Source organism: Tiliqua scincoides, chromosome 5 (genome assembly GCF_035046505.1).
Source record: "Tiliqua scincoides isolate rTilSci1 chromosome 5, rTilSci1.hap2, whole genome shotgun sequence".
Taxonomy (NCBI): Eukaryota; Metazoa; Chordata; class Lepidosauria; order Squamata; family Scincidae; genus Tiliqua; species Tiliqua scincoides.
Window position 1 is genome coordinate 111417529 of NC_089825.1, and position 69888 is coordinate 111487416.

Below are 69888 nucleotides of genomic sequence, written 5' to 3' on the forward strand. Positions count from 1 at the left end.
CAGAAAACCTCCAGGTGTGCAGCATTGCATACCCCCCCCCCATATGAGTAGCCATATTAGCTCACAAAGACTTGGTCTTCCTAGTGCTCAACATGGTTTAGCAGGAGTGAGCCAGAGTGGTGTAGTGGTTTGGGAGGTGGACTTCGACCTGGAAGATCCAGGTTCAAATTCCCCCTCAGCTATCAAGCTTCCTGGGTGACCTTGGGCCAGTCACTTTCTTTCAGCCTCACCTACCTCACAGGGTTGTTGTGAGAACAAAAGGAGGGGAGCAACTGTGTACACCACCCTGAGCTCTTTAGAGGAAGGGTGGTATGAAAATGTAGAAAATAATTATAAGGAAGCTTGTGAGTAGAAAGGATCATGGTGGTGGGAGAAATTATTAGGTTCACACACACACACACACACACACACACACACAAATGCCACCACACTGTCAGAAGCCGAGAGCCATGGCAGACATTGCTAAACCTTCCTGGAGGAAAACAACTGTCTTACAGCTTTCAAATGCCTTTTTATTTTATTACTTCTCTTATTTTTAGCTTCCCCTCTGCAAAATATGACTTGACTCTCTTGCCCAGGTCAGTCGGCATGATTTCATCTGCAGGGTCCCATCTGGTAAGGCACCTGCTCCCTGCTTGTGGCATGCCGTGGCCTGGATAGTGTAGGGTGTGTGAGTGCAATTTTGGATTATTAGTTCCAGGGCCTATGAGAGGAATTTTATCAGGGAGTACAAAGTTTCTTTTGGGCCCCTTAGCAAGGGGGAGGGGTGAACAGAGCAGGGGAGGGTAGTGATCTGCAAGCAAAGTAGGGTAGGAAGGCAAAACAGGGTGGAAGGAGAGTGGAGACAAAAATCTTTGGAGCCCAGGTCTACCCACCCCTGTGGCATCGGCAGATAGATACAGTAATATGGAAAACCAAACTCACACCTAAGTCACTCTAAAATCTTTTAAATATAGAAAATCTTGCAGAAAATTAGCATCATCTTATTTAGGCTCACACTAGAATGGGAAATGTCCTGTATGTACCAAAACGTGCTTCTGCAGCAGCTATAGTCTTGGACCAGTGTCCCTGAGCTCCTGTACACTCCTTCATGGGAAACAGATCCATGAGTCAAAGAGCTACTGTAACAGTCCAGTTTTTTCCCAGATTTGATACTGGGTTATGTCATGTATGTATTCCTCATACCAGCATACATGACTTGCCAGTAGCTGCAACCACACACTCGTGGTAGTATCCCCAGCATCCTGTGCGGGCAACAAGTCTGATAGGAAAATGTAAGATCCCAGGAAATTTCTGGGGCCCCTCCTTTGGCTCCTGGGCCTCCCTTTTTGACCCTGGGCCCGGGTACAAATTACCTCCTTTACCCCCCTCTCCTAAGCCCTGATTAGTTCTGCCCTTCAGTGAGAGGTTGCATCTGTTTACTGGCCTTCCTTTTCTGTCTCTGTCTTTTTTGGAAAACAGTTGCCAGAATGTGCACTGGGGCATATGGGTAGGGTGGGGGCAAAAGTGGCCATCCTTTCAAATTCCAGAGAAGTAGAGAGGTGGGAAAGAGAGATAGTAAGGAAAAAGAACCAATAAGTAAAGGACCGGTAAGTTCAGCAGAGGTGGTAGAATATAAAAGGGAATATAATAGATTGTACCATTTCAGACTATAGGAGGGGAATGCCTCTCTCCTAAAAACGAACGCACAACTGCTGGCAAATAGAAACTAGCACATCAAGGGTAAATGTTCTAGCCCACATATGTGGCCTTTGTGCCAATTGAACATTTGTGGGGAGTTTTTAATTCGGAAAAGCATTCCATAATTTCTGATATGGTGTGGTCCACCCTACTGCCCTGATTCTGCTGCATATGCCGATCAGGTCTAAGAAGATGGGCATTGGGGAAAAGAGAGGTGGAAGGAGAAAGAGGGTTGGAGGCAAGACCTCACACAGGGTCTACTACTCTAGAGCAGGGGTCTCCAAACGTTTTGGCCAGAGGGCCGCATCAAATGTCTGGCACGGTTTTGAGGGCCGGGGAAAAAAATTTACATATAAAATTTAAATAAATAAATTAGAGATGGAACTTAGATGAGTGAATAAATGAATGAATGGGCTCAGTCATTCCACCTCTCTGGCCCTTAGAACACCCTCCAGATGCAACCAGAGCATAGTTTCAGTCATGTTCTGCAAAGTGGGCCAGGGGCTTTCAGGGGACGAGAGGCTGGCCACGGGCTGGATAGAGGCTCACCATGGGCTACATCTGGCCCCAGGGCCGGGATTTGGAGACCCCTGCTCTAGAGCAAAAGAGAATTGCTCTTCAGTGATCAGCAGGGGTGATTTGGGAAGCTGAATGGGAGGAGGACCTAGAGGCTGAGCAGCCAAAAGAAGGGGTGAGAATGGGGAAGTTGATGCAAAAAATGGACCAGGCAGCCCTAGCAGAGGAGCTGAATTCCAAGTGATGATCTGAACTTACCTGCCATAACTGTCATTGCCAGTCTCTCATTGAAATAAAAAATTGGTTTGCACTCCCTTTTCTCCAAGCAGGGGGATGTACCAGCCAATCATTACAGAATCTCTTTGCTTTGGAAAAAAAAAAAAAAAGCACTGACTACTTCATGGTGTCTTGATTATTTATTTACAAAAGTACAGGTTGAATAGGTATTACAGCAGCATATAAGCAAGTGTACAGGCTGGCAGTGCTCAATTCACAGCAAGCTCAGACCCGAATCAGCTTTTGTCTTCACAAACTTTTTGGCAACTCTGTGAGCCCCATGTCAGACTGCCCCTAGCAGCTCTCCTTGGCCTTCCCTCACCTCCAGTGCCCACTGCACAAACCAGCTTCACAGCTTCCTTCTCTCCTGCAGTTAGATATGACTCAAGAGACAATCCAGGGCGGCCCTGGACAAAGTGATGCAAAAATCTCCCACCAGTGCCCATGGTCAATGCCAAGGTATGCCAAACCTACGCAGGCATTGAATAATAGGACAGCATGGCTCATGGCATGGCTCCCAACAATATGGAAGAAGTTTCTGAAGTTTCATTTTTGTTGTGGGAACTGGGGCTATGTGTTTCCAACCTATTCATCCAGAAATAATAGTTTAACCATTTGGTTAGATCCAGGTCCAACAGGGGATACCAAGGTTTTGGGGTCCATTAAATTTGGTTCCTTTTCATGATGCTTTATTTCAAGGATAAGATGGCCAACTACTGACCCAGGAGAGGCTGAAATCAAGTCTTTTGAATCTTGGATCCAGGGGGCTGGGGAGTGATCCTCCTAATATGGAAGTCACGTAGGAGGGAATGGTCAATTTGTCCTCCCCAGGCCCACTGGCAGCTCACAGTTTACTGAGGGTAACAAAAGTTGTTGTTTTTTTTTCTTCCCCTGGCTCAAGTGATTTATCCTCATTTCTGGAGCTGCTGAGGAGTCCAGTTTGGTGATATGTGTGTTTGGTCCCTCAAAGGCTAAGATGTGTATATGGGATTGGTGCTACCTCCTCCCTTCTCCTCACAACTAGCCTGATTCCCTAGCAGTAGCGGCTAACACCAAGGAAAAGTTCTCTGCTGGACCGAGTATGGCTCCGGGTCTCTGGTAGCAACCAAGGTGCTTTGATATAAGCCATCAGCTCCTTGGCAGGGCTACGACGGGCTGGATTGGGCATCAATAGCCCTTTCAGCATCTCCAGTGCCTGGGGAGTGAAACACCCCCAATGAGGCGGGCATGGAGCAAAACAGGGACTGCGATGCCAGCAGACAAAGCTGCGGTAATGCCGGTCGGTGGACACAGCTGTGAGCCAGGGGAAATAGCCAGTTAGCACACAGAAGAGCAGCACTCCCAGACTCCATGTGTCCAGACTAGGTTGGGCCTCCAAATGAGCTTTTGGGCCCAGGCTGCACAGCTCAGGTGCTGTGTAGGGCAGGCTCTCAGGCAAGGCCGCGATGGCTTGGCCTTGTGGACAGCTCAGCCCAAAATCCGTCAGCTTGATGCGCCGGCACTCAGGGTCACACAGCAGCACGTTCTCTGGCTTGACGTCACGATGCACCAGACCCTTGGATTCCATATACTCCAGGGCACTGGAAAGCTGGAGGGCACAGCGCTTCACCCGCTGCTCAGGCACGCCAATCTTGGTGGAGAAAAAAGAGCAGAACTGAAAGCACTGTATGGCTCTGCAGATTACGTGGCAGGAGTAAGGGGCGTCAGGCCCAGCTCCAATAGGGTCAGATTGGAGGCACTCAGGGTACTTTAGGGCCCCTTGAGAAGACTGAGTGACTTTTCATCCTCTTTGAGTTGCCAACTCCCTTTCAACCAAGCTATCAAAGCCCTGCTCAGGGTATGTGCTCCAGCCGTTTTAAGTGCTTCCAGGCAGCTTTCCATAAAGCAGCTGGAAACCAAGCTGACAAGGATGAAAACAGTGCATGGACATTGGAAGGGCTTTGTATATTCCATTTTTCTGTGATCACTTCATGCACACATGAAATTTGGCATCACAACCAAAAGTCTAGGAATCAAAGTGGTGTTCTTTTGTTTGTTTTTTTTAAAGCAATTTTCTAGTCCGGGCCAGCTCATCCATGAGGCTGACTGAAGCAGTTGACTCAAGCAGCAGGTTGGCAGAAGCTCCTGCCTCTATCTGCCCACTTAATTCCACTGCTCCTCCTCCCCTGGATCAGCAAAAGGGGGGGGGGGGGGTGAGGACAACAGAGCAGAAAAGGATATGTGGAGAAGAGGAGAAGGGTGGGCCAGAGTGCCATACACTCTAGTATATCTTTCTCCTGTTCTTCACACTTCCTCTCTGCCCCCCTTTTTTGGTCCAATCCAGGAAGTGAGAGGAACAGAGGCTGGCACATCATCAGATGGGGGACAGCATTTGGCATGCCACCTCAGGCATCCAATAGCTTTGGGCTGGTCCTGTTTCTAGCCTCTTATGGCTATGAAGACAGGTATGAAAATGTGTGTCAAGATTAGGTACAACCTAAAACAAATTATTTACGGTGCAGAATTCACACATATTATGGCTTTGCAAGTACTTGAATGTGAAGAATGGATGAACAGAAGAGGCAGGAGTCTAGGAAACAGAATGCCTTCTAAAGTTTGTTTGAAAGATGGGGGTGTAGCGTTTGAAAATGAGCAGTTCTGGAGGGTGAAGTGTTCATATTCAGCTCACTCAAAATTATGGAGCTATTTGTGGGAGTAAACATACCTCTGCACATGCTCAGAGGCATGTGTATTACTACTGCCATCCTAGACCATGAGAATAAGCCATGGTGGATAGTTTATGCATTACTTGAAATGGCACAGAGGTCATGGAAGGGGAGCGTGCGTGAGAGAAGATGCTTGTACTCGCTCCTCAGACACATCCCCTTGCCCTCCACTTCATCTCACGGAGCCGTTTTAAAAACATGAGAAAAGATGGGAGCTAGAGAGAACGGATTACTACAGAACACGTGATTGGCTCAAGAGCAGCCTTGAGTTACCTGTGGCACCATGAGAGAGAAGAGGTCGTTGGCCAAGGCCAGCTCTTGTGCAAAGACGTAGTGTTGAGGGGTCTGGAAGGCAATGCCCAGGGCCGTGGCAATGCAAGGATGAGCGCTCAAGGTTAGTGCAATGCAGTACTCATTCAAAAACTCCTGCAGTTCCGTGTGTTTCTTGCGCACAAATTTCAGCGCCATGGGGGTCCCTGCAAGAGAGATGTTCAGGAGTTTGCTTTGTCCTCACATCAGATCAAACCAGCTAGCCCCCCCCCCGATACAATTTGCCAGAACGAAATAGCTGACACCCTATGAACAAAAGCCTGGTTCCTGCAGACAGCAGTGGAGGTGATGAACCTGAGGGCTGTGCCACTTCAACCTGTGGGTGGAGGCTCACCTGACTGAATATTCGTCTATGCTCCCCAGAAGAAATCCTCACCACTCGAAAACAAGCATGCCAGGGAGAATAGTTCTAGCCGTCTTATTGTGTAATTTCTTTCTTCCTTTCCTTCTATTTTTACTCCACCACATGAAGCAAAAGATACTTCTAATTTATGGAAATCTATTAGAAGCAGGTGAGCTTTCCCCTGCAGTTTGGTTGGCAACCTTCAGTCTCAAAAGACTATGGTATAAGCCTACAGCACCCGGTATTCCCAGGCGGTCTCCCATCCAAGTACTAACCAGGCCTGACCCTGCTTAGCTTCTGAAATCAGATGAGATCGGGCAAGTGCAGGGTAACAGTTGCTGCAGCTTGAACCTTGGGACACTATTGCTATTCAGAAGAGACAATACTGACCTAAATGGCCAAGGCTCTGACATGATAAAAGACATGGTCCTCTTATGGTTACCTAGTGAGTCCCAGATGAGTTGAGACTCCGTCTGATCATTATTCTGTTGTAGTGAGGAGAAAGCACACTGTGCATACTCTGTGGTTCTCTTGCAATATTTCAGGGCTCAGCCCTAAGTGCCGGTGGCTCCAATGTTATTGGTTCAAGGGTTGAATTTCCTCCCCTGCCTTGCCCCTTAACCATCTCCTGACTCACCTTGGTGCTGGTGGACTGCCATCATCACATGCCCATAGGAGCCACTCCCCAGCTCTCGGAGGATGGTGTAACTACTCGTCACTTCTACCTGGGGCAGATTCTGTGATGTCAGCTGGACCATCTCTTTCAGCCGTTCGGCAATGTTGCCGAGGCTGAGCTTCATGGCTGCACAGTGAAAAAGGGAGGAGAGAGACTTGTGGTGAACACAGAGAGCAAGTTGCATCCCAGCACCAAGTGCATTTGGAAAGCTCCTCCTGAGTGCTGAAGATACTTTTTCCTCTCCTCTTGATTTTTGTTTGGTTGCAAACATGGTGGCAAAACTTTCTTCAAAGTTCAGAAGGTGAACTTATACCTTTATGAAGATAAAATAGAGCTCGGTTTCTCAGGGCATGTACTCACCATGTAAAGTGAGTTTCTCTTCCCCTTCACTCACTTAAACTGCCTGTGTGTGTGGAGATACTTAAAAAGTTGGATTGAAAAGGCTATTTTTCAATGTGCTTTTAGGAATCAAAGTGGAGATTTTCATCTGCTAATGACTGCAAGTTCAGAGCATCGAAAAGATGGTTATTCTGGATTTATACTCGGGGGTAGAAGGGTGTGATCCTGTGTATGAGGCATGAAAGTGGAACATGCCCTCCTGCCTGCCCATCCACACAAATGCATACCAAGGCAGGAGGAGGAGGAAAGATATAGAAATGTATGCAGGGATGATTGAGAGAAAGTGATCATAACAGGTTGGTTGGTTTGGACGCGTCTATGCTACATGCACAGCTCTGAGACTCTTGCAGCAAAAAATTGATGATAGCAAAATAGTGGTGCTGGGAACTGCTAGTGGGCACAATCCTATCCAACTTCCCAGCACTGGGGCAGCCACAATGCAGCCACAAGGTAAGGAACAAATGTTCCCAGACCTTGAGGAGGCCTCTGTGACTGCCTCCCCACCACAGGATGCAACACATGCCCCATTGGCACAGCAGCACCGGCACTGAAAAATTGGATAGGATTGGGCCCAGTGTCTCCAGTTGTGCTTTGCCACATTAAGGGGGAAAATGATGCAGACAGCAAACTCCTCTCCCTCCAGAACAAAGCTGCGCATACCTGGGCAAATTATGACTGCAAATGCACAACCGAAAATGAGGGTATCAGTCGCCCTACTGTGTAAAAGGGCAGAGAACCCAATGGAGGACAAAAGAAATCTTCACTGCCCAGGTTCCCCTACTGTGCTGAGGTTTCCTTCTAATTTTTCCTTAGTCACTCTGAAGCAGCATGTCTTCCCATGTGAGAGCACTGATTCCCTCTGGCGCCACACCAGAAATGACCGCACCATAATGTTTACATAAGCAGACACCACATGTATTGGACTGTGTATCAGATGCTTGACTCTAATAAATTGAGCTGCAAGAGGGGAACAGAGCCCTGTGGCTGCACTCCTATATACTGTACACTTTCCTGGGAGTAAGGCTCACTGAATACAAGGTGACTGACTTATTCAGGTGACCTACTCAGAAGTAGCCATGCATAGGATTATGCTGTGAATCCTGGACCAAATGGGTGGCAAAAAGGCTTTTGGTGCTGGGGCTCAGACATGCAAAATGTTAATAAACACTAAAGAAATTAGTGCCCCTGCTCATATGCAGAGGGTGCTTCTCATTTGTGTGGTTCAACAACCACACCCGATGCCCACACTTAATGTGATTTGGGGAAAATACTTCTAGGGCAGAAATGTGACTGAACAGGTCGGCAGACTTCAATCCCAGCCTTCTTTTATTAGAAACTAGGGATTGGGGGTTGTGACTGAGGGGTCCTTTAAAGATGCTTGGCACCCCATACTTTGTGAAAGCATTCCCGCAGGTGCATTTTTGCAAGTGACTCTCTGAATACCTTCTAGCTTGAAATGAGTCATTTGTGAACACTGTTAGTCTTTGTAGCTTGTAAAGGAAAAGAGAGCCATTTAAAGCCAAAACACACTTTCTATGCTCATGTAAGTTATGCATTCAAATGCACAGGAAATGCAAATCAGGACTGAAGCACCCCTGCCCTGAAACAGATGCTTACCTGCCACGGTGGAGCTGGAGCACTCCCGACTCTTGCTTCCTGAGTGGTTTGTTGATTGACTCTCTGGACTATCTGTGTATATTTGGTACCTGCCACATGTAGATCTGCATGGAGCCTTTTATAGCAACCACTTCCCATCTGGTTCTGTCCAGCCACACAAGTAGGGAAAGAGGCCAAGCCACCCCTCTCGTCTCTTCCCCTCCTGCCCCAAAAGGTCAGGGCTCTGGAGAGTTCCACGGGGCAGGATTAGCAACTACTTACCAGAGTTATTTTTACCTCCGCCTGCCCAGCTGCTTTTACGCTTATGTATACGTGTCCCAGATGTTCCTGGAAAGGAGTTGAGCTTCTCTGTCTTCAAGGGACTGGTAGGGGACTGGTTTTTGATGAGACAAGTTGCATTAGACTAGGAAAAAATGACTGTTGTGCCTATATGGTCTCTGCTTCCACATCTTGCCCAGCAGCAGATCACCATGCCATCCTCATTTCATGATGAGGTGACAAGGAGGGACAGAGCTGTAATCATGGGGGACTTCAATTATCCTCATATAGACTGGGTCAATTTGTGTTCTGGTCACGATAAGGAGACCAGATCTCTTGACGTGCTAAATGACTGTGGCTTAGAGCAGCTAGTCACGGAGCCCACCAGAGGGCAGGTGACTCTGGATTTAATATTGTGCGGTACACAGGACCTGGTTAGAGATGTAAACGTTACTGAGCCATTGGGGAACAGTGATCATGCTGCGATCCGTTTTGACGTGCATGTTGGGGGAAGAATACCAGGCAAATCTCTAACAAAAACCCTTGACTTCCGACGGGCAGACTTCCCTCAAATGAGGAGGCTGGTTAGAAGGAGGTTGAAAGGGAGGGTAAAAAGAGTCCAATCTCTCCAGAGTGCATGGAGGCTGCTTAAAACAACAGTAATAGAGGCCCAGCAGATGTGTATCCCACAAAGAAAGAAGGGTTCCACTAAATCCAGGAGGGTGCCCGCATGGCTAATCAGCCAAGTTAGAGAGGCTGTGAAGGGCAAGGAAGCTTCCTTCCGTAAATGGAAGTCTTGCCCTAATGAGGAGAATAAAAAGGAACATAAACTGTGGCAAAAGAAATGTAAGAAGGTGATATGGGAGGCCAAGCGAGACTATGAGGAACACATGGCCAGCAGCATTAAGGGGAATAATAAAAGCTTCTTCAAATATGTTAGAAGCAGGAAACCCGCCAGAGAAGCGGTTGGCCCTCTGGATGGTGAGGGAGGGAAAGGGAAGATAAAAGGAGACTTAGAGATGGCAGAGAAATTAAATGAGTTCTTTGCATCTGTCTTCACGGCAGAAGACCTTGGGCAGATACCGCTGCCCGAACGGCCCCTCCTGACCAAGGAGTTAAGTCAGATAGAGGTTAAAAGAGAAGATGTTTCAGACCTCCTTGATAAATTAAAGATCAATAAGTCACCGGGCCCTGATGGCATCCACCCAAGAGTTATTAAGGAATTGAAGAATGAAGTTGCTGATCTCTTGACTAAGATATGCAACTGGTCCCTCAAAACAGCCACAGTGCCCGAAGATTGGAGGATAGCAAATGTCACGCCTATCTTTAAAAAGGGAAAGGGGGGATCCGGGAAACTATAGGCCTAACATCTGTACCGGGTAAGATGGTGGAATGCCTCATCAAAGATAGGATCTCAAAACACATAAATGAACAGGACTTGCTGAGGGAGAATCAGCATGGCTTCTGTAAGGGTAAGTCTTGCCTCACGAACCTTATAGAATTCTTTGAAAAGGTCAACAGGCATGTGGATGCAGGAGAACCCGTGGACATTATATATCTGGACTTTCAGAAAGTGTACAACACGGTCCCTCACCAAAGGCTACTGAGAAAACTCCACAGTCAGGGAATTAGAGGACAGGTCCTCTCATGGATTGAGAACTAGTTGGAGGCCAGGAAGCAGAGAGTGGGTGTCAATGGGCAATTTTCACAATGGAGAGAGGTGCAAAGCGGTGAAAAGCCCCAAGGATCTGTCCTGGGACCGGTGCTTTTCAACCTCTTCATAAATGACCTGGAGACAGGGGTGAGCAGTGAGGTTGCAAAGTTTGCAGACGACACCAAACTTTTCCGAGTGGTGAAGACCAGAAGTGATTGTGAGGAGCTCCAGAAGGATCTCTCCAGACTGGCAGAATGGGCAACAAAATGGCAGATGCGCTTCAATGTCAGTAAGTGTAAAGTCATGCACATTGGGGCAAAAAATCAAAACTTTAGATATAGGCTGATGGGTTCTGAGCTGTCTGTGACAGATCAGGAGAGAGATCTTGGGGTGGTGGTGGACAGGTCGATGAAAGTGTCGACCCAATTTTCGGAGGCAGTTAAGAAGGCCAATTCTATGCTTGGGATCATTAGGAAAGGTATTGAGAACAAAACGGCTAATATTATAATGCCATTGTACAAATCGATGGTAAGGCCACACCTGGAGTATTGTGTCCAGTTCTGGTCGCCGCATCTCAAAAAAGACATAGTGGAAATGGAAAAGGTGCAAAAGAGAGCGACTAAGATGATTACGGGGCTGGGGCACCTTCCTTACGAGGAAAGGCTACGGCGTTTGGGCCTCTTCAGCCTAGAAAAGAGACGCCTGAGGGGGGACATGATTGAGACATACAAAATTATGCAGGGGATGGACAGAGTGGATAGGGAGATGCTCTTTACACTCTCACATAACACCAGAACCAGGGGACATCCACTAAAATTGAGTGTTGGGAGAGTTAGAACAGACAAGAGAAAATATTTCTTTACTCAGAGTGTGGTTGGTCTGTGGAACTCCTTGCCACAGGATGTGGTGACGGCATCTGGCCTGGATGCCTTTAAAAGGGGATTGGACAAGTTTCTGGAGGAAAAATCCATTACGGGGTACAAGCCATGATGTGTATGCACAACCTCCTGATTTTAGAAATGGGTTATGTCAGAAGGCCAGATGCAAGGGAGGGCACCAGGATGAGGTCTCTTGTTATCTGGTGTGCTCCCTGGGGCATTTGGTGGGCCGCTGTGAGATACAGGAAGCTGGACTAGATGGGCCTATGGCCTGATCCAGTGGGGCTGTTCTTATGTTCTTATGATCCGGGCCAGAACACATCCCTGTTTACATCACACACACCTTTCACACACTTCTCACTTCCCCGAGGAGAGGACAGTTTTCACAGAGAGAAAATCTGGAGGACAAATTATTTGGAGGACAAAGTACAGAAGGTTTCAATTCTGTGTTGTAATATTTATTTGCAGGTGTACAGGTTGAGCATATAACAAGCAAGCAGGCCTAGAGCACTAGCCCCATAGCATCAGTTGAGCACCCTTCAGATCCTAAAAAGCTGCTTCAGCCAATCAGGAAGTCCCTTAGAAGCTGTCTTCCAAATGCAGCTTGGGGGCACACATGTTTGATGTTCTTTCATATGAAACAATTTCTTCCACACTGAAAACGAGCATGTCAGAGAGAGGTTTGGGTTCTGATGTTTCTCCCTGGCATCAGATTTTCTGTGTGGAGAGAACTCTCTGTATGGAGAAGCATCACGCTCCTCCACTTGCAATGTGGGGTTGTCAGCCCTGACTGAAGCTATTCCTGAAGATTCTCCACTCCCACCTCAGCATGACATTGAGCTCAGTCCTACGATCATGCTGAGCCTGTTCAGGCCCGCTGCGCTGGCTCCAGAGTGCTGCAAACATTCTATAAAGCATGTTTGCACTGACTTGGGAGCAGGCCATGCTAGCACAAGGATGTATGTCTGCCTGCTGGTGCTAGATCCCATCCCATCGCTGGCTAAGGCAGGTGGGTTTGCACCAAGCAGTGCAGGAGATGAGAGAGGGTGACCGGAGGGCATTCTGGGAGGGGGTGGGGAGGGTGCATTTCTGGGTAGGGCAAGAGTGGAATGTGAGGTGGCGCCTGGGAGGGGGTGAGATTGGTGGCAGCAGTTCCCGCTGTGTCCTAACCCCCATCTCTAGCTCGGCAGCCCTACACAGGTTTCTCAGATTTGTGCCAGCTAAACCATTGGTGCAAACCATTCTAACCATGGAAGAATGGTTGAAGCAGGGGTGGACACCAGGCAGAAAGTAAATCAGGATCGAGTGGTAGATCTCTGATTTGTAGTAGATCAGCAGGGGTTTCTGAGGGCCCAGTTGCCTAACAATAGCAACAAAAATACTCCCCCATTAGACTCTTAAAACAAATACTGTAATGATACTCAGCGATTGTATAGCATTTTTCAGTGCGCTAAGCACTTCACACGTTGCAGGGCTGAACATGTCCTCAGAGGCAATTCACCCCTTAATACTGCATCCAACCCTCTGAGCAGGCTCCAGTTGGGAGACCTGACCATTCAGGCAAAACCAAAAGTAGATCCTGCAAACCCAAAGTCCACCCACCCCTAGGTTAAACAATGTTAGGTGCTAACTCACACATTAGTACGTGAGCTTGAGCAGGAACCCTAAAAGTTCTCACCCAGCTGAGCAAATCCTCCCCAGATCATCCTTTCCTAGCAATAGTATTCAGCTTTCTGGGGAAGGACCACCTGCTTCTGCAGGGATCACTGGCACTGGGCAGAATCCCCCCCCCCTTTGCTTGCGTGTGAATATCTTGCCCCTCAACAGGAGACAGATGCGCCCTGACCTTTGCTTGTTCCTTGGCAGTTTTTGCCTAGTGTGTGGTTTGGCCTTTGCCAATGATGGTTTACGGATGTACATGGCAGTAAGCTGGCCTCTGGGGAAGGACTGGGGGCCTAAGTGGGCAGGTGGGCAGGGCACTGTTTGTTGTACCCTCAGTTTCCATGGAGAGTCACTCATCGAAATGGTTTCGTGCATAGGAGAGAAGAGGGGAGGGAGAGCTTCTTCCTCATCCAGAAGACATCTGTTTACAGGCCCTGCAGGAACTGCAGTGAAGAACCTGGAAGTACAGGGAATAGGATGAGGAAAGGCAGGGAGATTTGCCCTTAGAACAACCCCAGGCTCACCTGCTGGAAGCCAAATGGGAGCATTGCGCACAGTCAGCTGGGATTGTTTAAACCACTGGTTCCCAACCCATGGTGTGGAACACAGGTAGTCTGCGAGACCCTGAGAAATGGTCCGTGAGGAAAAAAAGATCACCTTATATCACTTCCAGCATCTTGCTGAGCAAGCGCTTTCCCAAGGACCACCACTGAAGGCAGAGAATGGTCCATATGCAGCCAACACTTCAGTTGGTGGGTAGTTGATCTAATCTACCTTTCTATGTGCCACATCCAGAGATTTCACCATTAGTGCTCCCCTAAAACCTGGAACTAGCCTCATGTACCTACCAGAACATATGAAACTTTCTATGAACCTAAGGAACATTTTAAAGACTGCATTTATCTCGAAACTAGACATGAAAACTAGCTCTCTGCCTCAGCTATGGGCCATCCATTATCTGTCCTCTCTGGTAGTCCATCAGGGACTGCTGGCTTGGGAGATGCTTCCCTACAGTACCCCAGAGAGGACAGAGAACAGACCATCCACAGCCAGCAACAAAAGCAGGAACTCACAAATCTTCTCTACAAATAATAATTCTAAAAAAACTTCCCATTACAAATTTAATTGTATTTTTTGTGGGCGGGAGGGCAGGAATGGAGAGGGAGGTTCCATGTGGTCCTCAACTATTCCAATTTTCATCTCAATGGTCCGCGGGATCCTAAAGGTTGGGAACCACTGGTTTAAACAGGCTTACCAGAGCTGGTCTTTCCATGAAGCAAAGGGAAGGTCTTGCTTCAGGTGGCAAGATAGGGAAAGCAATTTCCTGCCCCAACATCACCATATGTGGACCAAACTACAGTAGATGTGATGATAGGGCCTTTATTAACATGTCTTCCCTGTAAGCATATAAAATGGGCTGGGCAGTGTGTGTGTGAGAGAGAGAGAGAGAGAGAGAGAGGAGAATAAAAGCATAGGAGAGAGGAGCAGCAAACTTCTCCTGCAGCTGAATTCCCTGTAGCTGGTTGCTCCAGACATTTTTTCCCTTCCAGTTTCAATAGTGGATGTTGCTGGGAAGTGGCAGGAAAAGTGCTGCAACAGACTGAGAAGTGGTGAGTTGTGCAGGAGGGCAGCCCAGTTCCCTTTCCCCATACAGCACTTTATGTTTGTGACTTCAAGTGACTCCACCTCACTTTATGTGTGAGTGTGGCAAATAGGTAAAACATTTTATTAATGGTAAATTTCCATCTCATGCTTCCTCCAAGGAGCTCAGAGTGATGTGTGTGGTTCCCCTATTCCAGTTTAATCCTCACAACAACTCTGTTTGTTCAGTGAGGCTAAGAGGTGGTCACCCATGTTAGAGCCCAATCCTATCCAACTTTCCAGCACCAGTGCAGCCACAATACAGCCCCAAGGTAAGGGAACAAATGTTCCCATACCTTGAGGAGGCCTCTGTGACTGCCTCCCCACTACAGAATGCAGTGCAAGCCCCTTTGGCACAGCTGCACCGGCACTGGAATTTTGGATAGAATTTAGCCCTTAGTTGACGATTTAGAAGTGCTGGTGAAGGAAACCTGAGTTAAAAATGTAATGGCAGAGAAAATACTCTTGTGGTATTGGAAAGACAAGGCAAGAAAGGCAGAACTTAGACTGAAGGCTCTGCTTGATGTGTGGACTGAAAAGACACCAGTCAGTTATAAAAGAAAAAGAAGGAAAAGACTCTATTGCAATAAAGGATGCAAGTAGGCTTTTGCCAAGAAGCTTGCATGCCATTAATTATTCTTGTTACAGTTCTTCTGGGGTACACATCATACATTCCTTTCATAAGTGATATATGTCACCTACAGGGGCAGATCCAGTGTTTATGTTTGGGGGAGGGGAGCAGGAACACTACCTTAACTCCAGAGACCAGGTCAACCAGGTAGACCTGGCTCCTGGCTGAGCTTATGGCTGGCCTCTGTCGCCATTCGCTGGGTGGATAGACCTGGGCTCCAACCTAGACTTGGAGCCCAGATTTACCTGTCAGGTAGGCCTGGGCTCCCATTCCAACTTCGCTCCACCCAGTATGTGTTCCCCTGGTGTCTGACTTTGCTCCCCGCTGATGCAACAGTTTTGGGGGGCTATGTACCCAGCCCCCCCCCGGATCCATCCATAGTTCCAAGAGCTGATAACTTGAGTATTGGCCTTTTAAAGGCTGTGCAGGGTAAATTTAGTCATCACTGTACGCTCTTGTATATGTGTTTGCCTTGCTTATTAAACCTCCTGTTGTGCTGATCATACTTTGGTCTCCTGACCATAATTTGGCCCTCCATGTCATTAAAATGTGGGTGCTAGTTCAAAGTAGGGGCACGTATGTCATTTTGATAGTTTAATTCAGGTACAATAATGTCTAGGGGCAGTTTATAAAGCCAAAATCACTTGTTCCTGGCCCATACCACCTTAGGTAATGGAGCAGAGAAATCTGGAGAGGTGGTTGATTGGTTGAATGTTAAACCAATTTAATGTTGAATGTTAAACCCACTTAAATTAGTTTAACTGAACTGTGTTCAAACATTGCAACCAATTAATTTGGTGGGTGGCAACCCCTTGAATTGCACAGAGCCATATTACCACATTCCCTTGTCACACTCTCCTCGCTCATCAGTCGCACAGAGTAAGGTCGTACATGGAGATGGTAGAAATCTGGACTGTTCCACCTCAGACTATGTAAAGGAGTCATATTTTTTAATTCTCCTAAGTGCAAAAGCAAACAAAACAAAACAAAAACAAACAAACAAAAAGAATCATGCATTCAGTACACCAGAAAAGCAAGGAGAGGTCTACCCTAAAGCTTTCCTCCAATGTGCTTATTCATATGTGCATGACAAAATATTATGTGTTTGTGAAAGGGAAGCATTCTAAAATATGACCCGCATGCCCTCTGAAGTATCCTACACTCCAAATCCAAACAGTTCCAAATCCTACACTCTGTGTAATGTGTAGACTGGGTACACATTCTCACCTCACACAGGAGATGGTTGTTGATCTCTGAATGATCCAGGCTTTTTATCTCAAGGGACCTGCAACCATGGCAATCTTGGGGACAAATGATACATAAGCACCAGCATTTGCTTCCAAGGTTAACCCATTGTCATGGTCCCAGATTGGTTATTGGGCTTCCACCTTTTGATCCTGGAGGAGTGGGCAAGGACTTGGGAAGGAACTGGCCATTTCTGATGTCCATTGTTTCTACCCTTGACCATGAACCTTGTTAGCTATCACTTCTGCTAAACCTGGAGTGCGTCCAGCTGGCGGGTGGCACATTCTTGCTTAATGAAGTTCCAGCAACAGCTGCAGACTTGGGTGTTGTTTACCTTGGCAATGTTGCTTTCTGCCGGTTGTTACCCTGGCACAATAATGAGGAGATCAACACCCAGATGGCATTTTGAGCAGGAGCATGAACTGAGATCAACCAGTGACTTCTTAAGCTGTGTACTGAAGGCCACATTTTTGTACTCCACACTTCTTAATTTGTGCAATCATTGTTGTGGGTTGCCTCCTTTGCCTCTAGCTTTCCTAGTCCTTGCCCCTATCTTTCCTAGTCATGACTATTCAGACAATGAGGTACAAGTTACCTCATTTACTGGCTCAACCAAATACTGGCTCAACCATGAAGTTGTAGGGTGACATTAAAGAAGCTACTCAACCATCTTACTATGGGATTAATGCAGACAGGCCCCCATATTTGCAGATCCCATATCCGTGGTTTCAATTATCAGCTGATCCCCCTCCCCCACACTCATTCTTTAAATGCTTACTGCAGGAGTGTCCAAAGTTTTTGGCAGGAGGGCCGCATCATCTCTCTGACACTGTGTTGGGGGTCGGGGGAAAAAAGAATTAATTTACATTTAAAATTTGAATAAATTTACATAAGTTTACATAAATTAATATACTAGAGGTGGAACTTATATGAATGAATGAACATCTTGCAATAGGTCAAGGCCTATAAAGGGCCTTGCAGAAAGCAAGGCTGGCCTTTTCTTTGCTGCTGCTACTACATCACAGACGTGAAACAGCAAGCAGTGGAGGGAGCCCTCATCCCACAGCTAAAGCGAGAGGTCAAGCAGTTGCCCTCACGCTGAGAGCAGTTGTGTTGGGCCAGTGCAGGCTCCAGCAAGTTTCTGGAGGGCCACAGGCTCATTGGAGGCTGGGGTCTCCTTGAGGGCCGCATTGGGAGTCTTTGAGGGCCGCAAGTGGCCCCAGGGCCGGGGTTTGGGCACCCTGGCTTACTGGGATGTGTCTCGCTTAAAACAGGTTGCAATAAGCATTCATGCTTATAGCACAATGACAGGAGGCTGCTGGCAGTCTGAATGCCTGATGAAAATAGATGGAATGCTAAACAGGAAGCAGTTAACTTCCATTAGCATTTAGTGTTCCATCTAGTTTTGTCAGACATTCAGGCTGCCAGCAGCCACCTTTCATCATGGTATAAGCATGAATGCTTATAGCAACCTGTTTTAAGCAAGAAACATTTCCTGGCAAGCATTTAAAGAATGTTAATGGACATGCAGGTGGGGGGCACTATTAATACAGGCGTCCCCCTTATCCACGAATTCTGTATCTGAAACGGGCACACCTGTGCTGGCCTACTTTACAGTGTTCTTATAAGGGTGACCAAGAACAGTGTACTTTGAACTCCTTTAGGAAAACTATCTCAGTCTAAAATATCATTGCTGTACAACCATGTTAAAATTTCTGTCAAGTGCATGAGAACACAGATAATGACACACAAGCGGGAAAGTTCCCCCAGAGGACCTCCATTTGTTGGTTGTTTCAAGACCATGAATTTTTATTTTTTATTTTCATGAGTCTTTTGATAGTTGGTCTTCAGAGCTGAAACTGTTTTAGATACAGTAATACCTTGATTTTCATCTGCTTGACTCTCATCACTTTGCTCTTTCAGTCATTTTCAATTATTAACACATTTTAAATTTTGTCCACGTTCTTTCCTCTTTCGTCCAATTTCATCCAACCTTCCATGACGTTCATATGCTTTTTATTTCTGTTTATTTAAGGTCTTGCATTCATTCACATGCGTATTAAAGTCGCAACCCTAAAGCACCCTTGGGACCTGCACAAGTCCCTTTTGGTGGCCCAGGACTGTCGCAAACATGCTGTAAGGCACATTCATGCCAACTAGGGAGTCAGGGAGGCCAGTTCAAGAACTTGCACCAATCTCCCCGCACCAACATGGGCTCCAGGATCGATAAGTTTGCACCAGCCTGGAAAGGACAGGAGTTGGGGAGGGCATGGGGAGGAGGCGTTTTGGGACAGGGGGGTGGGTGGCAGGTGGACCCATGGGCAGGCAAGCAGGGAGCAGGAAGCGAGGCCAGAATCCAGCACTTATGCTGGATCCTGGCCCCGTTCCCGGGCAGCCTGGGGCAACTCCGGGCTGCTCAGATTTGCACCACTGAGGAATTATTTCCTCTTGCCTTGGGTTGAGCCTCAGTCAGTCTGAAACATGTGCTGGATACAGTGCAGGCCCACTGTTAAGATTGTGCTGTTAGTTATTTATATTTTCCCTTGACCAAAATAAATTTGCAAGCTAAATAAGGCTATGCTTTCACATTCATCAATTTTTTAGTTTCATCCATGCTCTGATCCCTAACCAGATGAAAGTGCAAGGTACTACTGTGCTTGTTTTTCTTATAATCACATTTTACTTACTTTAGTGTGTTAATGCCCCATTTTTCCTATAGACTTAGGGGAAGGCGTGACTTAGCTTCATGTCTGAATGGTGCCTTGAACCCAGGTCTTCCCTCTGTCTTACACTCTCTATATCCACTACGCTACACTCATTTTCAAGTTATTATTTACCAAGGTGGTGGTGAGGTGCTTTGGAGCGCTTGTCAAAATGCAGGATATAAATGCAGAAATGAAGTGTGTAAGGGTGCTTACATTCCTCTGAGAAATACTGGGAGGATGTGCAACCAGCACCTTGCTCTAAACAGCTCAAGGACGCTCTTTCCACATCCCTGGCCAACTATGCCACAACTCCATTTTGAAGAGATGGAGCCATCACTAGCCTTGAAGAGTCTGATGGGAGTCCTCCTGAGTCTGAAATCACCTCATGCACACCTCCCCACAACTGCTGCACCTGTCAAAATAGACCAAAATGGAAAAACAAACAAAAGAATTCTGTGCTGGTCCACAGAGGGCATTATGGACCAGGCCTGCAGCACCACCAGCTGGCAATCTGAGGATCTCCAGCCACTTCACCAAGTGGAGTTTTAAAAGCACTGCCCAGTTCTACTCACATTTCTGCAAAAGTAAATCCCATTGAGTTTTGCTCCCAAATGAAAGCACTAAGAGCCCAAGCCTATGCACGTCTACTTAGATGTAAGCCCATTATAGCCAATGAAGTTTATTTCCCGGTAAGTGTGGATAGGATTGCAGTGCTACAAGTGTTTCATCTGTCAACTGCTTGTTCATGTGATGCTCATAAAAGTGGCTTTATTTATTTGTTTGAACTCTACATTATGCACATTCAGTGTCAACAGGTAAGAAGTCCAACCACATGGGATAACTTCCAGAAGAAAATTCCTAATATAGCATATCCTTATGGTTACAATGGCATTTTGCAACTATAATATGTGCAATTCCACAATGAATGTGGACAGATACACATATTTTAGGGCAAGTGTGCTACCTCTATATTACTCTCCTCCACAATTCCTCTTCTGCTCTGCCCAGTGGCATCACTAATTGGGGGCAGGGGGTCAATTGCCCCGGGCTCCATTAGTGCGGGGATGTCACGCTAGCCGCAGCCAAGATGGTGGCAGCCAGTGTGCACCCTTTTCCTCTGGTGAGGAGACTTCAGGAAGCAGTGGCAGCAACAGGTACTTGGAGGTATGGCGGGGGGCTGAAGCTGAAGGGAGGTGGTAGAGCAAGGGGCCGCAAGTTGCCAGAGACTGTGACCACCACCAGAGAGGTGACCACCTCTTCAAAGGGGGAAAAATAGTACTTTTTGATGTTTTTTTTCTCCTTTGGGGAAGTGACACTGATGGTAAACAAAGTCTCTGGTTGCTCACTGCCCCTTGCTCTTCTGCTTGTGGGGCAAGCAGGAGGAGAGCTGGGGCAGGGAGGAGTTGACAGAGGAGATGGTGAGCAGGTGGGATGAGGCAGCTGATTTTTTTAAAAAATTTCACATTTTTTGGAAAATGTGGGTGGGTCATCATTCCCAAAAATGTCACACCTGGTGTTCAGATCACTTTTAGGGCAACATTTTGAGTTCAGCCCTGGGCTCTGGATGCCTAACTATGGCAATGGCTCCCTTTTTCAGTCTAGTGAGTGAGAGGAAGAGGAGCAGTGTAGATGAGTGGGCAGTCAGAGGTGGGAGTCTCCCACCAATCTGCTACTTGTGACTGCATCAGTCAACTTCACAGATGGGCTGGCCTTGCATCTTCTGACGGAGCTGCTGGACCTTGTTTTTCTTTGTACGTGGAAGGTCCAGCAGTAAGAGCTAAAGAGAAGCAGCTCCGAGCAATCCTCTTTATCAGGAAAGGCACATTACAATAACTTGGGAGCACAGAAATGTAGCACACGTCTTACCCTCAACCAGGATAGTTACCTGTCTCTCCCTCCGTGTCCATTCTGTCATTGTAATGCTTCAATCAGTTCCTTGAGGTTTCCGCCTGTCTTCTCTGGCTACTTACATAGTATTATTATCAATATCTTTGAACAGATGTGGGCAAATGTTTCCTGGACTTCTGTTGTTGTTGGCAACCTTCAGTCTCGGAAGACTATGGTATCGCGCTCTGGATGGTGGTTCTGGCACAGCGTCTAGTGTGGCTGAAAAGGCCGATTCGGGAGTGACAATCCCTTCCACACTGGGAGCAAGTGTAGTGTGTCCCTGGTCTGTCTCCCTGGCTATGGGCCTTCCTTCTTTGCCTCAGACTGTTGGCCAAGTGTCTCTTCAAACTGGGAAAGGCCATGCTGCACAGCCTGCCTCCAAGCGGGCCGCTCAGAGGCCAGGGTTTCCCACCTGTTGAGGTCCACTCCTAAGGCCTTCAGATCCCTCTTGCAGATGTCCTTGTATCGCAGCTGGACTTCTATGGACTTCTATGCAGACAGGAAGGGGAGCATTCCAGACTGAAGCATTTTCCAGAAGCTCACAAACCAGAGTTGACCTCAACTCCCACTGTTAATTTCTGAGAGGTGCTTGAGCACATCCTTTGACAAGGAACATAGTATATTATTCCAGATGTGAAAACTAATCAATGAATGGAACTATCACATCTGGAACTAATATTACAATAAATAAATACGAATAAACTTCTTCCTGACATCTAGTGGTCACTGTTGGAAACGGAATGCTGAGCTAGATGTTGGTCTGTGTGAGCAAGGAAGCTCTTATGTTCTTAGGCCTCCCCTCTTATATGTTGAAGAGGCCTGTAACTTATCAGTAGAGCAGGATGGATGAGCTTTGCACATTCCCAGAAGCACCGTGATCTTTCTTAGCCCATGACACATTCCAAAATTCCACATCCAAAATCCTTGGTGTTGAAAACTAGTGAGCCCTACCCACTCATGCGTGACATGAAAACACCTGGCTTTCCCAAATTTTCTGGGGTGAATTTTTGAATTAGGTCCAGTGTTTTCAGGTGCACTTGTACAGTAGATAGACTAATCTAGGGGCTTTGTCTCAGAGGGCCCCCCCAAACATGATTCCTGGTGCAATGAAGGACTATACTATATCTGATGCAGAATGCAACAGCCAGTCTGCTACTAGTGTTTGGTCGACCAGAGATAATTGCATAATCAAGGTCTCAGTGGCAATGAGCACAGATTATTTACTGGGCAAATTTAAATAAAAAAACATATTAAAGGGACAAATCTTAATTAAAATGTGCATGTCATATATGTCAACATTCTCTTTATTTTGAATCCCCCCCCCATACAACCGCCTAAAGAACACCCTTGTAAAGGCATAACTTCTGTCATCAGCTTCTTAATATAAACCACTGGAGTGCAAAAGGGATTTCAACAGGGAATCAGAAACAAGGATCTGGAAGAAAACCCGTTCTGAAAGGTGACCTTTCAGATGCTGGTTTCCAGGAGGCTCATCATTTAACTAGTTCTGCATTAGAGCGGTCACTCAAGTTAGAGCCTCCATTTCTAAACATCACAAGGAAGGAGGAATAAAAAACATTTTCTCTTATGTGTTTTTCCTCCAGGGTAAGCACACCCTGTGGCAGGCTTTGCACTGTAAATCCTGCCTCGCCTTCATAACATGCATCCAACACCACTGCAACTGGCAGGCTCAAGAAGGATGCCTGCAAAAATGAACAAAGGACTCCAAAAATAGGGTCAAGGCTATGCTAGAGGGAGCAGGGTTATTCTTTCCTGCGTCTTGGCAATGAGGCTCCTATTGAAACAACCTATAATGATGTTGGCCTTTGGAGCCACATCTTCAGTTGCTGAAGAATAGGGAAGGATTCAGAGTTGGTGGAAAAATCTTGTTTCTCTCCATAAAACCTATGCTCAGAAGCCCCACTCCCAAAGGGAAGCATGTGGCAGTGTCATCTCTTAGCCTTACCTTCTTTTCTCAAGCACACGCCTCAGTGATCTGCTCCCTTTCCCTTTTTGGATATCGGTGGGAAGTGGAAGTTGAAATTCCGGCTGCTATCAATGTTGGGCATGGTTTCCAAGCATATTCTCCCTTCAGGAACGTCAGCAAGAACCAGAGCAGATGGGATTCAAGACTTTCCTTACCTCAATCCTCTCTTTGCTGTTTCCACAATACAGGTTTCAATGTAGCTTTGGAGATAAATATGAAGGCAGGACAGGGCTGTAAATCAGTGGCAAAAGCTGCGCTTGGCACACATGAAGCCTGCCCCTTCAGCCTGCCTCCTAAATTTGGGGTGATCCTGAGAGCTGGATTCAAAGCCTGGCACCAGCAGAGACTAAAGGTAAGTGCCTGAATGGTCATATTCACCAGGAGGTATATTTTTTCCAATAGGAATGAAACAAGCAGCTTCAGGATGAGCAATGGTATACGTCAATTGTGATTTGGGCTCAAACGCACAAGGTGCTTGGCTTGTATCACAAGGTGCTTGGCTTCTCTCTGTAGGAAGAAAGGGTTCTCCCAAAAGCAAGATGAGGTTCAGGCACAAGGCTGCAGGACTGGCACCCAGGAAAGAAAATTAATTCAGCCCTGACCACACCTAGCCAAGCCAACCCCACCCCCCTCCAAGATGAGTCAATATAATTCCAAAGTTTGGAGCATCTGATCTGGGCCTGCATTTGTGCTCTCCCTCTGCCATGCTTCACTGGGTGGCCTTGTAAAGTCTTTGGTCTCCAACACAATTCCTCACTTGGAAAATGGAAGTAATAAAGAACTGCATGATTGGAGTTGGGAAGCCAAACACAAGCAAGGGTGGGCACAGGGTCTTGTGAACGGGCTTGCCTTTTTTTTTGCTTCCTCTCTCTCCTCCCATTTTTTAATTGCTTTTGAGGTCTGGGGCAGGGATGCTATGTTAGCCACCTCTGGAAAGACTGACCATGAATTTGAAAGTGTGGCCTTTGAATTTGAAAGTCTGGCCATGAATCAATGTGTAGCCTTGGGTATAACACTTTTCCATTTACCCATTTGGAAAAGTGGGAAGGATAATGACACACCTCCCAGGGCAACTCTGTTTGCAGCTGAAAAGGGTTACATAAATTATTAGAAATTACAGCTGAGATGGATGAAATAATTTGCTGGAAACCAACCCATGGTGAAAAGTAGCAACTGAAGATGGAGTGTCACTCCACACAATATTAGGTGTGCAAAGAGGAAAACATCAGGGATTAAAATGGGATTAATAAAGCAGGAGGCCCTTCTTCATAGTGGAAGTGCAGTGCAGAAAAAAGAAGCAGCTCAGAGCAGTCAATCCCACCTCTCTATTCCCCCCACACCTTTGCAGATTCTGTAAGGAAACATCCATCCTTTCTAACACTAAAGGATCTTCATCATGCCAATAACGTACATCTTGACTTGTTCTGGTGTCTTTAGGGCACTGGAACACTGCAGAAGAAAGCCTCCACATCCAATAGCTTCTGTCTTTTAATGACAGCTGAATAACCAGCATCAGAATTTGGATAATAGGGGACAAATCAGAAAGTGAAAGGTGCGTGTGTGTGGGGGGGGGGGGGGGAGATAGGGTCCTGAAAACAAAATTCCTCACTGTTAAAGATCCTCTTTGAGATCCAGGGAAATCCTCATTATTAAAAAGGTTTGGAAACTACTGCTGAAAAAAATCCATTTCCTAGGTGGTAGCAAAGAAGGCAGTGCGTAAGGTAAGAAAGGAACCATGATATGGGAATTAAACTTTTCTTCTCTCTTTCTCTTTGCCACTACTTAAAATGTCAGAACATCCATTTCTTGGATAAGAACCAAAAGGCAGAAAGGCTTCGCTTTGTTAAAAATATATACATTATGAATTTACTATTGGGTGAAGTCTCTGATGCTTGACAAGTGTTTGTCTCTGCCGAAACCTCCTCCCACACTCAATGCAACGATAGGGCTTCTCTCCTGTATGGATTCTCTGGTGGATGATGAGGTCGGCCAGCCGGATGAACCTCCTCTCACATTCATCACAGGGATAAGGTTTCTCTCCGGTGTGAATTTTCTGGTGCCTGGTGAGAGAGGAGAGCTGGTTGAATCTTTTCCCACACTCGGCGCAGCTGTGGGGCCTTTCACCCGAGTGAGTCTGTCGATGCCTATGGAGGTGAGAGAGCTGGTTGAACCTCCTGCCACACTCATCACAGGTGTGGGGCCTCTCTTCCGAGTGGGTCCTCTGGTGCCTAGTTAGAGCAGACGAAGCAATGAACCTTTTCCCGCATTCAGGGCAGCCGTAAGGCCTTTGGCCCATGTGGATCCTCTTGTGCACCGTGAGAGCTGAGAGGTGGCTGAAACATTTCTGGCAATAGGTGCAACGGTAGGGCCTTTCTCCTGTGTGAATCCGCTGGTGGCTAATAAGATGCGCCCGCTGGCTGAATGTTTCCCCACACTCAGTGCAGGCATGGGGCTTCTCTCCTGTGTGGATTCTCTGATGCCTTGTGAGATGCGAAAACTGATTAAACCTCGCTCCACACTCAGCGCAGCGGAAAGGTTTCTCACCTGTGTGGATGTGCTGGTGTTTAGCCAGGTCTGACGGACAGTTGAAGCGCTTCCCACAATCTGCACACGGGTGTGGCTTCTCTCCTGTGTGGATTCTCTGATGTCTGGTGAGGTGTGACATCTGGATGAAGCTTTTGGGGCACTGGCCACAATGGTAAGGTTTTTCGCCAGAGTGGGTTTTCAAATGTTTGGCTAAGCCTGACGGGCGGGTGAATCTTTTCCCACACTGAGCACAGGCATGAGGTCTGTCTTTCCTGTGGATGCCACCATGAGCTCGGAGCTCTTCCTCTCCCCTAAACCTTTTCCCACAGTCTGGACACTGGAAATACTGCCCGGCTCTTCCCAAAAACTTAGCACCTGTTCAGAGGGAAAGAAATGTCAGATGTATGACATCTGCAGGCAGGGCTTCTGAGAGGGTACAAAGTTTATTTTGGGCCCCTTTGCAAAGGGGAAGGGGTGAAACAAAGCGGGGGAGAGTGGTGATGGTTGAGCAGAATGGGGGCAGGGAGGGGCAAAACAGAATGGGAGGAGGGTGGAGCCAGCTGGAAAAGTCTTTGGAGTCTAGGTCTACCCACTCACGTGGCATCAGCAGTTAGATACAGTAATACGGAAAATTACTCCAAACACACTCCTACGTCTCTCTAAAATCTTTCAAATATAGAAAATCATTGCAAAAAATTAGCATCACCATCGTATTTAGGCTCACACTCGAATGGAAAGTGTCCTGTGTGTACCAAAACTTGCTTCTGCAACAGCTGTAGCCTTGCAGCTGTGTCCCTGAGCTCCTCTAAACTCCTTCGTGGTAAGCAGATCCACAAGCCAAAGAGCTACTGTAGCAGGTCGGTTTCCTCCCAGATTTGACCCTGTGTTGAGGAGTGTCATTTATGCATTCCTTGGCCCAGCATATATGGCTTGCCAGTAGCTGCAGCCACATGCTCATGGTAGTGTCCCCAGCATCCCGTGCAGGCAACAAGTCTGAGTAAGTAGGAAAATGTAAAATCCCAGAAAATTTCTGGGCCCCCTCCTTTGGCTCCTGGGTCCCATTTTTGACCCTGAGCCCAGGTACAAATAACCCCCTTTACCTAGGCCCTGTCTACAAGCCTTGTGTACAGGGGAAGGCACACACAGAAAAATACTCAAGGAGAAATGGGGTAGGGCTATACTCGAATGGAAATTCTGTACTTGATTTGTAGTAGAACAAAGAAATGTAGTTCGAGATCTCTGTACTTGCCATACAACTTGCAATATCTTTACTTTTAAATTTTTTTGTATTTGCTTTTAATAAAAGTAAAAAAAAAATATCGAGGGAGAAAAAAGGAAATTCTGTACTTGGGAAACATTCTGCACCGCATTTGTAACAGTAGGATACAAAATTGATTAAATGCCCCGTTACTCAAACATTTATAATTATTTTGGTCACCCATGAGGCCAACTGAATTGCCCATTTCAAGCAGCAGGCAGGAGGAGATGGTGAACTGTTAGGGGGCACCCCCTGCCTGTTGCGCTTGGTCACTGCCCCATCCTCTTCTTGCTTACTCTTCTTGTAGAGTGAATGAGAAAAGGATAGGAGGGCTTATTTACACTGGGAATAGGGCAGGTCACTACAATCCTGCCCCTAGTGCTCTAGTGTGAAAAGAATCACCCCCTGTCTCTCTTTCCTCCTCCTCCTCCTCTTCTGTGCCTTCACTGGCTTGGCAGGGAGGATCTTGGGAGTGGGAGTGGAACTCCAGGGATCCTTCCCATCTGGCCAGCTCTGAAGCTGCAGCAGGCAGAGTATGTAGAGGGTTCATGTGCATAAAAGAAACAGAAAAGGAGGCAGAATTTGGACAGCCCTTTGAGCTCTGACTTGGCTTGGAGCAGGGCCTGAACGCAATCACTGCTAAACACAAGGCACTGCATGCTGTGGCATTGCTAAATACAAAGTAGCAAATCTGCATCTAGAAGAGGGAAGTCCAACTTCTAACAGTGGGGGAGGGGGTGGCACAACCCCCCCAAGTGTGCAGACACTGAAGTAACTGGTGGTGAAGCGATGACATCACTGCTAATTGCTTTTGGGTTTTAAGCTGCCAAAGTCACTCTGCAGGCTCAGTTGCCAGAAAGTGGAGGTGGGGCTTTTCAATCTCCCTGCTGCACTATTCCAGCTTCTCTGTCTCCAAAGGAACTGCGTGGCAGAGAGATCAAAAAGCCACTGAAGCAGGAGGAGGTGGTGGGGCTTTCAAGGGCAGCTAAAAAGGGCCTCATGTGCCGAATGTGACTTGCAGGCCAAGTGATGGACCACCCTGATCTAGAACTGATGTTCTAAGCCAGTGACAAACTCAACTCAAGCAAGAGGTGAAATGTGAAACGTGGAAGACTGACCAGCTCACCCTTTTCATTACATATTATACCAGCTCACTGCACTGAACCAGACATATTTCTCAGTCTCTGGCTCGCTATTGACCAAGCCATGCTGATTCTTTCATCTATGAACATGGAAAGCTATTTCATACTGAGTCTCTAGTTAGTACTATTTGGCCCCTTCACTTGCCATGGTGCCACAGTGTACTGTAATCTCCTGACCTGCAAATGCTCCTACACTAGGATGTCGAAGGAAGCATGGTCATTCAGAACCTGAGTGCCAGATCTGGAAGGGAATTAGTTAGCTTGTTGGGCAGTGGATAGCAACACTGCTTCTTAAACCAGAGGTGGCAAGTACTAATCCCACAAAGGCTGCAATCCTAACCACACTTTCCTGAGAATAAGCCCCATTGAACAAAATAGGACTTCCTTCTGAGCAGACCTGGTTAGGATTGTGCCCAAAGTCTTTGTTTATGAGAGTGGTCATATGTCAATAATAGGGCCTTCCATGGGAAAGGTCTCTGCTTTGATTCCCATCATTCCTGTTGAAATAAGCTGACACAGCAGGCTGGGATAGAATTCTGACAGAGCCTTGGAGAACTGCTCTCAGTTAAAGCAGATACTCGGCTAGATGGAGCAGGTCAATCTTGGAGTAGACCAAGCTTCATATTTCAAGCTATATCACCGTTTTGCAAGTGCAGTGCATGTGGGATGTGCTTTAAGCCAGTGTTCTTCACCCTTGGGGTCATGACCCCAATGGGGTCACAAAGCCTCAGTTGTGGAGTCAAAGCAACTTAAGGGAATGAAAAAAGTTGAAGACCACTGGACCACAGTACTGCCAGGTAAAGGAGGAGGCATCTGGTGCACACCTCAAGTACGAGGAGATTGTGTCCCAGTCCTGCTCAGGTTCTTAGCAGTTGTGCAAAAATAGCTTTTACTAGTGCCAGGCTTCATGGTAAATTCTTCTGTTTTCTCTAATAAGAATATTTGGTTACAGTGAACAGTGCTGGGGGGGGGTGCATAATGCAGTGATGGAGGCAGGGGTGAGCAGATAGGGTCCTGGGAGGGGTGGGATAGATGGTGGGTCCCTAGTTTCATTATTTAATTTATTGGGGTCATGGCATGAAAAAGGTTAGACCACTATTTTAAGCAGTTGCCTCTAACCTTCCATTCCTTTACTATGTAATACATCGTGTCAGCAATTGGGTCCCATTAATTTCTACGGTCTTAAAAAGGGAGAGCAGCAACCAGCCAATCAGTCTTCAGTATGTGCAGGAAAGCACTCTGCTGAATGCCTCCCACCCCAAAACAAAATAAAATCCCTGTTTGCAGACCAGGTTGGCTGGTTGGCTGGGTTCACAGCAAAGCTTGCTAGGCTTTCAAACAGTGTGGATGTCTCAAACAGCCCATCCTTACTGGGGAAGGGAGGGTAAGCGGAGAGAGTAGGGAATGGCAACCCCATCCTTACCCAGTGAGCTGGCATTCCCGTTATCCTGCTGCCTGGTTTCCTTGTACGTTGGCCTTGGCCTGCTGTTTGCTAGAGGCCGCTGAGTCTCAGAGCAATTCATGGTTCCGCCCTGGAGTGTTATCGATACCTGAAACACCAGTGACAAATACATTGAGGACAAAAAGAGAAGCCAAACTATCCTGCATTTCTCCCCACTCACACAGAGTAGTCCCTGGCTCAGCTGACATGTCCACTGGACCAAAAGGAGAGCAGGTAAATGTGGATGGAGTGCTTCTCCATTGAGAGAGGTGTTAAGCCAGCCCTCCTTCAGCAAAAGCCCAGAGATGTCTGCAGCTCACTCTACCACCACATGTTCTGACCATTGTCCGGGTCATCCTCAGCCAGTTCTATTCAGCACATAGAACACTGAAGAACAGTTGCTCTGCAACTATGGATGCGCTTCCCTTCCTAGCTGTTGCTAGGCAACCATAGATGCACTTCCCTACAGCTTCCAGGTTCTTCCGTAGTCTCAACTGATGTGAAGGAAATGGCATTCCTCTCCAATACCCCCCAAGCGAGAATGTTGTTTTCTGTCTCCCCCCTAGTCCCTGGCATGTGCTGGAATCGGATATGGATTTGGTGTTAAGCGTCAGGACTGATCATCATCTGAGAAACAGATAACAGTGATGCATGTGCATGCTAGGATCCATGGGAATTCCCTCCCTTGGGCCTCTGAGGAGTTCTGGAGAAAGCTCTGGACATACCCCCAGCCTTCTCAGATGACCATGAAGAAATGCTCTACCTGTTGTTCCCGCTTTTCTCTCGCCTGCTGCCTCAGCAGAAAACCCTCTGCCAGGGCTATGGCCTGGGCGCAGGTCTCCGGCCCCCGTTCTCGGACTTGGTTCTGGATCTCCTTTGGCAGGATTGTCAAGAACTGTTCCAGGATCAGCAGCTCCAGAATCTGCTCTTTGGTGCGGCTCTCCGGCTCCAGCCAGCAAAGGCAGAGCTCCCGTAACCGGCTGCACACCTCACGGGGCCCCTCAGCTTCCTGGTAGTGGAACTGACGGAAACGCTGACGCTGTATCTCCATGTTTGCGATGTCCCCCCGCAGGATGGCTGGCTTCACCTTCCTGTAGTCTCCCCTGTCTCGGACCTCTAAGCTGCTGAAGGCCTGCTGGGCTTCTCCGCTGGAGTTTGGTACAAGTCTGGTCATTCCCTCGACTCGTGGCCACTGGCAGGCATCAGCCACCCGCTCAAATGTGGTCAGGTCATCCCATGGAGGCAATTCTGGTAGCTGAGAACCTGCCCAGCCTGAATGAGATGACTGTACCGTCTTGAGGATTTCCTGCCAGTGGGCCTCTCCATGTAGTGGCACTCCTTCCTGTCTCTCAACCCTACCCTGCTGTGGCGTGGCCCATCTCAGAAACTCACTGATTGCACCAGTGTGAATGGCTAGAGGAGATTTTCCAACTCCTGCCCTGGACTCCTCCCCTGCTTCAGGGCGTGCTGTGTTTGGCTCCTCCATTCAGCTTGCTCCAAAGGTAACTGAAACTGGAAAGTCAGTGTCTTCTCACACTTGCTGCAGCCATTTTGTCTCCTCGAGGGCAGCTTCAGCACAGCTCAAGTTCACATCTCTCACACCAGAATTGGCTTCAAGTCATCAAGGTAGCTAAGTCAGGCCTTATCAGTGATGCTGCAGGCAAGTCCTTGAGGTCTCAAAAGCCAAGAATGAGCACAGCAAAATCCCCACCTCTCAGTTTGTTCCTTAACAAAGAGAATAATAGTAATAGTAATAGTAATAGTAATAGTAATAGTAATAATACAGGTATTTATATACTGCCTTTCATGGTCATCAGATTTCTCCTCAGACTTTATTCAAGGCGGTTTACATAGGCAGGCTGATTAAATCCCCGTAGGGATTTTTACAATTGAAAGAAGGTTCTATCTTTCAAGAACCACAACAGTCCAGATGTCTCACTCTGATCTGGTTTCACATTCTGGCCTCCATCCTCCCACGCTCCGAGCAGATGGAATAACTCGGCTCAGCTTGTCAGCTGCTTCAAGGTCGCACGGTGCTGGTGGCCTTGAACTGGCGACCTGTGGATGTTATCTTCAGGCAAATTGAGGCTCTACCCTCTAGACCAGACCTCCTGCCCTGGGATAAATTCTTTATAAGTAATGGACTAAAAACAGACGGTTGCCTACCCACAAACACTGTGTCTAGCTATTGGCTGAGCTACTGTGATATCACGAAATGTTTGTGAGCATTGTAATTGCTAAGGGGGAAGTGAGTATGGCTGGAAGGAAAAAAAATCATCATACCAGGCCTAGAAATTGGGAGACAGTTGAGGGTCAAGAGGGAATCAGGGCATCTGCATGTATGATGTTGGAGAAAAGTATAAAGGCAAGATGAGGAGGCCTAATTTTAGTTATTGATTTTTAAAAAAAAAAACCATGCAAATACAAAGAACAGTGAATTTTTCAAACCTGTATTAACATATGATGCAGTCCATTATTCCATCTGGCTCTGTCTTATATGCATAGATTGGTCAGGGCTCTCCAGGGTTTCAGGTGGGGATTTTTCTCAGTCCTATGTGGCGATATAAGGATCTGCATGCTGATAATCTACTCTGCCACTGAGCCATGGCTTCTCTTGAATAATCTGTATAGATAAAGCCAAAAAATAAATAAATCCAACTTTCTTGTTTTGCAGTCTATTTTATTTCTGCTAGCACCATAGGCCACTGTGAAGTTCCACCATGACCACTGACAAAAGTCTTGCTCAACCCTTCACCCTGGATTTTGAGACTCCATCCACCATTCACTGCTCACACGCTATCAGAGCTATCTTTGCAGCCTTAAAGGCTGATTCTCTGGGTTCTGAATCCACACCCTTCTTCAGCTTCTTCTCTTCGGCTAAGCAATCTGACAGTGGAGTAGCAAATACAGCACTGAAAATGACTAGCCAGATGTGCTTTCTCCACCCCACCCCTCCACTTGCTAGAAACAGACCACCTGAGGGGGCAGTTCTTTGTGCATATAATACAACACAAATCAGCCCTGCATCTCAAGGTGCATTCACAAGTGCATGCACATCACTCCATGATGCATTGCTCACAGGTGAACAAGTGGGCAGCCTCCATGATATTTAATATGAAAACATATCCTTGGTGCTATGAAAACACATATCCTTGGTGTTTTGTTCTAGGAAGGCCGTTTCACACATGTAGGTCCAACAATAAACACGTAGAGGCAATGTATCCTCAGTTCCCCTATCTGTCAAATGGAAAGAAGTATCACCAATCTCAGAGAGCTGCTGTGAATGTTAACAGGAGGGGGGGGGGGGAAACCCTGCAAAATATTGTGTACAACACACTTAATTTACAGAACATTCCTCATGGGATCATTAACGCCATGCAATCCATAATCTGAAGTGTAGGTTGGATTCTGAGTGGTTCCTCCCTCATATGATGAAAATCACTACTCCAAAAAAAAAAATGATGGACCAGCCTTATGGCAGAGCAGTGATCTTCCCTCCCAGTCAAAAAAGAAGAGAGAGGCTCACAATTTTCAGAGCATCCCTTAAACTGCAAATCTGAACCTGCAGAATTACTACTGCCTTACCTCTGCTGGTGATCTCAGTGCAAGGGCTTCCTCCACTGTGCCCAGGTCTGCTTTTGCTGCTGCTGGAAGAACCAGAGCTGAGAGAGAGGAAGCTCCCTACCTTATTCCTTCCCCCAGTATCTGTCTGAGTGTAATGGAGGGCTCTAGGACCCAGAACGCTCAACCCATTTAACCCTCCATCATCTAGCCCAGGAGACGCTTTCTGCAGGACTGAGTGCTATGCAAGGAAAGGAGGCCGGTGCATGTGTCCATTTCAGAGGGGATTGATTGCACAACGCTTGCATTTTGCCCAGGCAGCCTCGATTGAATCAGGTCTTAGTGATCTAAACCGGTTGATCCTTGGAAAGCATTAAGTGCTGCTGCTTCAAAGGTGTGCAGGAGTTGTGCAACGCGGTGCTGTTGTAGTGAAGTAGTAGTAATCCAGAAGTAAACCCCATTGTCCAGTGGGATTACTCTCAAGTAACAGTGCATAGTGTTGCAGCCCTAGGTTTCACTTCTTCCACTGTTTGGCCAAATCTGCTCTCACCCTCAGTTCTCCATCTGTAAAATGGGTACAACAATGAGCCGCTTTATTAGGAGTGGCTGCATTTGGAATGCTGAGCACAGTTCAGATTGCCTGATCTCAAAAAGGGGTTCGAGGATGGGTTCCCTACAAGAGCCCCCTAAAACGTTTGGGGCTTTTAGTGCAGAAAAGGGACAACTAAAAGGAGGGCTTGACAAAGGTTTGTAACATCAGGTATGGAGCACGTGGATTGAGACAAGTTTTCCTCTCTCCTAATACTCTAAGAGGGGTGGGGGCTCAGATGACCCCATGAAACGGATTGGCAACTGTTTCAGGACAGATTTCCAAAAGCGCTTCTTCATGCTACACACGGAACCTCCTGCCACAAGATATGTTGATTGCATCTGACTCTAAAAGGTAATTATACACGTTCTTGGAAGGGAGATTTAGCAGGAGCAATGTAGAACCTCCACAGTCAGCTGCAGTGTACCGTGAACTCCAGCTGCTTCTGGGCAAGCAGAAAAATTGGGTGTTAAGTGCCTTTTTTATGTCCCGCTTGTGGGCTTCTCTGGTGGGCCACTGTTAAAAATAATAACTTTGGGATGAATTTAGCAGACTTTTTCTGACATTCTTCATTCAAACACCATAGACATTAAAAAGGACTATTAGTACAGCAACTGCCCTTTTAAACAAAAATCTTGCCCAGTTTATTGGATTACAAATATTTTGCTCATTCTGTCAAGTCACACAAATGAGACAGAAATCAATGCCTTTTCCTTCCACATTTGCCTTTCCTTTTTCATTCAGTCCCTGCTCATTCTCTCTACTAGAGAGAGGAAAATGGGGGGAGGGGAGCCTACCAAAGCCATTATTTTAGATTGCAATCCTATCCACACTTTCCTGGGAGTAAGCCCCATTGATTATCATGGGACTTACTTCTAAATAGACATGCATAGGATTGGGCTCTTAATCTGAGATTATTTTACTTCGTTGTAAAGGAGATAAATTATCACACAGTTGTTACATACAATTGTTAACAGGTAAAAAGTGGCAGTCCTGTATGCAGTTCTACATTGTGCATTGACTGTACATAAGATGCAAAAGGAAGGGGAATTATGATACCAAAACCAGTGTTTTATTCTGAAATTATTTTATTTTATTGTAGGGGATTATTGGGATTATTGAGATTGTTTTTTTGTATTGCATTGCACTGTACAATATATTGCATATTATTGTAATGTACAATATTGTATTGTATTATTGTATCATAATTTTCCTTCCTTTTGTATTTTAGGAAATTATGATACCAAAACCAGTGTTTTATTCTGAGATTATTTTATTTTATAATAATAATAACTTTATTTTTACCCCGCCTTTCTCCCCGAAGGGACTCAAGGTGGCTTACAACATATTTAAAACATAATTTAAAAAACAAATAAAAACATATTAACACATCATAAAAAAAAACAGCAGTCAGAGTAAAAATAGGTAAAAAGAGCATAGAGCAGCAGCAAGTCATAAAAGAATCAGGCCTGTAAAAAATATTAAAAGATGTTAAAAGGCCGAGAACTCAGAAGGCTTGTTTAAACAGAAGGGTACCATAGTCTTTCGAGACTGAAGGTTGCCAACACAACACACATTGTATTATAATTTCCCTTCCTTTTGCACCTTAGGTACAGTCAGTGCACAACACTAGAACTGCATGGATTTATCATGAAAGCAGGGCTGCCCCTTTCCCCCCTGCAACTGCAGGACAGGTGTGCATCGAACCAGCAGAGCTCCCTGCTGGGAATGGGCTGCACCTGTGGAATATTTGCCCAGCTGGTTTTGAAGGAACTGAGTTCCAGTGAAACGAAAGGAAAAGTGGAAAGCCCTTCTGCGTTTGATGAGTGAGAGTCTCCCCCTCTGGGGGATGTGGCAGCATCATTTTGACATCTTGCACCCTGCTTTGGAGAGTGCACCCTCCTCTCCCCATCCGGCCTCGTGGGAGCAGCCTGCAACTTTTCCTAAGGGGGGCCAGAGGCTGCTTGCACACTTTGCAGGGTTGCACTCACACGTGCACGTGTACCCGTGTGAGCGAACCCCGTCACGTCTGAACAGACCCTGCCTGGGGTGCTTTGCTTTGCAAGAAGGCGGCTTGCAAGATCAGCCCTGGTGGATCGCAGGGCTTTCTTTTCCCCAACCAGTCTGGGAAGCGCCAAGGGTTAAGCCAAGCGTGCGCTGCTCCCGCAGCGCTAGAGAGGCTCAGGCAGCCCTGCTGGCAGAGACGGGGGATGTTTTAGCCCAGGCACCTTCCTGCTCCGCCCCTTCCCAGGATCAAAACTTGGGATTTGAATTCTAATAAGGGGGGATTTGCCTCTGCAGGCTGCAGATCTTCCGCAGTGGGGCTTTGTGCGCTGGGGCTCTGCGGATAGGAAGGGGTGAGCTGAACGAAGGGGCAGCAGTGGAGGCGAGCTGTGCATGGGGGGGGGGATCCTGCTGCAAAGGGGCAGGGGAGCAGCAGATGGAGCAGGCAGTGCTGGAGGGAGGGGGCTGGCTTCTGTGCTGTGGGGTGGGCATGCATGTTTCCAAAGGGCTTGGGTAGGGCTGGCCCTGCAGGAGATGTCAGCCTCCTCTGCAACCCTTGATGGTCTTCAGAGGCTATTTGTTTTCAGGCTGAATGCTTTCCGTAAGTGCTTCATTCATTGTCCTGGCTAATTGGCAGTCTCGCTTGTCACACTTGCACTCCACCCTTCTTCCAAGAGGCTGACGGCGTGGATGGAAAATGAATTTTCACAACAATCCTACAAGGTAGGCGAGGATGAGAAAATGTGCATTTGCCCAGGGTCAGTCAGTCAGTCAACTTCATGGTGGACCAGGGATCTGAAACCTGATCTCCTTCTTTGGGTGACACTCTGGCCCAAATCCTAACCAACTTTCCAGCACTGGCATAGCTGTGCCAGTGGGGCATGTGCTGCATCCTACAGTTGGGGGGCACCACAGAGGCTTCCTCAAAGTAAGGGAATGTTTGCTCCCTTACCTCAGAGCTGCATTACCCTTATGTTGGTGCTGGAAAGTGGGTTAGGATTGTGCCCTCTGTTTCCTAGACCTGTTTATCCTCTGTGCTGACACAGAGTTAGATCCAGTCAGAGAGTTCTTCAACTGCCCATTACACAGATAGAAAGACCTGGGACAAACAGATCACTCATGATGAACTGTCCAAGGCCACATGGGGATTCTAACCTGGAATCTAAACCCAAATCTAGGTAGCCAAACTAACCTTCTACCTCTTCTTCCCTTCTACTCAGCGTTGCTCTTCCTTCTAGCTTTCCTTACTTGTGGCTGAGAAAGACTTGAGTCAGAATCCCGTTCAGGAGATGCACTCAGTAGAGGGGCATCTTCATTTCTGGAGGGACACTGAATTAAGCTGGCCCCTTTACTCCTTTAAAAGATGGTTTAACATGTATTTGTTACGCCTCAGCACAGTTCTCCTTAGCCACCTTGTTCCTATAATCAGAATGGTGGAAGAAAAGGGAAAGGTGTGTCTTTTTTCCTTCCCTTTCATTGCATTCTTATGCGTGAACTGTGCATTCCTAAATGCATTTGAATGGATCCCAGAGCTTTGTCATGTTTTCCAATTTAGAGACAAATACAAAGGCCTGTGTTCTTAAGTAAGGCACCAGTGGATTGGAGTGAGGGATGAGCAGGAGCCTCCTGGATTATCCCCCACTCTGAGGAAGGTTGGGGTGGGGAAGCCTGAGTGCCAGGACTCCTAGGCTCTCTGTGTCATGAACATGTGATGTATTGTGCTTAAGGAAGGGTGAAAAAGGACAGAATGTTGTCCCTCTTCCCATGCGTGAATGGGTGCAATGAGGATCCAAATCCAAGTTTGCAATTGTAGATCTGGGATCAGGCCTTGGTAATTATTTTGGATTAATGAATGTGGATCTTGTGCATGTAGCAAAAATAAGGAAGTTGCAGCTTTCCTGCTTTCCTCGAGGGCCCCCACCCTTTGTAACTGTGTCCAGTTTTCTGTCCTCCTCTGTTTTGAGTCTTTGGATGCTGTTCCACCTCCATGTTGAACAGTACGGAGGAGAGCTGATGAAAGAGAGAAACACCACTTCAAATCTAAACAGCAGGCTGGAGGAAAAACGCAGGCTTCAGCAGAAGCTTCATCTAGCCTTACATTCTGCTGGCGTCTGAGGATTTAGAGGGTGGGGTGGGGGGGATTAAGAGACCCCCATTGAGTCAAGGTCTGTGGGGGAAGGGCAGGCAAGTGCTGCGGATACGGATTCTCTGCAGAATGTGTTTAACTCCTGAGCCGATTAAAGGCTCGGCTTATCCCTCTCTGGACCCCGCACAACAACATCTCTGTTTTCTTTCCAAAGAGGCCTCTCTCTGCACCAGCCATATTTCTGAGGCCACAGTCTCAAATAAGGCCTTCATGGAAAATGTTTCTGCAATGTTTGCTGTCCCACCTCAGCACGCAATCACCTCCTTGCCGTCTGAAGTGTAGGTGGTCACACAACCAAGAGTTTTCCTGAAGACTGGTGGTGGTGGTTGTTTTAAATGTCACAAAATCCCATGCCTGCCGTGAAAACTCAGACAGAAGGTGTTGGTAATTTGTGTCCCTAAAAATGGATTTGGGCCGTAGATGTGTTTGGCAGGCACTCTGCCTGTGCATGAGCAACTAAGTCTTCTGATGGCCCATGCTGGATAACTGTGTTTCAGAGAGAATGACAGCTTTGAAAATATGAAACCATAAGAAAAGCCCTGCCTAATGGCTCAGACCAAATGAGTCCCTCTAGTCTAGTGTTTTGCTACCTACAATAGCCAAAAAGCAAGGCATGAAGGCAGTAGTTGTCCCTGCTGTTGCTCCCCCCTTTGTACTTTGTACTCTGCTGCCTCAGTACAGAGACTATACACTGCCACCATGACACCTAGGAGATCTTTCCTCCTTCTCTGAATTTGTTCAACCCCCCCCCCTTTACTTTGCTAGTGGCCATTACCATGTCCGATGGTAGCACATTCTATACATTAATTTTGTGTCCTGTGAAGACAGGCCGCCCTTTGTCTGTCCTGAAGCTATTGCCACCATCAGATGACTTGGAGCAATGCTCTTTAACTTGTCCAGAGCTGGGACCTATCTCAAACCTCAACCTGCATGATGGAGCCCACCTTCAGACACCCAGTGAGCAAGAGGGGTGGAGGAGTAAGCAGTCATGGTTTCTTTTTTTACCATCTGGTGGTAGCCAAGTGGTGTGCACTCTGATGCTGGGTTATTTTGTGGTTAGTGGGAAGTAGAGGAGGGGCGCAGAGCAGCATGGTGACAGCATATGCCCAGTTTTGAAAGGTGGTGGGAGAGAAAAAGGAAGCTAAGTGAGAGAGGGCAGAAGGACTGTTATGGCAAGGCAGAGCAGGTGGATGGGTGGGAAACTAAGGGCCCAATCCTATCCAACTTTCCAACACTGTTGCAGCCGCAATGCAGCCCTAAGGTAAGGGAACAACCGTTCCTTAGCTTTGAGGATGCCTCTGTGACAGCCCCTCCATTGCAGAATATAGCACATACCCCGTTGGCACAGCTGCATCACCGCTGGAAAGTTGGATAAGATTGGGTTCTAAGGACTCCTGAAAATTGGAGGGCTTGGCCAAAGCCTCTTGTGAAATTTATCTCATCTAAGACACTGCCCACAAACCAATGTGAGGCTGGCTCTTAAAATGGCAGTGACCACATTGCCAGGACCCATCTGAGGTCAGGTTGTGGCCCTTTTGTGGGTCCTAGTCCAGCTGTTGAGTCCCAGTGTTATGAAAGTAGTAGAAAAACTTCATTCATCTGCTCTGTCTACTACACCATGCATAATTTTTATACACTTTTACCATGATTCCCATCAGTAGGTCCCCATCCCTCCATATACTTACCATGTTACTTAAATTGCATAGTTTATTGTGAGGAGGAGCAGTGCAAAGTCTGGCTGGAAGACGAGTTAAGTCTTTTGAATGGTGTTCTGGGGAATGCTGAGGGTCTTTGGAAGCTTATTGGAAGCACCTTCATGAGAAGGTCAGTAATGGTAGGCAAGCTTCATGGAAATACAGGTTGCCTGCTGCTTTCAAGTGTTCCCAGAATTGACTGCGCCAGTGGATTGTTGGGTGGGTTCTAGGATGTGCTCTTAGTTCTTGCCGGGCAATAATGACTCTAACCTGGTGTCTCGTGACAGCACTGTGTAAACTATCAAAGTGCCCAAGAATATACTCTTATGTTCTTATATGTTCTTATATTCTTATGTTCTTATATGTGTATGCGGAACCTCCTGATTTTAGAAATGGGTTATGTCAGAATGCCAGATGCAGGGGAGGGCACCAGGATGAGGTTTCTTGTTATCTGGTGTGCTCCCTGGGGCATTTGGTGGGCCGCTGTGAGATACAGGAAGCTGGACTAGATGGGCCTGTGGCCTGATCCAGTTGGGCTGTTCTTATGTTCTTACTCCAGAATCCTGCACAGTTCCTTGGCAGGTACCTTGACATGGATTACATCTGCTTGAGGGAAGAAAGTTTGAAAATTGGTGTGCTTTAGAAAAACATCCCCCCCTCTTGCCCATTTAAAAGCTTCTCTGTTTTCTACATTTCAGCCAAAATTATTAACATAACTTTCTGGTTGTTTTCCATTACAAACAAGACTTTACTTTTAAAAGGAAAGATTCCTTGTGTTCTGCTCCAGTTGCATATTTTGTGTTTCTTGGTGTGACTGAACCTATTGTGGTTTCCAGGACCTTTGCTGGTTTATCAAGTTGGTTACACATAGGCTGTTTTTACAGTTGTATGTTCTTGCTTTGACTTGAACTAATTTTCTCTTTTCCTGTTTTTCCTTAGAAACAAGCCATAGCGGTTTGGATGGGAAACCTTTTTGATTGAGGTTCAGCCAGTTGGCCCTAGTAAGCCGAGTCTTCTGGGTAATGGAGAGGGCTTGTTCACCCGATGCACAGAGTAGAAACTGTGAGGAAGCTTGAGCGTGGATTTTTTCCTTTGGGTTGTCTGAGTTACAAAACATGAGATTGAGAGAAAGAACACAGTTCTGAGCTTTTGGGTTGAGAGAAGGCCAATCCAGGAGATAAAATGGCTGACTAGAAGGAGAGGTGGACCTCTTGAGAAGGAAACTGTGTGAAAGGGAGCACGCTGTATAGTGCAAATGGAGGAACATGCCCAAACGGAGTCAGGAGAGGGATCTGTGAGGTCAGGAAGAGAGACATTTTCAGTCCAGTCTGGTACTGTCCGGGACCTGTCTCGCTGGGCAGCACCACGACAAGAAGGGATATCCCAGCGCTTGGAAGCCCAGTGGCAAGAGTATTTGAAAACGATTCAGTATCAGTCTTCAGGGTGGGGAACATCTCAGCTGCCAGACTTGACTTCATGGGATGACCTGGCCACATTTGACCGTGTGGTTGGCACCTGCCAGTGGTCTAGGGAAGGGATGAGCCGCCTCATGCCTGCCCTCAGCCCTGAAGCCCAGCAGGCCTTAAGTAGCCTGAATGCCAGAGACAGAGGGGACCATGGGAAAGCTAAAGCCAACTCCCTACGGGGAAGCTCTAGCAGTGCTGAGATGCAGCGCCAGCGCTTCCGTCAATTCCGCTACCAGGAGACGGAGGGGCCTCGTGAGGTCTGCAGCCGATTGCGGGAACTGTGCCATCTCTGGCTGGAGCCAGAGAGCCGGACCAAGGAGCAGATCCTGGAGCTGCTGATCCTGGAGCAGTTTTTGACTGTTTTGCCCAAGGAAATCCAGAACCGAGTCCGAGAGCGCGGCCCAGAGTCTTGTGCTCAGGCGGTAGCGCTGGCAGAGGGATTTCTTCTGAGGCAGCAGGAGACCTCGCAAAAAGAGCAACAGGTGAGGATGCTGAATATGAAAGACCCAACTCAGGCAAAGGACATGTGTGAGCATCCGCTCACACTGTTAAATATTTGCTGAACAAGTTCACAGGTAAAGTGGGAGCTGTTTCTAGTGCATGCAGAAGTCTCAGTTCTGCTCCATGGCATGCCAACATTTACCATCAGGATAAAATAGGAATGTTTGTTCATCTTTCTTCTGTATAATTAAAACTGCTTCTTCTCCTCACAAGGGAGTGGTTATGAGTTCTGCTGAAGTTTGGCCTCCTGAGCTCCAAAAAGACAGCTGAGCTCTGACTTCATAGCAGCAGTGAACCTCCCCAGCCCCCCCCCCCCGGGCAAAGGTCCGCAATGGCACTCCCCCAGCGCAGAAATCCGCCCCCCCCCCACTCACCTGAGGCTCACAGAGCCTCAGATGACCCAGGAGTGTGTTGGGGAAACCTCTCTGAGGTTCCCCGACACTATTAACTGTGCTTCCTGAAAATGTGGAAAACTGGAAGCACAGTTTCCATCAGGAACCTCAGAGAGGCTTCCGCAGGGTCCTGATGCCTTGTGCCTGGGGCTTTTGCCCCATCGAACCTTATCGAACCAACTGCTTCATAGAACAGGACTAGAGAGCAGATCAGGTGACAGGACTGTTCCTGGACTGGAGGGTGGGCAGTGTTTGAACAATCTCTTCTGGAATGGGACAAATACTTGCATGCAGAAAAACTTTCATGCCAGGGAAAAGGGTGGGTTTGGCCCTTTCCCCTGACATCTACTTTTCTGTATGCAGGGAGTTCGATTCAGTTATAAAATCAGCTGCCTGCAATTTGAAGTAGTATAATCATGGAACAGTTTTTTCCACTTGATCTGCTGTGTGCATAAATTAGCCTTTAGGGAGAATCTAGTCCAGCAGTTTTCAAACTCTCAGGGAGAGTTTGAGCCGCTCTAAGTTCTTGCGGGGGTGGGGGAAGGCAGCAGCGTGATCCCCAGGATTGTGCCACTCAGGGGGGCTGCAGGGGCTTGGGTACACTTAACTGAGTCTCCTGTCGCCTCCCAGGTGCTGCGCAACCTTCTGCAGGGCTCCCCGCAGCTTCAGTAGTGAAAGTGGAGCAATCGCGCTTCACTTCTGCTTTAGCGGAGGCGGGGCATGATCGCTCCACTTCACTTTCAAAATCAGGTCAGACCAATATAGTTCAATGGAACTTAGTCCCAGGTAAGTGTGTATACTATACCTCTGAGCAGTGGTTCTCAAAGTGGTGGGTTGTGACCCACCAGCGAAATTGGAAAAGAGCCATTTAAGGGGGCTGGCCCAGAAATTGGCAGCAACGCGATCACAGCCTCTCTGCAGCCCTTCCCATGGCTTCAAAATGTTGAAAAAACAGGAAGAAACCCACTTCTGGTTTTTGTCCTGAAACAGGAAGTTTTTTCCCCCAACACTTTGAAGCCTCAGGGAGAGCTACCGAGAGGATTGCAGACTCCTAGACCCGCTAGAGAACCATAGTGACTCCCTAGGTAAGTGGAAAGGTAACTGCAATGGCAGCAGTGTGATCATATTGATCACTTTGCTGTCCGTCCCCCCTGCCCCACAAAGACAAGGACTTTGGGAACCATTGGTGTATAGGATTTCAGCTTTGGTGAATTTAATGGCTGAGCAGGAATTTGATCCTAGGCTTCCTGCTCCTATAGATCCTCTGGCCTAGGGCTTTTCATTTTTTCCCCCCAGTTTGGGGCCTTGCTCAGCACCCTCCTTTTCCAAATCACTCCTTTTTTGAAGAACCAGTGGGCTTGCCCACTGGGGCACCACTGTCCCAGTGGGGTTGGAGCCAGGAAGGGCAGTACCACATGCCATACTGTGGAATACCACTAGTTGAAAAGCACAGCTTTCAGCCCTGCACCACACCAGCTAACCCTGTGCACTGTACTTCTTCTGTTTAGTGGGTCATGGTGATGGGCATTTTAGGTTCCTAAAATACATACATGAAAGGAGTAGGAAAAGTTTCCTTAGCACTCCTGTATTGTTGTGGTAGTTCTGACTCCTGCATAGCTGCCTTTTCACCCTTCAATTCTTGCTACCAGCCGCCTTCCCCACCTTGCAAACCAATCCCATTTTGTTAAACAGTGTTTTGGAAAGTAGATGCTCAAATGTTGACTTTTGACATAATTTTAGGGCTCTGACTCTCTCCAGGGGGCAGCTGTGAATCTCTCTGAAGGTCAGCGGATTGCACTGGATGCCAGACAGAGGCAGCTGGCCAAGGAGGCCAAACAGCAGGATAATGGGAAGACCGACATGCTGGGTGAAGGTAAGCACTTGCTTTTACTGCTAGATGCTCCTTGTTCTGCTCTGTTTGGGGTAGCTTTAGACCAAGGGTGTCAAACATAAGGCCCACAGCCAAATGCAGCCCCCAGAAGCAATTTATCTGCTCCCCTGATATAATTGAACTCTTTCATATTTTGAAAATTTGAACCAGATTTGCGTATTTTCTTTTCTCTCATTTGCAACTAATGAGTTTCTATGTGAGAACAAAGTGCTTATTTCTGGCCATCATCTGCTTAATAATATCGTTTTCTGTTTAATGATGTCACTTCCGGCAGACACCATGAATGCTGACTTCGACCCTCATCTATATGAAATGAGTTTAACACCCCTGTTTTAGACTATGCACGTCGGACTGGGTCAAATTCTGGTTGCCGTAGATTAAGAAGGGATGTTGATTTACTGGAGAGGATTTGGAGGAGAGCTATGAAGACACTAGGCTTGAGAAAGATGAACTTGTGTAGGTCAGCGGAAAAAAATAAAAATTAAAAAAGAATAAAGAGGTGTTTTGAGAATAAACAATTTGCATTTTTTTGGCATGCTCTGTGGGGATCGATCAATGCATTTCAAGCCGCACCCCAATTTCCAGAATGAACTGCATTTATGGGCTATTATCAGAATTCCCCTCCCCCCCCCCCCCCCGCAGATGGTATACATTAGGGCAGTGGTTCTCACACATTTAGCACTGCGACCCACTTTTTAGAATGAGAATCTGTCAGGACCCACCGGAAGTGATGTCATGACCGGAAGTGACATCATCAAGCAGGAAAATTTTTAACAATCCTAAGCTGCAATCCTACGCACACCTACCCAGGAGTAAGTCCCTATCATTGTTAAAAGAATATACATAGTAGCTTGTTAAAAGTACAAGTCTGTAACATTTTCCCAAATGTAGTCACATCCCATGGTAGCATCAAGTCTAATATATTAAAAATAAAATATTGAAATGAATGGGGACCCACCTGAAATTGGCTTGCGACCCACAGTTTGAGAAACACTGCATTAGAGGATGGGAGGATACAAACATATTTCTGAACATATATTTTGAACAGCCTTGAGGGCTGGAATCTTGCTTTGAAAAAATGGGTTAGTAAAAGCTGAGATTCTGAAGAAACTGAATTCTGCATCCAGTACAGCACTCTGCATTCCGCCAGACTTTTTAGTGACTTTTTAGTTTTTTGTGACTTGGCTCTGGACATATGAAGAATAAATTGTGCAGGTTACTGCACCATAAGAGATTCTTTTTAACAGATGTTTTATTATGCATTCTGATTGTATTGATTTTGGTTTTTGCAAGCTGCTTTGAATGTGTGCAGTGCAAAAATAGGATATCGAAATAACACAAATCTTGTTTGCTTCATTTACAAATGTTGGTTCTGTTGGTCTTGACCTCTGGATTTCTCTTCTACCATCTTTATAGGGGGCAAGGCTGCAAGCAGAGCTGTTGGACCATTTCAAAATCAAGGGGCCAAGGAAGAGGGGACACACTCCACTCCTGGGATGACTCCCAGGAAGGAGAAATCTCATGTCTGCATTGACTGTGGGAAATGCTTTGCCCGCCCATCGGACCTGGCTAAGCACGAAAACATCCACACAGGCGCAAAGCCCTTTCGCTGCATGGAGTGTGGGACGAGGTTTAGTCAGTTGTCCCACCTGACCAGGCATCAGAGAATTCACACAGGAGAAAAACCACACATGTGCACTGAATGTGGGGCGGCATTTGCCCAGCGAGCTTCTCTTGTCAGCCATCAGAGGGTCCACTCAGGAGAGCAACCCTATCGCTGTTCCCACTGCCAGCAGTGTTTCAGCCACCAGTCCGCCCTGAAGGTGCATGAGCGCATCCACACGGGCCAGAAGCCCTACATCTGCCTGGAATGTGGGAAACGGTTTGTTTCATCCTCCACGCTTAAAATCCACAAGAGGATCCACACGGGAGAGAAGCCGTTCTCCTGCTCTGAGTGCGGAAAACGCTTCATCCAGCGCTCCAATCTCATTTCCCACCAGCGAACTCACTCTGGAGAGAAGCCGTTTTGCTGCAGCGTGTGCGGGAGACGGTTCAGCTACCCATCAGATCTCACCAGGCACCAGAAGATCCACACTGGAGAGAAACCATTTCCCTGTGACGAGTGTGAGAGAAGGTTTACCAGGTTCTCCGATCTTCTCATACACCGGAGAATTCACACCGGCGAGAGGCCATACCGCTGCCTGGAGTGTGGGAGAAGATTCCGACAGAAGAGCGCTTTGGTCACGCACCAGAGAATCCACACGAAAGAGAAGGCCGCAGAAAGCAGCAAGCCTGAGGTATCCACACAGCCACAGGCAAACAGTGAATTGAAAGTCAGTGAAATGGAAGAGAGGACAGACAAGTCAGACAAAGAAGAGGAGAGAGACTCATCAAGAACCTAAAAAGCTCAGCCCCCCCTTGTCTTCCCACGGTTTCACCTATCTCAGCCTCACCAAAGGAGGGAATGTCTAGCAGTTGTGAAGAGGCTTCACCTTGTTCTTGGATAGCTTCCATCCCTCTTCTAACACTGTCTTTTGTCTGGAACCTAGCTGGTTTGCTTGAGGGGCATCCTTGGCTCAGGATGGAAGAGGAGGTGGGAATAACCTTCTTCCTTCTCCTCAGCGACTTCTCTGCTGTGAAATTGACTGCTGGAGGCATCTGGAAAAGCTCCCTTCCTCATGCAACAGTAGCTCAAGCCCTGATTCTTCTGCTTCTTCCCATTTGCCATCTGAGAGAGGAGCAGGAAGTTGTCTGCGTTGCTGGTTGGCAGACAGGAAATATCCCTGTGGACCACTCTTGACTGCTGTCAGGATGAATTTGGAGCAGTGGCTCTATTGGATGTGGGATCTTTGGGGCTGACGTGCCATCACATTTCTCTCCACTGAATAAGCCTGGTTTTTCTGAGAGATGGAGATTAACCAGAATGGTCACTTCAGTGCGCACATAAACATGTCGGGAAGGAGAAATCTGAACCTCTTACCAAGGTCTGATTGCCAGGCGCTGGGATGGACAGTAAATTGCCATCATTGCCATATCCTACCCAGGGGCATTGTTTCCCCGGGCCACTGTCGAAAGTAGAGAATTGAATTGGATGGACTTTGCACCATGATCCAGTAAGGCAGTTCTTATGCTTTTGTGTACTGGGGGAGAGAGGATTCCCGGTCCTGCACAGGGTTATTGGGACTGCCATGTAGTTTGTGAGCTTGGGCTCTGTGCTTTAGCATGGCCAATGTGGATTTAAGTATTAGAGCACTGGGTTCAAATCCCTGCTCAACTAGGAATTCACTGAATGGCCTTGGAGAGGTTACACTTTTTCAACTCGAGTTCCCCATGTATAAAAGGGGAATAAGGGGCCTACCTCATAGGGTTGTAACAAATACAAACCATATAAAGATGGTAAGGGGATCTACATTGAAAGTGTTTTTGGAAATTATTAATAATCATTCAAGGCCTGCAGCGGGAGAAGGGGAGTCTCTGAACCTGTGCTAACAAACAACCAGCCCACTTTGGCTGATGTAGTTCCAAAAATGTTGTCCTGTTTGGAGGGAAACATTGCGAGCTCCAGTGTTTCAGCAGATCTTTGGAAACATAATTGGCCTCAGTGTTTTGGTGCCAATCCAATATATGTACTCAATTGAACTTCCTTCTCAAATTCTGACTACTTCCAAGGGGCAACTGTCCCGTCGTTGTCCCTGGTTTGGTCAGTGAAGAAGCATTCTGTACATGCTCAACAGCACCCTTTTTCGGGGTGGGGGTGTCAGGAACAAGTCCTGGTGCAAGGAATGCTTCCAAGATATCAGCACCAGCTGACAAGTCTAACTTGAAAATAATATGCACCTGTGGGGATCCATCTGCTATGGATTAGCTCCCTTTTCTCTCCCTTGATGGTGGTGGAAGAATTGGGGATTAACTGAATTCACTGAGCTGTCAAGGCAAACACAAGGATTTCTGTTTCTCCAAGCAGTTCATAGTTTCCTAAGGTGCAGGTCTCTTATTCCGAAGGAGGGAACAATATGTAAATTTTTTTAAAGTTAATGTTACTAGTCCTCTTTTATTGTTTTAATTAGTCATAGCTAAGAATTGACTGTTTTAGTTCAAATTGGTAGGGCAGTTACTGTGTATATTCTGGGTGGAAAAAGAAAAATGATTATTTTCCCATTGGTGATTTTTAGTGAAGAATGGATCCCGACATCATAGGAGGCTTGGAGAGAGCAGGCAAACAGGGAGAATTGTGAAGGTTGTAGTTATCAGTCTCCGGTGTTTAAACTTGGTGATCCTTAACTGGAGATGGTCACACCCAAGAAGAAGCTGCAGGTGAGGACCTTCTCCCTTCTCTTGTGCCAAATTGATTGTCAGTGCTGTCAGTTTCTGTAGGTACTGAGGGCAGAGGTTCCTAGATCCATGCCAGTTCAAAACCAGCCATCTGTTGGCAGTTATCTCATGGGGTGGGAGAATTATATCCTCCCACCTCTTGGATCTGGTCCTTGCTCCACAAGGGAGAGGTATGCACGGACATTTATTCGTGTATACGGATTATTTATGCTGGATTGGGATAAATGGCTCATACCCAGAATTGTTTACAAGATAAAAGTACCTATCACTTAAACAAGAAATCAGCATCTCTCCTGTACTCTAATAAAGAGAAGGTGTCAGGAGCAATTGGAGTGGGTATAGGTGATTCTGTTCAGAAGTCCTCCTGTGCACAAACGCACATGGGCCATGTATCTGCATAATAGGGCTAATTGGATTCAACTCATTAGTGAAATTTGGAAATTCCAAAATGTTTTGGAAACACAGTATGTCAGTTCACTGAAAGGGACCCTGACCAAAAAGTCCTTCCCCACCCATTGCACATGAGCACCTCTGCCAAAATTCACCTCTAGCTTTGTCATCTGAATTTGGAAGTCCTTGCGCACAGATGCAATCATGACTACGGGTGTTTGTGTGTCCAATACAAATTGGACACATTCCACAGTCTGGGAGTCACTGCTGTTTATTTCAGAGACCAAGAACTGAGAGCCTGTAGTGCAAGCTGCTCTATGTTTTTAGGAGTTGTTCACACTTGTTGTGGTTTTGCATATGTGCGTCTTTTTTTTTTTTTAAGTCTGCTGTAACAAAGATATAATTAGAGCCTCTGATTTTAAACAGTGGCAGCTTTATATTTGTAAATAAAAAGTCAGTGTTAACCAGTTGGGGTTGTTGTGTCCCATTTCAGCAGGCTCTATGGTTTTAACAGGATCCCAAGGCATCCAGCAACCAAACCAGGGACAAAATGGTGGTACAGTGGGAGTCATTTACTACAGCAGACCATGAGCCATACTCTGAGGTGACCTGAACATACAAGTACAAACGTACACCTGAGTTACTGTGGATCAGGGGTTCCAGCAGTCAAATTTAGGATGAAAGAGTCCTAAATTTTATAAGATTATAAACAACTGAGAGTTAGAAACATGCATTGATCCGCTGCATATGATTCAATAGTCTACTACTGGATCCCAAACAGTCTCCTGCCCACGTCTGACTTCAACTAGTCTGAATGGGTTTGTGTGCTGCTTGAGAAGCCTGCCAAAGAAGCTCTGGAAGCAATGTACCTTCCAAAGGTCTGTTTAAAAAATTGTCATGACCCAATTCTGCACATCCTTATGCTACCAGCCATGCTTTTTAAAACGCAAAGAATATGCATACATGGGAGAAGACAATTTTGTGCAGGGACTTAGCGTATTGGCCAATGAGATATCTATGCCATTTGACAGTGAAAGGATGACCGTGGCAAGAGTAAAGGTGCACCAAAATTTACTGAAAAGTGCTCAAGAACTGAAATGAGATTTCAACAGGGGACACATTATACGAATACAGTTGCTCTTAACCTATACAGGGGAAATCACTAATTTAAGCATACACAATGGAGCGTTAAGGAACTCCACAAGGAGGAGGAGAGGGGAGAATGACAACAGAGCAAAGGGAGGAAATGGAGTAGGGGGTGAAGGGATGGAGGTAGACTAGTTGGACTTCCCAGAGGAACCTGGGTGGAAAGGGGGAAGATTTAAGGATACAGGGAAGAAAGAAAGGGTGATTAGCAGGGAGGAAAGGAACAGGGTATAGGTGGCAAAAGTCTACAGGTGGAAATGGCTCTCTGGCCTGAATCCAGAGCTATAGGCAAAGGATGAGCCTAAGAACTGGCCATGAAAACACTTTGGACTCTTGCAGTGGGGAAGCTGGTCTTTCCCACTAAACAAACTCTTTAATGCTCTGAGGACTCTAGAGGGGATCTGCCTGGAATCTCCAACTGAAAAGCCAACAAAATGGTAAGAACCAGAAAAGCCTTCCTGCCCCCCTCACACACAGGAGATACATACAGATGCTAAGCGTGCAGTCAAGTTGATGTTGCACAAGACAAACAATAAAAATGAGCAGCAAATTGGTAGGTCCTTGAAGCTCTGCAAGGACCAAGGTTATTGTGAAGTGTGGTAGCCTTGTGTTATGGGTTCCTGGTGGCACAAATCTCCCTGGACAAAGAAGGATCTTAAACACAGAAAGAGGGCTGTGAAGCAAGCCCTTCATATGCAAGGGAGGCAATGGCCTCGAAGGAAGCTGAGCTGTCTTTGTTCTCAGGAAGGAGAGAGAGACAGATGAGAGACAGATGGCCTGGGAGGGTTGCCTGACCAGCCCATGCTGGCTTTCAGCAGCTTGGCAGTGCTTGCCGAGAAAGGAAGGGAAAAGTGGGAAAGGAAAGGGGATTATGGGATGTTGTTGCCAATGTCCTTCTTTTCCAGGCACACCGTTTTTCCTAACTTCATCTTGGTTCCTTAGCAGAGGGTCTTCCAGAGGGTCAGGCAAAACTTCACTCTGCAGGGAGTGAAGTACTGCTCCCAGGCTAAATAAGGACCCCTGACAGGAACAGAAAGCTGTAGCACTGCCGGGCATCTGTGTATCACCTCCCTGTAAGGCAGTGATTTTCAGCCTTTTTCATTTCACAGCATACTGACAAGGCACTAAAATTGCCAAAGCACACTTGTCAGTTTTTTGACAATTGACAAGGCACACTGCCAGTGGGGGGTGGGAGATCACTCCCCCCCATAGCCCTGCTAATACATGATCTTCCCGAAATTCCCACCACATCCCTGCAAACCATTGGTGTGCCATGATACACTGGTTAAAAATGGCTGCTCTAAGGTCTTTCAAATTTGGGCTCTCCATTGGCATAATCTTATTTGCAAGCTCCTCTTTTCCTGAATAATAAAGGAAGCCTAACTGCTCAGTGGCCAGGCCACTTGGACAGTTCTAACTCCTCCAAAATGTCTTTCCCATCAATGTGTCCAGCCCATATCCTGCCACAGGATCAGACTGGGGCACAATTAAGCCTTTGTGCTCTCCTGGAAGGACACACCTTAACCCAGTCTTTCATTAGTGACCATTTTAAAGCTCTATAACAGATTTCCCTTTAAGCCAAGTAGCTGCAAGTAAACATGCCTTTTCCTTGTCTGCCTATATCCTTTAATAAACTCTATCTTCTTTTGAAAAGCTCGATCTTGTGGTTACGGGTAGCCTAAGTAGAGGCACTCTGAGGTTGTTTGCACCGTTCACCCACCTCAACAAACGCCAAACTGTCAGACATTACTAAATTTTACGTCTCACTCTATTGCTAATTCCCCCAATTTCAAACCATTTGAGTCATTGTGTATGTGTGCATGACAGACATGTGTAGGAACAGACACATGTGTGTGAATAATGTGCTATTTATTTAGAGCAGGCTTCTCTACACTTTTCTGCTGAAGGGCCGCATCAAATATCTGGCACAGTGTTGAGGGCCGGGGGGAAAAAATTAAATATAAAATTTAAATAAATACGTTAGAGATGGGACTTAGATGAATGAATAAATTGGGTCAAATGTCCAGGATTTCTCCAAGCACCAACACAGCCCAACTTAAATGGACCCCCATTCCCCCACCCCACAAGCACAACTCTAGTTGTGTTTGGTCAACTGGGCCAGAGGCTCTCAGGGGATCCGAGGCTGGCTGCGGGCCGGATAGAGGCTCTCTGCGGGCCACATCTGGCCCCCGGGCCAGGTTTTGGAGACCTCTGATTTAGAGCCTTATCCAGAAATGCTGGATGTGCATGGAGGCTCCCTCTTTGGGCACATCTGGAGGTAGTAGCCCTGTGAGCACCGTTCTTTCTGTTTGCATGCAAGCTGCCACCTCTGTTGGCACAAGCTGCCCAGTCTCTGCTACTGGGGGAGTGCTGCAAACCCCCAGCCTGAATTGCTGCTTTCGGTCAAAAGCTCACATTCAGTCAAAATGTGTACCTCAAATGCACATGCATTCACTTGACACACATCCCTGTCCCATTATTCCTGGAGAAGTGTTTAAATTCAGATTCCACAGACTTGCAAGCCTGATCTACAGTCCAGAAAAGTTATGCAGTTGGGTGGCAGAGGGGGCTGAGTGGGGGCTTCTTATACAATTTGCCACATGGAGCATCACTACATTGATGGTCCTTCCCCACCTGAGTAATTGTCCGATTGATTCTCAAGGTTCAGTCTGGTGCACGGAATGCTCTTTTCTCTTTTGAATGCTCCAGTGAAATTTAGGGGATGCTATACATTCAGCAGAACCACTAGGTATGTTTACCTGAGAATTTCAGCTTTCATTTAAATAGTGTCTGTGCGTGGGTGTAGGAAGCGAGTTACTAGACCTCAAGATTGCAGTATCCATGTTTACAAAACATTTGGCAAATGAGAGGAGCATGTGTAAAGAAAGAGAGCTCAGACAAACCACTTCAGTGCCCAGTACCTATTCAAGATGCCAATTTCCACAGTTGCTCTCAGATACGCGACCCCAAAATTGTCTCCATAATTCCCAGGTACTTGTGTCCACCCCAGAGTGCACAGAGGGGTAACAGGGAACTTTTAGAGGAGTTGCTAGCCTGCAAGGGGTTAACAGCACCACGTGACATCATGGGACTGTGGGCGGGGTTAGGCAAATAAGCCATGGGGCTACCCCATGCGAAATTAAACCATGTGGCAAGCATCCCTCACAGTCCTGATTCAGTGATGGGACAAGAGATGATTTTTCATGAGCAAAGGAAAGAGCCACATTGGCAGGATACACTGGACTGTATCTGCCCTGCATTGGGCATTGCTGGACTCCTGGGAGCCTTGGTGTGGGGCATCAGCCATGGAGACTTGGAATGAATTAGATTCTTTTTGAGGTGGACCAGTAGAGAACAAAATCATCATTTGTTAGTTTTATGACTAAGATCATACACTGCTCAAAACAATAAAGGGAACACTTAAACAACACATCTGAGATCTGAATGAAGGAAATATTTGTTCTTGACATAGTTGAATGTGCTGACAACATCACACAACAATCATCAATGGAAATCACATTTATTAACCCATGGAGGTCTGGGTTTGGTGTCATACTCAAAATTGAAGTGGAAAAACACTACAGACTGATCCAACTTTGATGTAATGTCCATAAAGCAAGTCAAAATGAGGCTCAGTAGTGTGTGTGGCCTCCACGTGCCTGTATGACCTCCCTACAATGCCTGGGCATGCTCCTGATGAGGTGGCGGATTGTCTCCTGAGGGATCACCTCCCAGATGTGAACTAAAGCATCCGCCAACTCCTGGACAGTCTGTGGTGCAACGTGGCGCTGGTGGATGGAGCGAGACATGATGTCCCAGATGTGCTCAATTGGATTCAGGTCTGGGGAACGGGTGGGCCAGTCCATAGCATCAATGCCCATCTTGCAGGAACTGCTGACACACTCCAGCCACATGAGGTCTAGCATTGTCCTGCATTAGGAGGAACCCAGGGCCAACCGCACCAGCATATGGTCTCACAAGGGGTCTGAGGATCTCATCTCGGTACCTAATGGCAGTCAGACTACCTCTGGCGAGCACATGGAGGGCTGTGCGGCCCCCCAAAGAAATGCCACCCCACACCATTACTGACCCACTGCCAAACTGGTCATGCTGGAGGATGTTGCAGGCAGCAGAATGTTCTCCCTGGCGTCTTCAGACTCTGTCACGTCTGTCACATGTGCTCAGTGTGAACCTGCTTTCATCTGTGAAGAGCACAGGGCGCCAGTGGCGAGGCTGCCAATCTTGGTGTTCTCTGGCAAATGCCAAACGTCCTGCACAGTGTCGGGCTGTCAGCACAACCCCCACCTGTGGACGTCGGGCCCTCATACCACCCTCATGGAGTCTGTTTCTGACCGTTTGAGCAGACACATGCACATTTGTGGCCTGCTGGAGGTCATTTTGCAGGGCTCTGGCAGTGCTCCTCCTGTTCCTCCTGGCACGAAGGCGGAGGTAGAGGTCCTGATGCTGGGTTGTTGCCCTCCTACAGCCTCCTCCACGTCTCCTGGTGTACTGGCCTGTCTCCTGGTAGCGCCTCCATGCTCTGGACACTACACTGACAGACACAGCAAACCTTCTTGCCACAGCTCGCATTGATGTGCCATCCTGGATGAGCTGCACTACCTGAGCCACTTGTGTGGGTTGCAGACTCCGCCTCATGCTGCCACTAGAGTGACAGCACCGCCAGCATTCAAAGGTCACCCAAACATCAACCAGAAAGCATAGGGACTGCGAAGTGGTCTGTGGTCACCACCTGCAGAACCACTCCTTTATTGGGGGTGTCTTGTTACTTGTCTATGATTTCCACCTGTTGTCTACTCCATTTGTGCAACAGCATGTGAACTTGATTGTCAATCGGTGTGGCTTCCTAGGTGGACAGTTTGATTTCACAGAAGTGTGATTGACTTGGAGTGACATTGTGTTGTTTAAGTGCTCCCTTTATTGTTTTGAGCAGTGTATAAGGTGCTCAGTGCAGTGGGTAAGCAGGCTCACTGTACCTGCTTGTGCATGTTGTTGGAGAAGGATTGACATATGCCTTTTTCCTGCTTTACTCTCTTCTAGTTTTGGTCTGGTATGACTTACTGGTTGTTTTGTGCTCTAATTTGTACTCCATTCTGGTCCAGCAAGAAGCTGACATCACCTGGCAGGACAAAGTTCCAAACAACACAGTCCTGGAACGTGCTGGAATGAGAATGGATGATGGCCGGATCCCAAAGGATCTCCTCTATGGAGAACTCGTGCAAGGAAAGTGCCCTACAGGTAGACCACAGCTGCGATACAAGGACATCTGCAAGAGGAATCTGAAGGAGTGGACCTCAACAAGTGGGAAACCCTGGCCTCTGAGTGGCCCGCTTGGAGGCAGGCTGTGCAGCATGGCCTTTCCCAGTTTGAAGAGACACTTGGCCAACAGACTGAGGCAAAGAGGCAAAGAAGGAAGGCCCATAGCCAGGGAGACAGACCAGGGAAGACTGCACTTGCTCCCAGTGTGGAAGGGATTGTCACTCCCGAATTGGCCTTTTCAGCCACACTAGACGCTGTTCCAGAACCACCATTCAGAGCGCGATACCATAGTCTTTCGAGACTGAAGGTTGCCAACACTGTAATGCATACCTAATCAAAACCCATCCAGAAGTCAGACACAGCAGTGTTGGCCATGGAGACCACCTACAGGCAGAAGAAGCCTGGCCTGGCCAAGCTGGCTTGTCTTGTCCTGCTCTCTAGTCTTGAACTTAGTGAATTATGGACTCTAAACCCACCACTTGTAACCCCCTGAAACGGACTCCCATACTATGCCTGAATGCTCTGTGCTTGTGATCACCCATACCCTTTCAATGTATGTAACCATGCTTCGGGACCTCATGTTTCCTACTTGGTTATTTTTGTTTGTAAATGTGAAACATACCAGACTCGAATGCTCTATGCTTGTGACTGACAATACTCTCTCAGTGTATGTAACCGTGTTTCAGGATCTTGTATTCTCTACCCAGTTGTTTTTCTGCTGGTAAAATTGGAACATTCTCTAATAAAAAGTTAATCTGATATACCCTTCATTGGAGGGCAATATATTATCTGAATTTTTGCAACTGGAATGTGAAGCAGGAGCTTGCTCCATTCACTCCTTGCATAGCCTTGGTACTGCTACCTTTTGGGGGGAATAACTTTAGTGGTGTAAAAAGTCAGATGAAACTCATTCATATATTTTTTTTTCTTTAAATTGTAGTCTTTTGATGAACCACATTGCTATCAAAAGCCTAAGGGAAGGACTTTTTCCAGAGTTAAGTAGTCTGGAGTTTGCATGGCAGGACTGCATATTCCCCTTGCAGCTCCCATTTTTCTGTATACATTTAATGATGTTTAGGTGTCAAATAGTGCACTTGGTCAGCTTTAGCATTGATGAGTATATAGAATCAGGGAATAGTTTGTATTTCCAGATAAATGAGACTGGAATTATGGGGGGGGGGGGGAATAAATGATTCTGCTGTTTATGCCCAGTTACAATCTGAGATGGAAAGCAAAATGAATGAATGAATGAATGAAAGCCTGGCACCTCCATCATGTTACCAACCAAACCTGTCAGATCACCCCTTTGCATTCTGCCCAACATGATAATCAGCTGTCACTCTCTGGGTCCTTCCCTCCCACTCATCATTCCAGTGTGCTATAGAAGCCCCACATTTCTCATCCAGAGAAAGAAAAGACAGGCAAATTCCCTCTTCTTCTTCCCACTGTACTGTAGAGTTGCAGCCTTTAATATACTGCTCTGCGCCTGTCACCTGCAGCTGTTCAAGGCACTTGCTTGCTCAAAAGAATGGCAAAAGGCTAAGCACCACCTCCAAGCAGATTCTGCCTCTACCACTGAGCACATCCAAGGGTTAAGTCAAGAGAGGGCGAGAGAATAGCCAGTCCTAGAGAGGCCCAGGAAACAGAATAGGGAAGTGCCAGGTGAGTGCTTTCCTCCTCCTGCTCCAGCCTTTCCAGGGTTCCTTGAATGAATGAATGAATGAATGAATGGGAGATTTGCATTTTAGTAAGAATGGTTTTTTGTTTTCCTCTGCAAGACTGGAGATCCAAAGCAGCTCCAAAGGGGAGTGGTGAGTTGGGGGTGGCATCACCTGGCATGGTGAAGAAGGAGAGAGGCAGCATGCTTAGCTAGGCAAGACATTAAAAGACACCTACACTTGCCCTTTGTTGCTGGAGCCAGAAACTGGGAAGATGATGATGGAAGCTCAAACCATCAATAGGTATTATGAATGAATGGGTATTATGAAATACATGTGGAATAGGGCTGTTATCTGGAGCTATGCACAATGCTCTTTGCAGATGTTTATATTCTGGGTTAAGGCACAACCTTTTTTTAAAAAAAGGGGGAAGGTATTTTGCAATTTTTTATGAAAGGGAGTCCACAGCATGGGGTTCACTGAGGCTTGGTTGTTCTTCTCTTTGGCAGCCAGGTCTCCTGCTTAAATATAGCTCTGACTGGAGGAACATGGCTTTGTGTCCTGCATGTCTTACTTGAGCCTCTCTTTTTCCCCAGCTGCGATACAAGGGCATCAGCAAGAGGGATCTGAAGGCATTAGGAGTGGACCTCAACAAGTGGGAAACCCTGGCCTCTGAGCGGCCCGCTTGGAGGCAGGCTGTGCAGCATGGCCTTTCCCAGTTTGAAGAGACACTTGGCCAACAGTCTGAGGCAAAGAGGCAAAGAAGGAAGGCCCATAGCCAGGGAGACAGACCAAGGACAGACTGCACTTGCTCCCAGTGTGGAAGGGATTAGCCTTTCCAGCCACACTAGATGCTGTTCCAAAACCACCTTTCAGAGCGCGATACCATAGTCTTTCGAGACTGAAGGTTGCCAACAGTCTTTTTCCCCAGGAAGGTGCACAATCTACTACAGCTTTCCTGAGGACTTGGATCCTCCTTCATGAGCCTGAACATGCTATGTCCCTCTCTAGCTTGGTGGTTCTTTCGTTCACTTCTTTGAGGCCACAAAGCTTTTCCCTTCCCCTCTCACAGGCTGTACACAAGGGATGAGTGATCTTTTTCTCCACTGCCTTAGCAGGGGCAAGACCTGAAGGTTGACTTTTTCCTCTATGGCGTCTACTTAGAGAGTAGGGCATGAATTTATTTATAATATTTTTTCCTGCCTTTCCCCCATTGGCGTGGGCACTCAAGGTGGTTAACATAAAACATATGTAATAGAACCGTAAAAAAAATGGCTGGAGAAAGGATAGGAAGGTGCAATGATGGCAAAATCAACAGCTTTTGTACATGACAAAAAAAGAAGACAGAAATTGAGTAATTTTAGGATGACCTGGGAGCCATTTATTAATTTTTGCATGATGAAATATCTCCTGCCAAATTTGAGGCTGTCTTTTCTGATGTTCTTTTGAGGCTGTCTTTTCTGATAGAATGATGCAAACCACTCTGTTCAGTCTTTTCTTTGTGGACTGGTTTTGTAAACTTGAATTATCTTTCCAATTAAAAGAAAAAGAAAAAAGCTTATCGGATGAGGGAGTGATGAGGCTGTGGCAGGCTACAATTCCACAGAAAGCACAGTGGGCCACATCAGTGGAAGCTCCTGCCCAGACATGCACTGAACTAGAGGAAGATTTGGAGCAAGTTGGGAAAGTCTTTGGTGGCTTCCAAACTGGTGCTGTCAAGGAGCTTCAACTGGTCAAAGCTGAGCGAGAAGGAGTCCCACAGCTCTGGGAAGCCCAGTGGCAGGATTTCCTCAAAACTGTCCAATCCCCTCCTCCATGGTGGGGAAACACGCAGCCTCAAGACATGGCACCACGGGATGACCTTGCCTCTTTTGAGCGGGTGGCTGATGCTTACCAGTGGCTTCAAGGAGAGTGGGTGACTCAGCTGGTGCCAAGCCCTGGTACTCTCACGGGCTTACAGTGGTCTGAAGGGGAAAGGCAGAGGGGGCTCTGGCAAGATGAAAACTCCCCCCCCCCCCCACAGGAAGACTCTGCTAACATTGAGAAGCAACGCTGTCATTTCAGGCAGTTCCCCTACCAGGAGGCCAAGGGGCCCCATGAGACGTGCCACCAATTGCAGGAGCTCTGCCATCGCTGGCTGGAGCGAGAGAGCCGCACCAAAGAGCAGATCCTGGAGCTGCTGATCCTGGAACAGTTCTTGACAATCCTGCCAACGGATATCCAGAGCCAAGTTCAGGAATGTGGCCCCAAGACATGTGCCCAGGCTGTGGCCCTGGCAGAGGGCTTTCTGCTGAGGCAGCGGGATGGCAAGAGACAAGAGGAACAGGTGAGAGAGAAGGCTGTCCTGCTGGCTCAGGAGCCAAGTCAATAATGGGACACGGAGAGAGGATTTGAATCTGCCTCTGAGTATGCTTAGTAACACTCTAGCTTGGCATTCTCAAATTGGCACCTTTAAATTCTTTAGGAACTGAGCTGTTGTTTCCTGTGCTTTCCTTACCACATTTCACCCAATCCTGAAAATTCTCTTTAACCTTTACTAGCTCACTTAGAGAAGTGGCCAAAAAGCCAGGCCTGGAGTGGCATGGAAAAAACTGTTCCTAGCTGCATCGTAAGCTGCTATGTTTGTGGCAGCAGCCACCGGGTTGATTTAAAGCAGCTTCCCACATGGCAGCTGTAATGCAGGCTCGCTATGCAGTCCTGACCTCACATCTCTGGTTATTTGTTAGTTATTTACTGCCTAAAAGAGAGAAAAACCTGAGCAATTTGTGCAGTGCTTCACCACCTGCTCTCCTGATAACGTCTTGCTCACTCTGGGTGGCCCAATGAGTGGCTGTGTAGTATCCTGTTTTTCACAATTTGTGTGCCAAACCTTTCCCTATTTGTGTCTAAAGGTGAAGTGAGAAGCAGAAGTTGGTTGTAGACTGCAGATAAGGCAGTTCTCTATTGGAGCCTGGTTCTTGAGTTTCCCTTCCCCTTCTCCTGCACACCCCACTCCATTCTAAGCTGGATTGCGGTTACCATTTCAGGTGCTGAGGACATGTCAAGGTGAGCCTTCAAGCTTTCCTGAAATGCAAAGATCTCTGCTGAACAACAGGCCAAGGCAGTTCTGCAAGGCCGCTAAACAGCTGAACACCAGGAACAGCAATGCTAAGGGTGAACCCAAGTCCAGCCATCTCTGTCCCCCAACTCCCAAGTACATGGGATAAGTGCCTGCCTTTTTGGTGGGGCACTCATGCTTCTGTTTCCAAGTAGGGTTCTTGTGCCCACCCCAGGCTGGGGGAGGCGGCTGGTGATCTTAGTCAAAGCTCACAACACACATCTGAATAAGAGACCAAAGCAAATATGCAATTTGGTTAGCCTGCTTTTCATACCCTCCGGAAATTACCTAGATTTACTTGTGGAATTAGTTATTTCGGTTCACCTGAGCCCTTGGAATGTTCACTTCTGGGAAATCAGGTGGACTTCACAGTCCAATGAGCTGGATCAAAGCCAAGTTATTTGTTTACTGGTCAGTCAGGGACACAGGAGAAGGTCAATAGCAGAGAAAAAATTGGCTCTTTCAGCAGCGTGTCAGGATGTTGATCCAATACAGGAGCCTCCCTAGGTGTGGGAAGGTCAGTATGGGAGAGAATCTCCAGAGGACATTGAAAAAATAGGGGGAAATCATGTATTTTCACCACATATGTGATTCAAAATCATTGTGAGGGTTTTTGAGGGATTGGCCCCAGACATTTTAACAGCTGAGGTGGAAATCTCAAGAATAGCTCCTTTGCACAGTAAAAATAAAATCCCAGTGAACCCTACTGAATATATGGGAATTTACTAGCATCCAAAACTGGCTACTTGTTGTCTCATATGAGGTTGTTCCTCATATTAGAACTGACTGTGAAGTCTACTGCATGACAATATGCCTGTTTTCTCCTTGAGAGAGGCCCTAGAAATAACATCCTTTTGCTTCTCTTGCAGGGACAAAGACCACAAGCAGAATCAAGGAGCAGTTTGAATGTCAACAGTGCAGAAAAAAGTTATGGGAAGAAGTAGCAGAGAGGGCAAACCACAAAAGAGAGAGGTCCCATCCCTGCACCGAGTGCGGAAAAACTTTCCTTTGGCCTTCAGAACTAGCCAAACACCAGAAAATCCACTCAGGGGAGAAGCTCTATCACTGTGGAGTGTGTGGGAAAAGCTTTGGGCAGATTTCCCATCTCACGAGACACCAGCGGATCCATTCGGGAGACAGGCCGCATCCCTGCTCCGAATGCGGGAAAAGATTCAGCTGCCCCTCAGACCTGGCTAAGCACCTGAATATTCACACAGGAGAGAAACCCTATGGCTGTGATGAGTGTGGGAAAAGCTTCAGTCAGATATCCCACCTTACTCGGCATCAACGAATCCACTCTGGGGAAAAACCGCATCACTGCAGAGTGTGGCGAAGCCTTCACTCAAAGGGCGCACCTAATCAGCCACCAAAGAGTCCACTCAGGGGAGAGGCCTTACCGCTGCACTCTCTGCCAGAAGCGTTTCAGTCACCGGTCGGCGCTTACAGTTCACGAAAGAATACACAAGGGGCAGAAGCCCTATGCCTGCTTTGAGTGTGGAAAGCACTTTATGGCCTCTTCTGCTCTCACGAGGCACCAGAGAACCCACTCAGGAGAGAAGCCTCATATCTGTGCCGAGTGTGGTCGAAGCTTCATCCAGCACTCCGCTCTGACTGCACACCAACGAATCCACTCAGGAGAGAGGCCATATCCTTGCAGCAAGTGTGGGAAAAGATTCAACCAGCCTTCTGATCTTACCAGACACCAAAAAATCCACATGAGAGAGAAACTGTTTCCCTGTGACGAGTGTGAGAGAAAGTTTGCCAGGCTCTCTGATCTTATAATTCACCGGAGGATCCACATGGGTGAGAAACCTTACCGCTGCATTGAGTGTGGCAGAAGGTTCCAGCAGAGACAAGCTTTCGTTAGACACCTGAGCCTACATCACTGTAAAGAGGAGCAAGAAGAAAACCAGTCCCTGAAATCCTCAGACGGACTGCCTCAGGCAAACTGTGAACCTGCAGTAAGGGAGAAGGAAGACTTCCCAAGGGACTTAAAAGGCCCCACCTCCTGACTCTGTTGCTCCCTCTCAGCTTCAGTAAGGAAGGGACTTTCCAGAGGCCATAAGTTTGCCTGTTCTTCCCTTGAAGAGCAAATGCTTCCTTTCTTTGGGTGCCAATTTGCTTTGGAAATCACAAGAGCTGAGTAGCCAGGACGACTGTTGCATTATGAAAAGAAACATCTGGACAAATGAAGGATGTCATCACCACATCCTGTGGCAAGTCGTTCCACAGACTAATATGAGTTTTTCTCATAGAAAAACAATTGTAAAAACCCCATTTGAAAAAAATGGGGTTTGTGGTCAGCCTGCCTATGTAAACTGCCTTGAGTCTACGAGAGAGGTGGTATATAAATACTGTAATAAAATAGGGGGAATGACAACACATTTTTTCTGGTACACAAGATACTGTGGTTTAAATTCTGAAAACATTATCTGTGCCACAAGGGTAGCTACATCCACCCAGTGACAATTTTTGCATTTGGAAATGATTTTTTTCTTTTCATTTTATTAAACATATTTCACATGCACTTGGGACTCTGTTGTAGTGTTACAACAAGCATGTTTGGTTGCAACCTCCCAGCGCATACACACATGTACAATAATCAGACTGAACAAGTGACACATGTTATCTGCCAATTTGAACATTAAAAGTGACTCTAACTGCATGAGAAAGGAAATCGAATATTGCTGTTACTCTCCAGGCAATCCAGATCTTCTAAAGTACTGAATCTGCCCACCATTGAAGAATATCAGAATCAAGTGCAGAATTAATTAAGATTAATTGATTTCTGTGTCAGTGCAGTGCTTTTTCAAAACAGGCCCTTCATACCAGGCTCCTCCAAATGCTGCCCTGAGGGTTGAATCTGGAGTATGGGGAAAACCCTCTGCAATGTGAGTAGAACTTACTGTTCCACTTCTGTTCTGCTTGTATTCTGAGTAGATCAGGGCACTGGGATGTTCTGGGCAGTCACGTCTGCCCGGGTGTCCTATTGCATATACTTCTGGAATGCTGGGAAACACGCAACTGCTAGAAGCATCCCAGTGCCCAGATCTACTCAGACTATGAGAAGGTGGAGGCAGAACAGCAAGGTCCGATTCAAACAGGGGCTAGTCTTCTGTTGGAGAGCGAGTGTGAGTTTGGCCACTGCTGCTTCAGACCAATTAATTCAGATGACTTCCTCGACACTTTCAACCATCTTGTTGCTCTCATATTCAGGGTGAGTCTATTAGATAACCCCTTTTTTCAGGTTATGCTTATAATTAAAGTATGGATTCTGATCAAGATCGAGAGTGATTGTTGCTTCGAATTAAAGATAAGAAGAGCGCTGCTGGATTAGGCCAAAGGCCCATCTAGTCCAGCTTTCTGTATCTCACTGTGGCCCACCAAATGCTTCAGGGAGCACACAAGACAACAAGAGACCTGCATCCTGGTGCCCTTCCTTGCATCTGGCATTCTGACATAGCCCATTTCTAAAATCAGGAGGTTGCGCATACACATCATAGCTTGTAACCTGTAATGAATTTTTCCTCCAGAAATTTGTCCAATCCCCTTTTAAAGGCATCCAGGCCTGACACCATCACCACAACATGTGGCAAGAAGTTCCACATACTAATTAAGTGCTGGGTAAGGAAATATTTTTTATCTGTTGTAATTCTCCCAACACTCACTTTTAGTGGACATCCCCTGGTTCTGGTGCTGTGTGAGAGGGAAAAGAACTTTATCCACTCTTATCTATTCCCTGCATAATTTTGCATGTTTCAATCATGTCCCCCCTCAGGCACCTTTTTTCTGGACTGAAGAGCCTCAAATGTTGTGGCCTTTTCTCATTAGGGAGATGCCCCAGCACAGTAATCATTTTGGTCACTGTCTTCTGCACCTTTTCCATTTCCACTATATCTTTTATGAGATGTGGTGACCAGGACTGGACACAATACTCCAAATGTGGCCTTACTGTTGATTTGTACAATGGCATTGATAGAAGGTGACAGAATGGCCAGGGTAATATGCCATTAGGGCAGGGGTGCCCAAAGTTTTTGGCAGGAGGGCCACATCATCTTTCTGTTTTTGGCAGGAGGGCCAGGGGAAAAAAATTAATTCACATTTAAAATTTGAATAAATTTACATAAGTTTACATAAATGAATATATTAAAGATGAACTTATATGAATGAATGAAGGTCTTGCAATAGCTCAAGGCCTATAAAAAGCCTTGCACAAAGCAAGGCTGTCCTTTCCTTTGCTGCCGCTACTGCATCACAGACATGAAATAGCAAGTAGTGGAGGAATCCCTTATCCGACAGCTCATGAGAGAGTCGTCCTCCTGCAGAGAGCAGCTGCGTTGGGCCAGAGCGGGCTCCAACAAATCTCCGGAGGGCCATAGGCTCATTGGAGACTTGGCTCCCTGAGGGCCGCACTGAGAGGCCTTGAGGGCCGCATGTGGCCCCAGGGCCGGGGTTTGGGCACCCTTGCATTAGGGCAAATGCTTAAAAGGTAATATGGCATTAGGACAAATGCTTGGAGGCTTGGAAAGCCACACTATTTTCATTTAGGGAAAAAGCTTGGAAATTGCAAACTGGCTGTTCTGCTGTATTGGCAAGCTCTGCTAAAGATTGGCAGCTCTGCTAAATGTCAAGGTTGCTCAAGGCGTCTGGCTACTAGCAAGAGATAAAAACTTTAGAGGAACAACACATATTTTGAAAGAAGGGAGGATGGGAGCAGATAGGAGGAAACTCCTACTTTTGAGGCTCCCTGCTTGAATGGCAAAACAGATGACAATGAGCAGAAGAATGCCCATCTTAGCAAAGGCAGTTTGCAGTTTTAAAAATGTTATTCTTTCATGCTTTTTAGAGCAAAGGACAGTGTTTCATGCATTACATTAAAAAACTGGAAGAATTATTTCAGAACAGTGGCCAAAAATATCACCATGTTTGCATGTCTGTCAGTTATCCTTCCAAGCCTTTAAATAGTTTTTGTCCTTAAAGTGTAACCAACATATATATAGAAATATGGTAGCTATCAGAGTAAATTTTAATTGCCTGATATTAAAGGTTTGATTAAAGCATAGAAACACATAAGAATAATGAAAACTATGTCCAGCAAAATCACTGACAGTCTCACAGAGAAGCAGTTTAGTAAGTTGTTTTGCTAGCTGAGACCTTGAGGCCTCAAAGTCTTGTGTTGATACATTTTGGAATTTGGAAAAGTTGCATCTCAAAGATAAAACTCTTTCTTGGCAGCAATATGCGGGCAAGCCAAGATGTCACAATGCTGGGAAAACACACAAATATGCAACATTGTCATACAGAAAGGTCTTGGTATTATCAGTTGGCAGGCTGAAATAGGTTTTTTTAGCCAAACACCTGCAGAAACAGTTCAGAAAAGAATACAATTATACTAGATAAGCGAAACCTTCATGAGAAAGCCTCTGTAGAGCTGCAATTGATATGAAGAACATGTAATGTATTTAAAAGTAAATGAGAAATGGATTTCTCATTTAAAAGAAATCCTTTTTACAGTAAAAGTTTGGCTTGTCTATATTAAAATATATGAAAGGTATATCACTATAGATCCCTTAAAAGTACTCAAAGTAACAGGTCACAAATAGAATTAAGGCATAGAGTAAAAGCAAGTTCAAAGGACCTTACTTAACAAAGGTTGGCAGAAAGCCCCACAGAATTTTGCTGAGAACAATAGAAGGAATGTGGGAGAGATAAGGCAGGTGGCTCATGCAAGGTCATCTTAATCAGGAAAGAAGATGTATGCCAAGAAATAAGGTCTGAAGTCTTACCAAAAGGCCAGTTCTGAATAAAAATAAGGTTACAGTGCACTCTACTGGTTCTTGAAAATTCTGTATTCCATATGTTTAAATGTATAATTTTGCCTTATTTGGAACCTGTAACTTGAAGCTCACCAATCAAATGTCTCTAAGGCTATCTACAGCCTATGAAGAGTGAGCCCCATCTATGATGTCAAACTTCAGCCAATGGGAAGTTCAAAATCTTCAAACAAAGGACCCAAAATGTTATAAAGGGTCTGGCTAAGATTGACACATGCTCTCAATGCTTTGGACAGGAGTCCCTTGAGACGCCCCATTGCTGGCAACGTAGTAAAGGCTTGCAGACGATCACCCTGACTACTGAGTCTTGCTTTTGAACCTTGCAACACCGTGCAACAAAGGGAATAAGATTCTGGGGGGGGGGGGCTTATAGAAACTGCCTCATCTCCTTTTAAAGCCATTGGCTGTCACCGCATCCAAATTATTTTTTTATTTTTTGAGGGTGAAGTAGCACAGTTAAGTATATGCCAGAGAAGGGGCAGACAAAATAAACAAGCACTGAATAAATTAGTATACACTTTTATTTAGGAAGTATCTAAAAAACAGAACATGTGGATGTAAGTGAATAATTTTAAATTGGCCTTTTCCCCTGCCCAGCCTTAAATTGCTCATTTAAATTCCTTTGATTTAAAATCAGCCCACCTTGTTCCAGAGCTTCCAGCAAAACACACCTACAGTGCAATTGCAGACATATCTACTCAGAAGTAAGTCCCACTGAAATCAGTGGGACTTACTTCCAGGTAAGTGTGTATACGATTGCAAGTCTCTGAACATTCACAGTAACAGCACAACGACTTGGTGATGTGGATGTGGCTGCCCTCCGTGAGTCATGGCTGAGGGGCCCATTTCCTGGCAGACTCCACTCTCTCACCAGCATTTGAGTTCCCTTCTCACCCTAGTCTCTCAGTTAACATTTTCTGCCGGAGGATCACTAGTTGCTTTCACTAGGCAGACGGTGTCGGTGTCACCATCGGGCTCCATCTCAGACATTACTCGCTCTACTCCTCGGGAAATAATCTCTCGAGTGCCATTTACCATATCGGATGCCATGCGAATATTTCCCATAAACACCTCTGCAAGGAAAAGAAATGATGAGTATCCTGAGCATTTTTCAATTACATCCTTGATGAAGTTGACCTGAACCCACTGCCATGTAGGTCCTCCTCTCTCGGAGCTGTATCAATTCCACTTGGTTGCCTCAGCTGAGCAGCCAGATCCACTCTGTTGGTTCAGCTAGGACCAACAGCCTTTGGCTCCTTGTCTCCCAGAGCCATCTCCATTGGCATTCCAACCAGTCATTTTTATCAATTATGTAATGCAGGGGTAGGCAACTTAAAGCCCGCAGGCCACATTCAGCCCACTACCTGAAATCATCCAGGCTGTAGTTCCAAAAAGATCTATCCACCCAGCCCACAGTGATCCTAAAAAAGAATTCAAGTTTGTAATTCTGTCTTTGTAAGTCTCACAAAGTGTAAGCAGACCAAGGGAAGCTGCTTTCTTTGAGTGTCATTCTCTGTCTGGGCAAGCATCTCTCCATCTCTTTTTTCTTAGCTCTATAGCCTACCTGAGAGGGGTTGTGCATGCATCACAAATATACATGTGTTCTTATTATTGACAGACCCAATATCTGGCCCCTATACAGGAAGAAGATTGCAGACCCCGATGTAATGTTATGTAAGAACTGATGTCTGAATTTGCTTCTTTTCCTCTTTCATCCCCATGCCTTTTGTATCATGTCTATAATAATCAGGCTGCATGCCATTATTTTAAAATGTAAAGGGTGCTGACAGAAAGCCAGTGTATAAACACAGTAAATAAATGAATACTTTTCAACTTCAAGACAAAATACATTCCACTAAAAGCAACAAAACCAATACAGGTCTGTTCCTGGACCCCTCGCAGATACCGAACCTGTGGATACTGAGATCCAAAGGTGGGTTCACAGAGGACCTCTGGATGCAACCAGAAGAACCTTCCAGCTGCATCTGTCATGTGCAACCTCTTCACGCTTCAGAACACCCTGGGACTCACTTCTGGTCACATCCTACGGTCCTCTGTGTGTCCTTCAGACATGGGCTCAGAATTCTGCAGTGGGTCAAATCCATGGGCTAGTGGAATGATGTAGGCTAAAACAAGTTTGTACGTTGGTAAGTTGGTGGGATATCCTTACCTCTTTTAAGAGTCAAGGTGCGGCCCCCAAATAATTTCCCCTTTCTTCGCAGGTAGAATAGTACTCCACCAATGATCAAGATGGCTAAAAGAGTCAGAGTCACTGCAGCAGCTATAGAAGAGGCTGTGAAACAGGAGAGGAAAGAAGCAGAGAATGAGATCTGTTAGGTTTGCCTCCCTATCCACAACCTCTTCTTTAGGACCTGTTGAATTGTGCAAGTACCTGAGTTTCCTTCACACACTGCTCCCGCATAAGAGCCACAGATGCACTTGTGGGGGCCTGTGGGCAAGGCCTGGCATTTAGTGAGGATCAACTCTTCTCCGGTACATTTCACGTTATCCAGCAAGGCTGGACCAATACCTATGCCAAACTGGTTTCCTCCTGGTGCAGAGATTGCACGACCACAGCCCAGTTGCCGACAGACCACTGTTGCTTCTTTAAGACCCCAGCCAGAGTCGCCAATAGAGATCCAGGAGCCATTATAGCTCAATTCTACCCTCCCAGAGCAGGAATTGGGGCCATTGGCCAGTCGCACATCAACTTCACCTGGAAAACAAAAGGGAGGTTGTCCTGTAATGTTTTCAGTAGAAGCAATATGTGAATGCATCCTTTCCCTAGCCAGATCCTCCTAGGGCTTATTTAGAGTCCAAGTAGGAAAATTACTGCTGCAAGGGGGGAATAAAAAGCATTAATGTAAAACTTGTCACATTTATAAATTTGGTGCTTTTCCTCATCACGTTCCAGCCTAATCAAGCTTTACAGGACTCTTATGGGGGAAAATGGGGGTGGGGTTTGAATTGCATATGTTGCCCTGAGCTCTTTAGACTAAAATCCAGCTAGGGCAGGAGGTCTGGTCTAGAGGGTAGAGCCTCCATTTGCCTGAAGATTAACATCCACAAGGTCGCCAGTTCGAGGCCACCGGCACCGTGCTACCTTGAAGCAGCTGACAAGCTGCAGCTGAGCTGTTCCATCTGCTCGGAGCGTGGGAGGATGGAGGCCAGAATGTCAAACCAGATCGGAGTGTAACACTTTGAATGTAGTGGTTCTTGAAAGAAAGAACCTTCTTTCAATTTGTAAAAATCCCTGCGTGGATTTAATAAGCCTGCCTATGTAAACCGCCTTGAATAAAGTCTTGAATAAAGACCAAGAAAGGCGGTATATAAATACTGTATATTATATTATTATTATTATTAGGATCCCCTGTGGATGCTCATGCAGAGATGTCCGGTGACACCAGTGGTGCTGTTCTGCAGAGAAGCTGAGAATAATACGTGCATCACACTTTCTTAGTGTGCAGTATGCTCCGCATGTATTAGTGCAATCCTGACAACAACCCTGGAAGGTAAGTATTAATATTCCCTTATTGCAGCTGAACATGAGCAGGAGTGGCTTGCCTGAAACCTCCAAGTGAGTTCATAGCAGAGTGAAGTTCAAACCAGAGAGGTTCTGGTTCACAGCTCAGTCATTTACAAAGCAATCCTATGCGTGTCTACTCAGCTTTGGTGTTCAATGGAATTGAAACCCAAATAATTGGGTATAGCAGCAGTTCTCAAGCTTTGAACTGCTGCAACCCAACCTCATCCTCCATGGTGGGTCATAATGTTTTGCTCTCTGTAGCACCACAGAGCATTACTGGGAGCCACCAGAGGCCACTTCCAGGTTGCACTGGGCCCGCGATCCACTTCACTGGCCTCCGGGGGCCCCAGAATGCCTTGTGGATGCAAACCGGAAATCGTGGAAGTTGCAGATGCAAACCTGAAGTTGCTTCCACAGGGCACTTGGGGACCTTTAGAAGCCAGTGGGGTGGGTCATGGGTCCAGTGCAATCCAGAAGTGTCCTCCTGTGGCTCCCAGCAATGCTTAGTGACGCTATGGGGAGCATTGCGTCGTGACCCACTGCATCTTGGGTTGCGACCCACAGTTTGAGAAACACAGGTGTATAGGTTGGCAGCCTTAGCCACCACTCCACACCAATGAAGTACTTATAACTATGCCCCAGCGGCCTTAACTTTTTTATTATTATTAAATAAAAACAACTTTGGGAGGGGACAGTACTGAATGGAGAAACAGCAGGAGAACTACCTAAACCTTCTCCTGCAAACTATTTCTGTGTTCAGAATTGCCCCCTGGTTGATTTTTCTTGCAAAGTTCCAGGTATATGTTTATCATGGCAAACATACAGCTGGGAGGATTTTGTGCAGAAAAACAGCTTCCAGGGTTAATAATTCCCTCACCCCCTCTGGTCCTCAAAACCCCAGCCTCCTGAGACTGCTTTCATTTAGAA

At 46.7% G+C, this 69888-nt stretch overlaps 4 protein-coding genes and 2 pseudogenes across 5 annotated transcripts in view; 2 read left to right on the forward strand and 4 right to left on the reverse strand.

The window, feature by feature from the left end:
* Window positions 1-2597: 2597 nt before the first annotated feature.
* On the reverse strand, window positions 2598-8651 carry LOC136654148 (serine/threonine-protein kinase SBK1-like). Its single transcript, XM_066631037.1, has 4 exons — window positions 8543-8651; window positions 6488-6652; window positions 5451-5653; window positions 2598-4102 (listed from the first exon to the last, which is right to left on the reverse strand). Exons 2-4 carry the CDS (start codon window positions 6648-6650, stop codon window positions 3506-3508), a joined length of 963 nt encoding a protein of 320 aa, XP_066487134.1. The 5' UTR covers window positions 6651-6652; window positions 8543-8651; the 3' UTR covers window positions 2598-3505.
* On the reverse strand, window positions 6077-6196 carry LOC136655004 (5S ribosomal RNA; annotated as a pseudogene).
* Window positions 8652-22425: 13774 nt separating the features above from the next.
* LOC136654145 (zinc finger protein 436-like) lies at window positions 22426-33116 on the reverse strand. Its single transcript, XM_066631034.1, has 5 exons — window positions 33043-33116; window positions 31906-32080; window positions 30221-31182; window positions 29440-29566; window positions 22426-25991 (listed from the first exon to the last, which is right to left on the reverse strand). Exons 3-5 carry the CDS (start codon window positions 30941-30943, stop codon window positions 24949-24951), a joined length of 1893 nt encoding a protein of 630 aa, XP_066487131.1. The 5' UTR covers window positions 30944-31182; window positions 31906-32080; window positions 33043-33116; the 3' UTR covers window positions 22426-24948.
* A 7278-nt stretch (window positions 33117-40394) lies between these two features.
* LOC136654146 (zinc finger protein 3-like) lies at window positions 40395-48830 on the forward strand. Of its 2 annotated transcripts, none has more exons than XM_066631035.1 (3): window positions 40395-41399; window positions 43551-43683; window positions 45118-48830. In XM_066631035.1, exons 1-3 carry the CDS (start codon window positions 40707-40709, stop codon window positions 46101-46103), a joined length of 1812 nt encoding a protein of 603 aa, XP_066487132.1. In that variant the 5' UTR covers window positions 40395-40706; the 3' UTR covers window positions 46104-48830. The 2 variants fall into 2 exon arrangements, with proteins under 2 accessions (XP_066487132.1, XP_066487133.1); XM_066631036.1 differs by having other exon boundaries at window positions 43569-43683.
* A 9250-nt stretch (window positions 48831-58080) lies between these two features.
* On the forward strand, window positions 58081-61613 carry LOC136653180 (zinc finger protein 436-like; annotated as a pseudogene).
* A 4325-nt stretch (window positions 61614-65938) lies between these two features.
* Window positions 65939-69888, reverse strand: part of LOC136654142 (deleted in malignant brain tumors 1 protein-like) — a 16405-nt gene continuing 12455 nt past the window's right edge. Inside the window, exons 10-12 of the mRNA XM_066631030.1 lie at window positions 67828-68151; window positions 67606-67728; window positions 65939-66508 (exon numbers count right to left, since the gene is read on the reverse strand). Of these exons, the coding sequence (XP_066487127.1) occupies window positions 66339-66508; window positions 67606-67728; window positions 67828-68151 (617 nt within the window). The 3' untranslated portion in view covers window positions 65939-66338. The remainder of the gene's footprint in view (window positions 66509-67605; window positions 67729-67827; window positions 68152-69888) is intronic.

Coding starts and splice junctions, on each gene's coding strand:
- LOC136654148 (XM_066631037.1), bottom strand. CDS start 6,650: ATGAAGCTCAGCCTCGGCAACATTGCCGAACGGCTGAAAGAGATGGTC. Junction 5,654..6,487: donor GGCAGTCCACCAGCACCAAG/GTGAGTCAGGAG, acceptor TCTCTCTTGCAG/GGACCCCCATGGCGCTGAAA. Junction 4,103..5,450: donor TCTCTCTCATGGTGCCACAG/GTAACTCAAGGC, acceptor TTCTCCACCAAG/ATTGGCGTGCCTGAGCAGCG.
- LOC136654145 (XM_066631034.1), bottom strand. CDS start 30,943: ATGGAGGAGCCAAACACAGCACGCCCTGAAGCAGGGGAGGAGTCCAGG. Junction 29,567..30,220: donor GAGAAAAGCGGGAACAACAG/GTAGAGCATTTC, acceptor CTGGTGTTTCAG/GTATCGATAACACTCCAGGG. Junction 25,992..29,439: donor CGGGAATGCCAGCTCACTGG/GTAAGGATGGGG, acceptor CCCTCTGAACAG/GTGCTAAGTTTTTGGGAAGA.
- LOC136654146 (XM_066631035.1), top strand. CDS start 40,707: ATGGAGGAACATGCCCAAACGGAGTCAGGAGAGGGATCTGTGAGGTCA. Junction 41,400..43,550: donor CCTCGCAAAAAGAGCAACAG/GTGAGGATGCTG, acceptor ACATAATTTTAG/GGCTCTGACTCTCTCCAGGG. Junction 43,684..45,117: donor GACCGACATGCTGGGTGAAG/GTAAGCACTTGC, acceptor CCATCTTTATAG/GGGGCAAGGCTGCAAGCAGA.